At 42.7% G+C, this 72089-nt stretch overlaps 2 long non-coding RNA genes across 3 annotated transcripts; both read right to left on the minus strand.

Moving 5' to 3' along the window:
- Positions 1-18970: 18970 nt before the first annotated feature.
- On the minus strand, positions 18971-30954 carry LOC134473965 (uncharacterized). Its single transcript, XR_010044479.1, has 3 exons — positions 30495-30954; positions 22835-23003; positions 18971-21191 (listed from the first exon to the last, which is right to left on the minus strand). It is a non-coding gene; the product is annotated as an uncharacterized LOC134473965 (long non-coding RNA).
- Positions 30955-51603: 20649 nt separating this feature from the next.
- Positions 51604-61370, minus strand: LOC134470456 (uncharacterized). Of its 2 annotated transcripts, XR_010039342.1 has the most exons (5): positions 61181-61370; positions 60815-61017; positions 59001-59044; positions 56465-56539; positions 51604-54302 (listed from the first exon to the last, which is right to left on the minus strand). It is a non-coding gene; the product is annotated as an uncharacterized LOC134470456 (long non-coding RNA). The 2 variants fall into 2 exon arrangements; XR_010039341.1 differs by having other exon boundaries at positions 60815-61370.
- Positions 61371-72089: the final 10719 nt, after the last annotated feature.

Genomic DNA, 72089 nt, shown 5'->3' on the forward strand with positions numbered 1-72089 from the left:
AGTGTGGGTTCTTTCAGGTGATCATGCCAGTGCTGCTAGTGTGTCAGGTTTGCTTCTTCTGCCCAGAGAGCTGTCATGGTATAGAGGAGCCACCAGAGAGTTTTGATTTTGTGTAGTTATGCCCCCACACTGACCTACGTGAGTTTAATTCCTGGGTCATCACCCAGCTCTGGTAAAATCTTGTATAAGCTTCAGCTTCCTTCTCATGCTATAAAGAGTTCTCAGCCACTAAAGAAAACAGTCCATGCCAGGAGTAACGGGCCCGCTATCTCATCCACGTCCTGTTTACACTATTCAACCTCCACCTTTCTTTGCTTTTCAAATGTACATGATCTTTTGGGTGTGTAGACCTTTAGTGAGATTCCTAATTCCCTCCTTTCTTAGGACCACTGAGCTCACTGCCCTCTACTTTCCTAGTACATCAAGGTGGCATTTATTTAGGTTGGGAGACTTGAATCCACTCCCATCTCCCCTTTCATCCCGGCTTCGAGGCCTTCTTAATTACAGTTGTCCAAGACTTTCAATTATATCCTTCTTCTGGTAGGGAGACTGGGCACACCATGGAAAAGAGTGGTTTTGTTATCTCTGGTTTGCTTATTGTTGTGGACTGTCCACCCCCACTCTAACCCCAGCAACTATGTGGGCTTGAGGGATAGGATTTCTCATGTCACCTGCTAATCTCTTTCCCCAAGAGAGGTGGGGCCTGTCCTGTTGATTCTGGGCTGGGCTGTTAGGCCACTGGGTTCCCAGGAATGCAGGCCTCTGGGGGAATAGATGTACTCTGATGCTCTGTCCTTTCCAGCCCTCTCCCTGCTTTGCTCCAAGAGAAATGAATTCTATGCCTTGGGCTCAGATTCCAGGGCCCTGTCTGGGACATGCTAACTGTAGAAAGGGCCCCTGGTGTTTCAGATGAGGTCAGGTACGTTCAGTGTGGTACAGCTGTAGACTCCTGAGCGTTTCAACCTACTGGAGTGTGACACCCATGCTGTTCATTCTCTTTCAATGTATCTCAGTCTTTTTGAATCTCAGTCTCTCTCTCTTCTCTCTCTTTCTGTCTCTCTCTCTCTCTTTCTCCCTCTCTCTCTCTCTCTCTCTCTCTCTCTCTCTCTCTCTCTCTCTCTCTCTCTCTCTTTTTCCTCCTTCCCTAGGTCTTGTGTTCTTTGGCTCTTTCTATGGTCTAAATATTTGTGTTCCCCCAAAGTTCATACCCTAACGCTAAAGTGACGGTGTTAGAGGATATAGCTTTTGTGAGATCATAGAGGCAGCTCTCTCGTGAATGGAATCAGTACCTTTATAAAAGTAGTCCTGGGGCTGGGAATTTAGCTCACTGGCCTAAGTACTTGTCTGGCAAGCGCTAGGTCATAAGTTCGATGCCCAGTACCAAAAATCAAAACAAACAAACGACAGCAAAAAAGTAGTCCTAGGAAGACCCTCACCCTTTCTGCCATCTATGATTTCAAACCAGGCCCTCGGCAGGCTCTGAATCTGCTGGTGCCTTGGTCTCGGATGCTCACCTTCCAGAGCTCTGAGAAGTAAGCATTTGTTGTTTGGAAGTCACCCCACTTATGGCATATTGTTACAGCACCCCAAATGGACTGAGATAGTCTCTGACTCATAAAGCTGCCCTGTGGGAGCTTAGCTGGGTTTAGGTCTAACTGTTTGGAAAGGCTTTTTCAGTCTCAATCGGGTTTACAGCTCTGTGCTTTACACTCGGGCACACGCTCGGCAAGACTGAGCTGCTCTCCTTGCGGGGGTGACTGAGGTATGTCTCTTTTGGTGACCTCTTAAAATGACTGGGAAACAGTCTGCAGGCACGTCTGGGTGTTCTAGACATGAGACCTCCTCCTAGCACCCCTTCTGGAACTTAGCACAGCTAAAAAGAGCGCTTGTATGTATTCCCCTTCAGTTTTGCAAAACAGACTAAATAGGGTTTGACTTCCATGATCTGACCTTCCAAGTCTCTGCAACCCTTTATTTCAGCTTTCAGAGTGTCTGCTTCCATCTGCGCTACAAGGCTTTTACAACGTGTGTTCATCGGGGCAGCTACATGGGGTGCTGCAGAAAGAGTCCAGGCAGGAAGGGTCTCATGCACATCACCCTGAACCTTCTGGCTTTCTCCTCGGGCCACCTTCACTGCGTCACTACTGGTTGCCCCAGCTTTTCCAGTTAAAGGGCAAAGCCTTTTCTCTTTCCTTAATTCAAATGAGACCCTAACTTTCTGTAAGCTCCTCTAACTCAGCAGCTCGTTCCTGCCTCAGCGGCCTTGCACACAGTGTTCCGCCATCTAGAAGATTCTCCGAGTTCCTTCTCCTTCCACACTGCGGTTTCCTCAGAGTGGCCTGACTTTTCACCTGACCGCTCTCTCCGGTCCTCCTGAGGGTCTCAGCTTCCTGTAACTCTTCTGACTGGCTCCATCCTTGGTCCCGCTTCCCTCTCTGTGTCACCCTCAGTCAGGTCACACTGTTCTGCCAGCTATTTTTAAATATTTTGTTTACATATAGCCTTCAAGAAATTTTGGCTACTAATTATCCTGGAGCACATTTAATTGAGTTTCTCTTTACAGAAGTTACGAGCCATTTCTATGATAGTTCTTTGAAAACTTCATTTCTGTAGGGGCTTTTTTTTTCTTCCTTCCAATATTATTCTTCATTTCTTTCAGATTTACCAATAGTTCAGAGACAATTCTTTCTCTGCCTGTACTCACTGGTCGGTCTCTCTTTGTTTTAAGGACCAATCTGCAGATTCTAGGTTTTGCCTGCCCTTTCCCTCCCATCGGCAAGACTATTTTCTCTTTCTCCCCCTAGCCTGGCAGTGATTTTCAGTTTGCCAGCTGTTTCTTTTATAATTCCTTGATGTTTCTGATATGTTTAAAAATGGGTTGAATCAAAAATCTATTTCTGAAGCTCTAAGATATGCTTGGTGAATAATTTCTTTATCCTTCTGGTCCGCTTCTATTTTACCCCATCCTATAATAGTAACTACTAATAATGACACATCAGATGCCTTTTTTCACGCATCACCTTTTCCCCTTTCCTGAATTATTGTATGGACTAAACTACCATTTTGTTTTCTTCTTTCCTTTAGGGATTTGCCTGCCTTGTAACTTAGCACCCCTCACAACTTCAGTGCTCTTTAAAGAGTTCTATTTTTATAGGGGAAAAATCCCCACAGTTGAGTGTAAAGGCATTATAATTGTAATTCATTCTAATCAGCTCTTTGCCACTTTTGCCACATAGAGCTGGGTACTGAGGCGAGGTCCATGATTCCTATCTCATGGGGCAGGTCTTCTTTGCATGTTAGACCGAAAGATGCAGGAGCATCCTCATCCTCTGAGTGCAGAGCAGTAAAGGGAGAGCTGCATTATAGCACCTGTCTAGGGCTGGGAGGAAAACAATGCTGTAAGTAGTCACCTGAAAGCCAGCCGTGTATGATAAGGTGCAAGAAAAAAAAAAAAAAAAAAAAAAAAAAAAAAAAAAAAAGACAGCACTTGGTTTCTAGCACATGAATAAGCAAATCAAAATGAGAGTCATAATTATCAAAATAACCTGCAGGCACAACAGACTCTAGTTTGGGGAAACCTCAGATTTCTCCTTGAAACATGCAGATACTACTTTCAAGAAACAAACACTGCCTAGGAAAACTTTAATGATGGAAACTTAGTGGGAGGGTGTATTAGCAGCTCTGATTCTCTCTCTCTCTCTCTCTCTCTCTCTCTCTCTCTCTCTCTCTCTCTCTTTCAGCCCTTTCCTTTTTCATCTCTCTCTTCCTCTCCCTCTCCTTTCACATTTCCCTAAGCACAGTCTTTTGTGACAATGGTTAACACTTGGTGGAAGTTTCTCTACCAGGAAACCTTTGCCTCTAGCTGATCAAATCAACACAGCAAATGTACCCTGCTCAAAGCATAAGGGTTTAGTTGCTATAAAGAATTATCAAAAGACTAGTTTTCTCAGAAAGGAACTACTAAGTGACATGCTGGAGGTTGTATAAGGAAAAAAGTGAGGATATGAATAATCACCCAAGCAAACTAACCAACTACTTTTAACTTAGGAAGGGGTTAAGAGACTTGGTACATTTTTACTGGTACTTCTTTTTTTTAATTTTATTTAAAGAAAGACTAAACAAAATAGAAAATAGGTAGAAATAATACATAGGTTCAGAGAAAAAAATAAACAGTAAGAAATCACTAGTTGATGATTACAGATTGTCTTCTTACAAATAGTTATTCAAGATACTAAAGTGGAGCTTGTAAAGTGGGAATTCAAACAGTGAGATTGCAACCAGTTCTGTTCAAGTATCCAACAAAAACTTAGAGATATGTTTATCAATCCTATACACTTAAACATACATGCAGTTATCCATATCTTCAATTATGTTGAGATTGAATAAACCCAAGTAGGCTAATATCACTCTGAACAAAGAATAATACTATTGCTGGGTTTCACATTATGACACTCCAGGATCAGCACTGGGTATTTTAGTGTCTCTTTTTCTTCAAAGTATCTGTTCATCATGTGTCATATGATCAGTTCTCATAAACTGTTTATAGATTCTACACATGCATGAGTCTTAACATGTATTTCTATCCTTTCTATATTAGAGGGAGAAACAAAGTAAAGCAAGTCAAAATAAAACATATCCCTATAAACACATGAAATGAAATAAACATATAAGACTGTTGTACAAATCGTTCTACCATAGTTCCTGTTTTGTCTCTTATTATCTCCAATAGAATTGGCTATATCATCAGACACAGCATAATTGAATATATCAGTCCATAACAGTATTAATAAAAACCCAACTTTGTATATAGTATAGACTTCAAAAACCAGCAGTTATCAAACCAGAAAGTGTATTGTTGAGTCTTGTCATCTTCAGTGTAGTTGCCTATACTCTCAGCCTTGATACTATCAATCATATCAGTTTTGAATAAACTCTTCTCTGCCTCATTTCTGTTATGCTTTTTTTTTTTTTTTTTTTTTTTTTTTTTGCCATCAGTTGTCTGCTTATCGTCTTTATTCTGTTTTCTGCTCCACTCATTGAGGCCTCTCTGCCACTGTTCCTGGAGTCCTAGTACTTTTCTCTCTCTCTAGAATGCTCTAGAGTATTCTCTGTAGATTTGGATTGATGGTTGCAAATTTTCCAAGTTCCTCTTTGTCTTGGAAGCATCTTGTTTCTCCATTAATTTCTAGAGACAGTTTAGCAGGGTATATCAATCTGGGAGGGAGGTTATTTTCTTTCAGGCCATGGAATATTTCACTCCAGGCTCTTCTTGACTTGATGGTTTGTGTCGTGAAGTCTGCCATTATTCTGATGGGCCTTCCTCTGCAGGTTACCTGTTTCTTGTCTCTAACAGCTTTTAATATTCTGTTCTTATATTGAATTTCTGGGATCTTGATTATTATATGCCTGGGTGTAGCTCTGTTTTGGTTGTAGGTGGCTGGAATTCTGTATGCCTCATGTATCAGAATATCATTTCCTTTTCCTATATTTGGGAAGTTTTCCTTTATTATTTCTGTGAATAACCTTTGTAGTTCCTTTGTTTGTACCCCAGCTTCTTCATTTACATTCTTTATCCTCAAGTTATAGATCCTTTTGTTGTCTTCTAGCCTTTGTGTTTTTACTGCTTGTTTCCTTGTTATTTTAAAAAAGTTTTCCCTTTCATACTCCCACATTGCAAAATTGTCCTCTGGTTTGAATAATCTATCCTTAGTTTCTTTCAAGCTGATTTGCCATCTTTCCATAGAGTTTTTAATTTCCTGGTGATCTCTTTGAATCTGTTTCATGTATTCTATATTTTTTTATATTCTTCATCAAATGGTTCTCTCCTGTGTTTGAGTTCCTCCCTTCTTCCATCTGTGTCTGCTTGAGGAGTGCTTAATATCTCTTTTATTAATTTTCTTATATCTTGCTTTATTTGGCTAAATATTTCACTTTTGAACTTGTCTATGAGGTCCCGAATATATCTCTTTATGTCCACTGGCGCTATGTCTGATATTGCATGTTTGCTGTTCTCATTCTCCTTGGTATTCTCCTGTCCTGGGTCAATGTTCTCAGGGCTGGGGCCTGGGGACTTTTTGTTGTTGCTTCCTCTTCCCATCTTTTTTGCTTCTTCCAGGAGTCCCCGGTTTCTTTCTTTATTTACAATTCTTCTGAAGTGTGCTGGCTAGATGACCCTTCACACTGCAGTGTGCTAGTGACTTGCAGACAGTGACAGCATATGCCAGCCCCTCCCCTCCAGATCAGTCAAGCTGCTGTGGCCTGCATTACTGTATTACTTTGCGCCACCTCCCCTCCAGACCAGCCAAACCTCTGAGGCCCCACTGGACCAGTGTGGTTAGTGTGAGCCACCACTGCAGGGACTTGACCTCAGATAACCTATTGGGTCTCAGCCAGGTCACATGACCCAGGCCTAGCTCACTCCACCAATCCCAAGCCAAATGAATATGTACTGAAACCTCCAATAACTAATATACCTCAAGTGACTATAGAGTCTACATAAGAGGGAAAATATACTCACTGAAAAATGACAGACACTTGATCAAAAAGAAAGTGGCATCAGACCGGAGAAGCAAAGATGGTGGATAGATAACAACTGGCTATAGAATCTCCCTGAGATAGTCAACTTAGAATTCAACATAATTGACTGGGAAGGGAAGAGAACAATTGACTGAAGTCACTGCTGCCCCTTGTACTTGCCAGTCCTGCCCGGTCCCAGAATGTCATCTGCCAGAGCCCCCCTATTTATGGAATGGCTCCACTCCCATCACTCACCACAGGTCAATGTAAGTTCTATGCCAACTCAGCTCTCCATTAGGCTTGCTGACCCTCAAACTCAGTGTAACTGCGCCTCCAGTGAGTCGAATCGGTGGGACCTCAGACAGCTTGGCAAGTTGTGGCAGGACCCCAGCCAGTTGCGGTGGGACCCCAAGCAGTTGCAGTGGGACCCTGGCCAGTCATGGCAGGACCTGGCCAGTTGTGGCAAGACCCCAGCAAGTCACAGTGGGACCTTGACAAGTCGCGGCAGGACCCTGGCAAGTCACAGCTTTGGCCAGTCACGGCAGGACCTCAGATGATCAGCAAGTCACCTTAATTTCTTCTTGGGATGAGAGAATTCATCTCCCTCTATTTGGGGCTCCCCACTCTGTATTATGTTGAATTCTAAGTTGACTGTCTCAGGGAGCTTCTGTAGCCAGTTGTTATCTATCCGCTATCTTTGCTCCTCCGGTCTGATGCCACTTTCTTTTTGATCAAGTGTCCGTCCTTATTTTTCAGTGAATATATTTTCCCTCTTATGTAGACTCTATAGTCATTTGAGGTATATTAGTTATTGGAGGTTTCAGTACATATTCAGTTCGCTTCAAAGCAGCATGGCATGGTGGGGCAGCCCTTCATGGTGGCTGCAAACAGCCAAGCAGGAAGTGGCCTTTACTGGTACTTCTGTCTTATAACTCCACACCTTTTGCTTTGATGTGTTTTGCTTTGAGTTTTGAAAGTTAATATTTGACCACCTTTTCTCATAAAATAGCTGTTTACCAGTTTGGATCTAATGCTCATTACTTGAAACATCATTAGCACCCTCTGCCATTTTCTTTGTATGCAAATCCTACTGTCTTTTTTTTTTTTTGAAATTATACAACAGAACAAGACAGAATAAAGCCAACTAAGATCGTACAGTGAAATTAGTACAGAACTTCACAGCAAGTTATCAGGATAACAGTAATAGGTATCACAGTATATTTTGTTATCTTTATAATAGTTGTTCTTTGCATCATGTATATCAAATTGAGATGAAATATAGAACACTATAGAACTTATCAAAACTGAATAGAGCAGTACCATTAATCAGAAAAGAGCAAAACAGTAATAAAAATATTCAAAGAGATGGTAGAAGGAAGTCCCCCATATTTGCTATGGTCAACCTCCCAGGAGACACTCAGATTTCTGGTTCCCATTTGCTAATGGGCGGAGGGGGGGGGGGTAGGGGAAGTGGGATATTTGACCCTAGGCCGTGCATCAGTAGGTTCTCTATCGCTTAGCAGGGAGGCAGGCTGGCTGTTTGGTTTCACAGCATCCTAAGTTCCAACATGGTGTGGATCTCAGGAGCTGCTGCTGGTTCTCCCCCTGGAGGGGCTGCAGTCTGCCAGACCACCACCACTTACCAGGGAGGGGAGGTGCTTGCTTGGCTTCCCAGGGTCCTAAGTTCCAACATGGCGTGGATCTCAGGAGCTGCTGCTGGTTCTCCCCCTGGAAGGGCTGCAGTCAAATTCTACTGAGTCTTAAAAGCAAGTGCAGTCCAAGTAAATGTTAACCTGCCTCAAAATCTTCCCTGCATCTCCCAGGTAAAAGGAACCAGGTTTTTGCTTCAGTCTTTGCATATCATTTGTTGATTTGTCGTGGCCCTAGTCACCACCCACATGGCACTACAGGATTCTCCTACAGCACTGATTTCAACTTTTAATCATGACATTTTCTAACCTATGCCACCCCCCCGCCGCCAGCCTCTCCTAGTCCAGTGATGCCAGTGGTGGCTTGCATGCCCCAGCAGACTGTTTGTTGTCATTGAAAAACTCTAAAAGTCTTGCAATCACAGTCAGTCTCACATCTAGCATAAGGGGCTATTAGCAAAATGATAAGTGGGGAAAGGAATACTGTTTTCTTTTGTGGCAAATGGTTTCCAATTCAGTTGAAGTTACCGGGTCTCCTTGGCAAAAGATTACTCTCATGAGCCCAAGCCAATCGTAGGAGTCCTTCAAGGACTTTTAAAGTGGAAGAAGAAGCCAAAGAGGGAACCGGTTGATGCAACATGAGACAGATTCAACCTGCTGGTGTTGACTTGGATGACAGAGGAAAGAGCATGAGCCAAGAAATCCAGACAGCCTTTACAAACTGGAAAAGGCAGAGGACAAGATCCTGTCCCAAGGATCCAGCAGGAACACAGCCTTGTTCACACTGGGACCTTAGTCCAGTGAGCCCCTGACTTCTGACCTGCAAAAGCAAATGGTAATAAGTACATATTGCCTTAGCCACTGGGTTTGTGGTCACTGTGGTAAACAGCTGGAAGAAACCAGAAGTTTACTAAATATCCATTTACTCAGTATAGTCATTTTAATCATTTTTATTTTAAAACAGTATTTACATCAACTCAACTTTCACAGGGCCTCACATTTAGAAGTATTTTGTTGATACCTGGAGACAAGTAGAGATATAAAACTTCCTTCTTATAAAATCATATATTGAAAACAATTTTTTAAATGTTCAAGGAAAGAAAAAAATGTTCAAGGAAAGAGAAAAGGTCACATGTAACTTCACTGAGATGCAACTCATTTTTCCTTCTTTTCCACTCTTGAGCATAAGTGAACGGGATTTTATTTTTAAAATCATAACAAAATATAACATTATACTCTCTCATATTTAACACTGTACAGTAATTACGTGCCATAGTTCTACGTGGCTCTCAAAATCATCACTACAATAAAAGTTTTATATTCCAACGGGGACAAAGTACCAGAATTTGCATCTATTCACACTCTGAGGATCCTATGAGTTTTACCAAGTCTTTTCTGTCTTTGCATTTAGAGAATACATTGCAATTAATTCTTGTCTTCATTTAGGCTTTTGTGTCTGCTGAATTATCTACCCCGCAGATTTCCATAACGGACGAAAGGGTCAGAGTGACATTTGGGGGCCTTGAAGGATGTCGCCAGAGGGGAGGCACTGGCTACTCTCGCAGCTATGCTTGTCAGCATTTGGGGTTCATCACAGCTGTCTGTGTCATCGTGTGGTTTAGGCTATGGCTGGTACTCAGGATTAACACTTAGTGACACCTCTCACTTCATTAGTGATCAAAATGCACTTATAGATTTTGTTCATTTACCTACTAGACACTTGTTTTCCTGTAAACACTTTTAAAACACTCTTTAGATTATGTAAATTTTAATTTTGTCAAATCTATGTAGTACCTATGTTCTAGGATCTAGTTTGCTTTTAAATTTTAGCTGTAGGTTGGTTTGTCTATTTGTGCAAAGTCCTTAATAAAACTAAACCAAACCAAAGCATCAACAAAATGAAACAACTCACATGATGCATAAACTCTATGAAGCAGCCTAGACAATTCAGAGTAAATTATGAAGTGTGGAGTTGAATGTTGTACGAATAATTTGCTGTGGCAGCTTTAAATTTCAGTCTGATGACATATTATATCATTTATAACATTAATAGCAATTTATTATTTGTGACAGAATCTCTGTAGCTCACTTAATTTTCCTTTATCTCCTGACAAAGCTATGATTTGAAAATGAGCGAAATCAACCTTAAAATTAAATCAATTCAAGGAAAACTAACCTCTATGTTTTTCTTAGCATTCTCCCTGATTACAAAATAGTGTACACTTATTTCACAAAAATTAGAAATGACAGATAATAATTTAAAAATAAATAAATTTCAACCCTGATCTCATCATCCAGAAATACCTCCTGTTCTGCTTATTTTTTCCAACTGTGCATGTGACTGTAAAACTAATTTAATCAGATTTTGATTATATTCTTTTGCATCATACTGTTATCTAATATTTTTAGAGAGCATTTCCATTGTATTAAATACTTTTGAAACAATTGTACAATTGAATAACATAGAATTATACGTATCAATGAGCTAACTAGCCCCTCAAAACCTTGAAGAGAGTTTTTCATTCCTTAATAAAAGAATAAGCTCAATTTTTCTGCCCTTGATCCTAGATCAAGTTCACAGAGCCTCCTGGGAGCAGTCAAAACAGGAAAAGGGGCCTTTTGTTAAGAACCAAAGCTCTCCCTGTACCACTCCGTGTGACACACCCTACCAGACCTGTCCACCTCCTGAAAGTCCACGCACATTGTGTTCCAAGGTACTGCTTATTTTTAGGTGATGTTTGCCGCCTATTTCTGCAGCTGTTTGTAATCACAAGCCTTGGGCACCACTTCCCGAAGAAATCCTGGCAGAGACACAGGTGCGAAGGAGGAGGAGAGAAGGCACATGTCAGAGCCATCCCCACATCGTATTAACAGAAGGGAACTTCTCCGCAGAGACTGTCACAGTCTCTGCACTGTGACAAAAGGGAAAGAGGACACAGGATGAGGTAAACCTTGGTTTGTGTCCCCATCCTGCCTTTTACTTGCCAACTGGGTGACTTTGAAGAAACCACCTCACTGAGTTTCAGTCATCTCTGTGTGACAGTTAAGTATATCACTAAGTTACCAGGGTGAACTGATTATGTACAACTGCTTTGGAAACTTTACTAACTAGTTTTGCACTTTGAATAATGGATAAAGGAAAACCTGGAGTGGCCTTCTTGTGTCTCTATGATTTACCAACTATAATTCCACAAGTATATCAATGACAAAATAGTAGTGATCTGTGCAATGCTATGAAAATCAGATAATTCAGAATGAACCAAAACGTTCTGAAAATTTAAGGTAGCTCTGACAGCAATAGCAAATTCCCAGACTTCCGTGGCTCAGCGCCATTGAAGTTTTGTAACACGTGTGAACAAGCCACGCAGGTGCGAACTGTTGAGGGGCAGCTTTCCAGCGATCAAGGCTCTGTCTGCATTACAGCTCCATCTTCAACTTCTAAGACTTCAGGAAGCTCTCCATCCATTCAGCAGATGAGGAAAACAGAAAGTAGGAGGCGGCATATGCTCGTTTCTAACCACCACAGCCAGAAAGTGACATACATCAGTTTCACTACCAATCCCCTGGCAAGAATCAGTTTCACAGCACACCTTACTTACAGAGAAGCTAAAAAAAAAACACAGACTAGGTTTGGTGAGCAACTACCCAACCATGTATATTAATATAATATAATAACAGGGAGAAAAAAGAAGCCAGTATAAATGCTAAGTTTGAGCAGTACCTCAAGCTCTGAGCTGAAAGTGAATCCAAGAGGTCTCTCTGTGATGTTTCCAGTATACATTTGGACTCCTGTTTACAGGTTTTGCAGAACAAGGCTACATTTGCTTATGTTTATTCACTAGTTCTTCACTCAGTCAAGAAATATTTGCCAATCATATGCACTGAGCAAGTAACCTATTTCTATCTAAAGGAACACTTGGAGGCCTGGGGCATCCTCGGCTCTGGTAAGGATGCCCATGCGTGCTTCCCTCTCAGGCATGCCGCAAGCTGTCAGAGGAGACCTGCTAGACCCAAATTCTTTTGCTTCCTTCTAACATGCAACACAGATTCTGAAGTTGCGGATTAGCAGGGTGGCCTTGGACAAGTGACTCAGCCTCCCTGGGCCTGGACTGTCTCATTTGTGAGTGGAAGCAGAATCAGAAGAGACTGCACCAGTCCTGGCACAGGGACTGGCATCCACATCACCTCTGCAACACTCACCCCACGCCCCTCCGCAGTCCACCCACACCAATACAGATCTGTAACAGCTGGAATGCACAGGACCGAAAGTTGGGCAAAGAATTTGCTATTCAAATAAATAACTTTCCCTCAGTTCACTGGCTGTGAAATCTGCCAGGGAGATGTGCGAAGTGTGATTATTTTGATGATGGAAAATTGGAAAGAGAATGTTCTAAATCATGGCTTGCCAATCCTTTTTGTAGACAAATATAATATTAATAGATATTTATTACATGATAATTAAACCCCTTTTCATGAAAAAATGTTCAACTGGGATTTTTTTATATGCCCCCTGTCATTTAATTCCCACAGTAGCCCTGTGAAGTGGGTGTGATTATCCTCTATTTTACAGAGTAAACAGCAGTTACCAAGGATCAAAGGGACTGACAGTTTGCCCAGAGTTACACAGCTGATAAATAGCAGGTCAGGAAGTGAATCCAAGCCTGTCCAGCTGCAGGTCTTTGCTCTGCCCACTGGGCACATTGTCTTCCAGGCTTTCTTGGACATAACAGAAAAGACCAGTGGTATTAATTTATGCTTTATTACTTTCAAATGCTGTGCTCACATTTGATCACCCTGCAAAACAAGCAGAGTAGATTCTTCTCTGCGTTTGACCATCAGGAGAAACTGAGGCTCACAACATACTTCCTTCCACAGTTATTAGTACATAGTATGCATTTGTTATTTAGCGCTCCCTGAGACAGATGCCTTTATGATCCCAATTTTATATGTACAGACATTAGCTCTTAAATATCAGAATCCTATATCGACCAAACTAATATCCAACAAAGGAGACAAAATTGAAACTTTTTATTCAAATCTTAAGAAACCGAACAATTCTGTCTTTATGCACCTTGACTGGGGAAGAAAGCATTCATATACCAGAACCAGGTAGGATACATCCTAGGAATGAAGGAATGTTTCATCATATGTAAATTAATAAATACATTATACATGTATTAACAGCGCCAAGGACAAAATCATATGATCATCTCAACAGACCCAGAAAAAGCATTTGACACAGTCCAATACCCGCTTACATTAAAAACCCTAGAAAAAATTGAAATAGATGATCTTTATGTCAGTCTGATAAAAGCCATCTATGACAAACCAACAGCCAATATCATACTAAATGGATAAAAACAGAAAACTTTCACTCTAAAATCAGAAACAAAACAAGGATATTGCTATCACCACTCGACTCAGTATAATTCTGGAAACATTAGCTAGAGCAGTTAGACAAGAGAAAGAAATAAAAAGAATAAGGGTAAGGAAAGGAGGAGGTTAAATTAACGTTATCGGCAGATGATGTGAGACTCTACACAGAAGACACAAAAACTCCACCAAAACATTTAACATGAAAGTTGAGTGTCATAGCTGGGTACAAAGTCAACACTCAAAAACCAACGGCATTCCTGTACACAAATAAAAATCTCACTGAGAGAGAAGTTCAAGAAACAGCATCTTTCACAATAACATCCAAAAAAATGAAATATCTAAGAATTACCCTAACAAAGGAAATAAAAGACTTTTGCATTGAAAACTACAGTATTCTGGAAAAAAGAGATTGAAGAAGATATCAGAAAGTGAAGATATCCCTTGTTACTGGTTATGAAAAAACAATATGATGAAAATGCTATGTTTCCAAACTTTTCATACAGATTTCATGCAATCCCAATCAAAATTACAATAGCATATCTCACAGAATTAGAGAAAGCAATCCTAAAATTCACTGGAACCAGGGGCTGGGGATTTAGCTCAGCAGGCATAAGTGCCTGCCTGGCAAGTTCAAGGTCATGAGTTCAATCCCCAGCACCACCACCACCAGCACCACCCCACCAAAAAAAATCATTGGAACCAGAAGATACCTAGAGTAGCAAAAGCAATTCTGTATAACAAAGGCAAGGCATGGGACAGCACAATCCCTGACTTGAAATTGTACTACAAAGCTACTGTGTTAAAAACAAGATGGTACTGGCAAAAAAAAAAGAACAGACCTTAGGATCAATGGAACAAATTATAAGAAGCAAAAACAACTGCAGACACACTCAGCCACCTTATCTTTCACAAAGGAGCCAAACACCCTGAGAGAAAAATAGCCATTTTAATAAATGGTGCTGAAAAACTGGCTCTCCACATGCAGAAGATTAAAACTAGGCCTGTATCACTCACCATGCATTAAACTAAAATCAAAATGGATCAAAGATCTAAATATCAAAACAAAAACACTAAATCTGCTGGAAGATAGAATAGGTAGAACTCTTGAAGACATTAGGGTAGGCAAAGACATAATGAACAAAACCCTGTACATACAGAAGCTATCAAAAAGAATCAACAACAATTTAAAAGCTTTTGCACATCAGCTAGCAAACCCAGTCTGGAACCCAGTGCCTTGTGCAGAGCCCTGCCCGACTGGAACAGCCAGACCCCAACCCCCTTCCAGTGCACAGGCTGGCAAAGAAGAAGTACCATCCCCTGCTTCCTCACCCCCACCATAAGTGATTGGCTGATCTGGAGAAGCAGAGGCTGTGATGATAGCTATGGAGGTGAAATGCAATTGGATGCCGGTGGAGCATTGGTGTTTCACTAACACTGCAGGTCTAGGGCCAGGGGTCTGATCATAGGTTCAGAGGACAGCGGTACGCAGTGTGGCATCTGGGGAGTCTTCTTCTGAGGATTGTAGCCATTGCTGATTCCCTATGGTCTTGTTTCAAAAGTCCCACATTGTTTCCATTGTTTTGTTGGGTTGGGTTTTATTCTCTTTTATTTTGTTTGATTATGTCAAATCTGATAGCAGGAGCAGCTGTTGCAAGACAGCAAGACATATTATGGTAACAATTTTGAATTTGCTATTGGCTTGTTTCGAAGTCCTTTATCACATTCATTGTCTTGTTTTTATTGTTTCTACTCTACTCTGTTCTGTTTGATTTTTAATATGTCTGAAGTTATCTGCAGCTATTTTGAAGACATCAAAAGGCATTGTGGTAACTATTGTTTAATGTATAATGTTTTTGAGCCTATATCTCTTACACTGGTTTGTTTAGATTGGTTATATTGTTTTATCCTCTTTAAAATAAAAGCTTTTGCACAGCAAAAGAAATTACCAACAGAGCAAAGAGACAACCCACATAATGGGTAAAAATTTTCACCAACTGTTACTCAGATAAAGGACTAAAAGCTAGAATATATAAAAACTCAAAAATATCAAACCCCCGCTACCAACTTTAAAGACCCCATCCAAAAATGAGCATCTGAAATGAACAGACACTTCTCAGATGAAGAAGTAGAAATGGAAAATGAATATATGAAAAAAATGGTCAACATCACTGGTCATTCAAGAGATGCAAATTAAAACAATATTGAGATTCCATCTCACCCCAGCAAGAAGGCTATTATCAAGAAATCAATCAATAACAAATGCTAGCAGGGCTCCATTCTGCATTGTTGGTGGAGTGTACACTGGAGGTAACCACTGTGGAAATCAATGTATAGATTACTCAGGAAACTAAAACTAGATTCCATTTCACCCAGCTGAGCTATTCCTCTGCTGAGTATCTTCCCTAAAGAATTTTAAAAAGCATCATAACACAGTTATACATGTATACTCATGTTTACAGCAGCATAGTTTGCAACAGTTAAATCTATTTTAACCCAAATGCCCATCAACCAATGAATGGATAACAAAGATGTGTTTTTTATACAATGGAGTACTACTCTGTCATGAAGAAGGGTAACCTTGAGATATTTCTAGCTAGATAGATGCACCTTGCTTGAGACAATACTCTTAAGAAAAAAATAAATTGGACATGTGTTTAAATACCATGTTGTTTCTCTGGTGTTAGAAACTGAAAGTGTAACTAAGGACCTAGTTATATAATAGATATTGAGAAATGGGAAGAAAATGTTCAAACCAGAAGGGCAACAAGGGAGGAGGGAGGGGAAAGGAAGAAAGGGAGAAGAAAAAAATAGAAGGAAAAGTAGAAACAAAGTTGCTACAAATGAGGAGGGCAAGAGGGGTTGAAGGGAGGGAAGGAGAATGGGGAAAAAAGCAAGATATGTCATGTACAGGTACAAATTCCCTAAGAGAAATGTTATTATTGTGTATATCTAAAATGTACCAATAAAGTTTTAGGAAAAGAAAAACTAGGAGAAAAAGTATTTCTTAAGCATCTATTAGTGACATGCAGTCATGCCCAGAATTCAGTAGCCCTGCTCGTATGGGGTAACAGCTTACTAAGAAAAGACAGATAATGAATAGGAATAAACAAGGAAACAAGCTAGTGAGGGACACACACTTCTGACAGAAGTGGAACTGCAGAGGGCCTAGAGCCGGCTAAAGGAGCAGAAAGTGGCAGGAAAGGCTAGAGCAGACGAAGGGAGTGCCTGAGTGTCAGCAAGCACTCAGTCCTCTGACGCCTTGGGAGAGGTCTACAGTCAAGGGTGTGGGCCTCGTATTAGTTTTACAGAGTGGCAAAGCTTGGCATGTTTGAGAAGGAAGGTGAAAGTGTCCCCTGGTCGTAGCTAACAACAGAGATGAGAAGGATAAGAATCAATCAAACTCAAGAGCATATTAAAGGATACATATTGCCAAGGAGAGCTTTATCCTAGGGGCAAAACCTAACTCAATATTAGACAAATTAAATCTAATTCTCCATAAAATAATTAATCTAATAATTTATTATCAATTTGGTAATTAATAATCTATTATCGCAAATACAAAAAGCATTCAGTAAAGTTCAACATTCAGAATTATTTTTTTTAAATCTCAGTAAGTTAGGAGTAGCGGTTTCCCAAAATAAAATAGGGTATCTATCAGAAACACTGGTGAAATGTCAGAAGCATTTCCACAAAAGGAGTATGAGACAGAGTTAATTAACAGTAGTCATTATTGTCCTGGAGGCCAAAAGACAAAGTAAATTAGAGCTATAAAAACTGGAAAGGAAAAAGTAGTTCATTCTTTGTAGGCAGTCTGATTGCCTGCCTTAAAAATAAAGTCCAAGACAATGAACTGAAAACTATTAGAATAAAAAGTTCAAAACTATGGACAGACATATCACCAGTATGCCAGTACTGGTAGGCACGATACCTGTAGCTCTCCTGTGTATTGGTACTAATTAATTTAATAATAATTTTTTAAAGATTCAATTTTTAAAAGATTCAAAACTCCTAAAAAATATATTTACAAATATATTTACAAATAACTAAAGAACTTTACCGAATAACATAAACATGTACATAAATGAAATAATAAACCATATTCCTGGCTGAGAATTCAATACTGAAAATATTCTGAAGTTTCCCTACACTGATGCACCAAGGCAATTCTGATATAAATGTGACAGCATTTTTTATTCAGGTCTTTTCCTATCAGATATCTAAACACACTGTAAACTATAGTAATTAAAATAATCTAGCTCTGGTGCAGATATTGACAAACTGATCAGTGGAACAGAATAATAAACCTAGAAATAAACTCAAGTGTATATGAAAATTAAGTATATAATAGAGACAATAATTCAAATTAGTGAAGAAACCACAGACTAACTCACAAGAGGTAGTGGACAAAGTAGTTACTCATCTGGGCAAAGGGGAGTTACGAATGTAATAGATTCACACCACCCATCCACAGAAGATAAACTTTAGGTAAATTAAAAGGTAAAGATATAAACATAGTAGAAGAAATATAGGGGAAAGAAAAGGTGAACTTTTTCAATTCAAGGTCAGGAGGAGGCTTTCCTAAGTAAGAGAAAATCTAGAAACAAAACGTATCCCAGACTTAATCTCATAAAAATTGTAAAGCTTATGTAAGTCAAAATACTTCGTAAACCAGATTAAAAAGACCAGGAAACTTTATTTGCAACATACTTAAAAGGCACAGGATTAATATCCAGAGCACATAGTTTCTAACAAAAGAAAAAGACAACTAAAAAAAGTGTAGCAATTCACAGAAAATATAAACACAGCTAAGCACAAAGCTACATTTCTCATATCCATAGGGGAAAAGAGCATTGTTTGACGTGACATAAAAAGATTGGTGATAAATACAGGCACCCTCATACCCACTGTGGTATAAACTGGTAAAGTCAATCAACAAGGCCATTTGAAAACATCATCAAGATTTAAAATGTCGGAATCAATTAACTGAACTCCTTCACTGCTGGGGCTGTTTCCAAAGGAAATACTTGTTTGTGTCAACATCGTATATAGAATTAAAAGTGTAAACTCCATCCGATGTACTATCCATAAGGAGGGAAACAGTTACTACTTATATACAACCCATCTCAAACATTTCTGATCTGTCATTCTCATAAGAGACTTCCCCAAGCCCTCCAATCATTCGTGTCATTGGCTTGCATATTCCTTCTTTACAGATAAATCAACGGTTTAAAACAAAAGCTAAGGTCTGGCCAGGGGACAGATGTCCACACCTTAATGCTTGGCTTCTCACCCCCTATCTGCCTCCCTCCTGCAACCACCCTGAAGGGAAAAGAATTTAACTAATAATAACAGACTCAATCCATGGCAGCCTACAATTCATCCTTCAGAGAACCACAAGCCTGTAAAATCAAAACAAAGGACAAAATTCAAACTAACAATGTCATCTTTTATTTTTAGTTATTAAAATACTTAACAGGCTTAATATTTTTCAGTTACCAAGCGTAGTACTTCCCATCTGGCATTTAAGTGAGCTTTACAGTAAGCTTGTGAATTACACAAAACAGAAGTTATTTTCCCATTTCATAAGTAAGGAAATTGAGGTTCAAAAAGGAAATGCAGGGATCCTTAAATTCCAAGGCAAATAAGAAGCAGAACCAAAACTGAGCCTGGGCTTTGTGACTTGGAGCATTTTTCCTCACGAATCTAGCGTGTGCCTAAGGAATTACTCATGCACCATTTATCCAGAATTGAAGCTGGGAAATTCGAGGCTCAGGAACTCTGTCCCTCATCCAACAATGAGAAAACTTGATGTCCTCACACCGGCCTCTGACCACTCTTCCCGGAGCCTGTGAGCAGGAGGCCTTCCCGAGGACACTGTGCCTCTCCTGCAGAGACTGTTCCAGACCAGGCAGGATTGGTTCCCTGCCTTGGAGGAGCAGAGACAGAGCCTCTGAGTGGGAGGAAGGAACCTTTGGGAGTTAGCTGTGCTATTCTTACTGTTTTTACTCAAACATGAATCTTTGTTCTTTGATGCAAATTTTGAGAAATTGGTGCCAATCTGCTCTGAACAAAAGAATTTCGGTCTGAACAAACAAAATTCGAGATAAGTCTGGTTTGCCTCGATGTATTCTTGGGCATCTGCCTTCCCCACCCCCTCCCAACACCCCCCAGCTTGGATCCCTCCCAGAGGTAGACAAGAAGTTTGAGAAAAGCCTGCTGGGTTGTTTACCAGTTACAGAAGACTAGGAGAGCCCGGGGGTGCCTTATGTCGAGGTGCCTTGTGTCGAGGTTACTGAAATAAGTATCTTTAGTGTGTTTCAGAGATTGAGCCTGACCGTAAGGGTCCTTCCTCAGCACAGGAAGACCCTAGGATTCTGTGAATGGGGGAAGCCTTAAATAAATGGTCTCTACTTCTTCTGAATGAAATTTTCTATGGGCTTTATTGTCTACAACATCATATTAGAGACATTACTGTAAATATGTATTTATTAAGCAAATAACACTTTACAAAAGTATGCATTTCCATGTTCTCTCATATACCAAAAAAAATTATAAATGGATCAATTTTTTTCTGTCAGCCCACTTTGCATGTCACAAGTGTTTGTGTATATTGCTATATGGATTTTCTAATTATTTTAATATCTTCAAATTGCATTCTGTTGTTATGCCTCAGTTTATGTAATATTTTATGCTTGGATATTGAATTTTTCACAATTTTACTGGAATTATACATAATACTTCTATGAGGTTCCTTGTGAATAGGGCTTATTTATCTTCTATAGATTACTTGAACATTATAAGCGTATTGGATAGAAGGATTTGCATGTTTTGTAGAACTGACAAACATTTAAAATGAAAGTCCGTCTGCTTACCTCGGTACAATACACTGATCTCAACTTTGCTACTGTTATTCACAAAACTACATTTGTCTTTTTATACTTTAGTACATATGGTTATGTTTACATTGTATTTTTATGTTTTAATATTGTGTGTAAACAATCCCATGCTTTACTTTTAGCCCTTTTTATTATCACAAAGATTGGGCACTTTAAAACACATTTATGTTCCGGTGGAAAAAACATGACCTAGAAGTTCATAAAATAAATGTCCAATAAGTCACCCTACGCCTGCCACTTCCAGCAATAGATTTTGATCTTAAGTCTAGGGATTGAACCTCTGTGTCAGATCTCTCTTTCCTGGCTTCTGTATGCCTGAGGAGAGCAAGCATGGCAACTAATTTCTTTTTTAATTCCAAACCCCGCCTCAGCCTCACTGAGCTGGTCTCCAAGAGGGCCATGGGATTCTGCTCTGTGCAGATGCTCTGTGGTTGGATTTTTAAATACGCTTCCCAGGGAGGGAGTTTGTCACTGAGGAAGTTTGGATGCACCTGGGCCGCAGGGCATCATATTTCTACCTACCTGAGGAAAATCCCAGTCAGTCCTATCTAATGGTAAGCACTCCTGTCCGTGAAGTGTTTGTTTGGAGACCAGATAATTACAGCTGTTTCTCAGGAGACTCCAGAGCAGACTGGAAAAGCAAAAACTCCAGGCCCCTTTGATTTGGGGAGCTGCCTCTCCAAGGTGGCTTCAGGACTGTGCCGAGCAACGCTTAGAAGCAGAATTGAATCCTTCCTGTCTCCTGGGCCTGGCTCTGCAGGTTTGAATAATAAAGCACATAGAACACAAGCATAGCTGAACATTTTCCTGTTCGTCCCTCCAAGAAGATACGCAATAGACTTTGAATTTGTCGTAGAACTGGGAAGGGAAGCTAGCAGATGCTCACGACAGTCAGGAAGTTCTAGAACTTTTAGCCACTTCCAGCCTTCAGTCAATACTGGGTGATCCAAGCCCCTGACAACCCTTGAAAATCCTTCTTCACAATTTATACAAAACCCAGTCAATTACAATGGGGTAGGTGAGACTCCAGCAAAACTGGTCCTCCTATCGGTGAATTCAAAGTATCACATCCGTTTGGTGAGTAAAGGAATGCGAGTCTGCTACAGGCTTAAAAAGCCTTTTAAACACCACTTGACACTTCATTACCATATTTAAATATCCTCCCTTTCAGAAGTGTTAGATTATTTCTACTTTTTACTTTTATATGATGCTGCTGCAATAAATACATTTATCTACATAGCTTCATCCACATACCCTGTTACTTTCTTTTTTATTTAATGAAACTTTTTTTTGTCTTTTTCCTTTTTATCGGTACCGGGGATCAAACTCATGACTGCCTGCTTGCAAGGCAGGCGTTTATGCCACTGAGCTAAATCCCCAGCCCCGAAACTTTTTTTAAAAAATCAAAGTAAACTGTACATATAGTGCAAAAATCAAAAGTGCACAGTGTAATGACTTCACAGCATGAACACAGAAACACCACTCTGATCAAGTAAAGAATATACTATGTTAGTAACTACTAACTTCTCTGAATTCATTGAAAAGAAAGGTTTGTGCTAATATTTTTCGGACAATTAAATGCAGACATCTTGTACTCTGAGTAATTAATTTAGGGATATCAATAAGCAATGTAGTAACCCATTGTTACCGTGTTTTGAAATTTATTTTTTTCTCTTTAAAATTAAAAAAAAACTTTAAAGGTTAAAAAAAAAAAAAAAAACAGTAACAAGACCAGAGTCCCAACCCCCTCAGTGTCCCTATGGAATTACCACACCATAGCTGGGAATACTGTCCCTGGCAGTCAGCTTCCTAATACTGGAGATAACCAACATTTAAAAAGGAAGGTTTATTGGGTCTCACAGTTTCAAAGACTGCAGTCCATGGCCACTTGGCCCTGCTGCTTTTGACCTTTAGAGAGCAGAAAATCATGTCAGATCACGTGTGGGGGCACCTGCTCATCTCCTGAAGTCAACGAAGCAAAGACAGGAAGAGAGGGCCACAGCCCCAACAACCCAACTTCCTTTCACGAGGCCCCCGCTAAGGTTCCACCGCCTCCCAGCAACACTGCGGGAAGTGGGTAAAGCTTCTAGCACTGGGGCCTTCAGGCGACATTTTCGATCCAAACTATAGCATTATCTTAATAATGAACACCAACAGACAGAATTCTGTATGAATTCAAATACACATGCTATGTTTATACAGTTCCTTCTTTATATTATATAAATTATATATTCACCAGCATATTTTATACTTACATGAAGTCTTAGATATGCTTCTGTATATCTCATACGTACATCAACTGTAATTACATGCCTGTACTTTATTTCAATTTGATTATAAAGTCATATAGTTTTGCTCCTGTTTCCTTTTCTGTCAATATGCTTGTAAAATTCATACCTGCTTTGGTTTTGGTTGACTTTTTCCACCGAATGAATGGGCACAGTTTTTCATACTTGCTCCGCGTTTCTACCTCTTAGGGAAGGCTGCAGCCTCTCAGAAGCTGGTCACTCCCGGCCAGGAGCAGGAGGCCTCTTGGTCTGTTGCTGTCGGTGGGAAGTAGAATTCCCTGGGGAAAAGCAGCAAGTATTTTTTTTTAAGCCATTGTTTTCCACAAAAGCTGTGACAATTTATGCCAAAAAACATCAAGTATGTTTTAGGGAAGAGTGTCGGAAATATCCTCCTCATAACAAAAAATACCAGTGCTACTTACTAGTAGCATTTTGTAAGTGTAAATATTAAAATGCTGGTGTCACTTTTTACGAAGTCCCTTTTGCTAATGCATTACTTAGTTCTCCAAAACTCAGTTTCATTTAGTTACTTGCCATTTCTGGGCCTGTTACTGCTGCTGTTTGCTCAGTGCAGAGCCTCTTCTGATCTGTTCACCCGGACCCAGTGTGTAGAAGAGTCCCCGGTAGCAGTGAATCAATTAACAGTTGTTGAATAAATCAGTGAATCAAGATGCATTTTCCTGCTGAGTTCAGGCATAACGTTTCTGCCACAATGTCACAGTCATTTGCTACAAGGAACAGAACTGAAAGATGGCATAAAACCTTTTTCACCTAACTTCCTTGCCTAACTTTCCATTTTACAGGTGGCTAAACTGAGGTGCAGAACAAGCCACAGCCCTGTCTCAAAGCCACAGAATGACTGGGTTAGAACTGAGGCTGACACCTGATCCTGGTGCCCATCATTCTGCCTGCCCTCCCCACCACAGGGAAACGCTGTCCTAAACAATCAGCCTCTGAGCAGAGGGGCAGGGCCACTGTGCTCTGGGAACCTGCCTGTGAATTACACACCTAATTACCAGCTGCCATTTTTCCTCTCTCTGTGAGTAAAAGTCTGATCACACATAAGATTTTCCTTGTGTTTCCGTGGATACAAAGCGATCCTAATTTCAAACCCCCTTGCAAATAGCAAAGGAATGAACTTAATTTTAATTTTAAAAAAAGGAAAATCATATGTGCAAGCTTAATAAAATCTAATTTGGGCAATTTGAAGCTCATAAAATAAAGCCTTTATGTAAAAACGAGCAATTAGCTTTATGAGACAATACAGTGAACCCCTGGCACTGGAAGGGTTGGGAGCTGGAGGCTCCAAGGATAAACAGATCTGACAGGGATGTAGGAAAGCTAGAATTCGAGTCCCTAGGCCACCACTTCTGAGATCTACGACCTTGAGTCGGTTCCTTTCCCCATCCAGACCCCGGTCTCCTTGTTTGTATAAAGAGGGAATAAACCCTAATAGAACTACTGCAGAGATGAATAAGAAAACAAACCGGCGAGAGCTTTGCAAAGTGTCCAAAAACCACTATTTCACCATCTGACATCTAACCTTCACAGCAAAGAGAGGAGGAAGGAGGCTGTGGACAGTCTCATCCGGGGCCAGAGACACGGGGTACAGAGGAGGTGGGGGCAGGTGGGTGACCCTCCACATTCACCCGGCATTAAGACATGGGGAGCCCAGGACAGTGAACAACTACGAGAACCAGAAGCAAATCTCCAGGTCAGATTGAGTGTGGGGCAAGACCCGAGTCTTGCTCCGGACAAGCAGTCCCCTGGCCCTGAGCGTCTGCACCAGACAGATGCGTCTTACACAGAGGTCTTTGCAGGCGGCTGTCTCTCTGGCATTTAATGAGGGGGGAAATGAAGTACTGAGGTGGGACAGTGCCTGGTGCTACACCTGAACCACTCAGGTGACCCAAAAAAGGCTCCAGCCAGATTTCCTGATTCGACCCACCAGCCCCCTTCCCAGATATCTCATGGTCAGCAAAGCCGCTCTCTTAGAGCCTGAGAATGGCTATGTACCTTCTTCCCCAAGGGTCTTCACAGCTTCTGAAGGAGCTGCTGGGACCCACAAAGAGCTCGGTGTCCATCACAGAGGTGCCACCAAGCACTGGCTTTTCCCTGTCCTTCTGTGAAGCACCCAACCGCCACTCCAGGCAGAAAGCAATTTCTCCTAGTGCCTTCCCACAAGCAAAGTGGGTAATTAATTGCACTGAATAACACATTAAATGTACTAATAATTGGGTAGTCACAGCAAAATGATTACTTTGAAGAAATATTACTGATTCCCTGTTGTACTTAACATTTCCCCTTATTTATCATTACCATTTTAATCAATAATAGTCACAATACTAATAAATCCATCTTAATTTTAATTGTTTTCAATTGGATGTACCAGTACTTGAGTATTCCAAGCATACTTCATTATTTATATTAATTTAAGATCACTTAAAGGCAAATTGCATAGTTTGTACTTTCAAGCAGGCAGGTAATTATGACAAAGTTTCTCCAGACTCAGCATTTTCCAACGCTGAGTTGCACACAGTGTCAGGCATCTGCTCTTCTGTTAGGGGACACCATCAGGGGTGCAGGGGTAGAGGAGATGCAGGACCCACTGAATTAGCATATCCTGGCCTTTTAGAGAAAGCTTAGGTCTCTGAAATTTGATGAACAGCTCGGGGCTCTTACTTACACTGTCTGGATACTAACGCAGCATCCCTCCGTTCGTTCCCTAGGACAGAGGCCAGGCCTAATGCTAGGCCCCAGGAGACAGGGAAATGCAAAGGTAAGGAAGTTGTTCTGTGTCCAGAGTCCTGAAGAGAGGTTCTAAAGGATGGCAGCAATCGAGGAGCAGAAGAAGTAAGCAGCATACAGCCAAAGGAACGGAGCGGGGAGTTGCTGCTGGAGGTAGAGAAGGCTACTTTACCATTTCTCCTCAAGGGGTTGCAGGGTAGGAGGAAGGGTCTTGCTACATTCCTGGTGGAAATATAAACCGGTAAAACCACTATGGAAATCATTATGGAGATTCCTCAAAACATTAAAACTACAAGTTTCATCTGACCCAGGTTGTTTTCTCCTAGGTATCTTCCCAACAGAGCTAAGGACATCATACTACAGCAATAAACACATACCCATGTTTACAGCAGCACAATTCATAGGAATCAGTCCTTGGAAATAGCCCATAGGGCCATCAACAGATGGACACATAAAGAAAATGTGGTATTTACACATACTGTAGTACTACCCTGCCGTAAAGAAAGAGAAACTTCCATTTGTAGGACAATGGATACAACTTAAGACCATAATGTTAAGTGAAATAAATCAAGCGAGCAAGTTTAAATATAGCAGGGTTGCTTTTAGGTGAGAGACCCAAAATTCAATAGAGAACAAAATAAAAGATACCAGGAAGTAGGGAGATAGATCTGTTGCAAATGGGAAGAGGATCAAGAGATGGAGGAGAGAGAAGGGAGGGACAGGGAGTAAATTAGATGTGTTCTGTACGCGTACCAACTCCACACAAAGAATGTAAACATTACGCACCGCGAACATGTACTAATAATAAGAAAGGAGCTGGCAGGAAGTGGGGGAGTGGAGCCCAGCTTTGGGAGGGAGCCAGGGAGATGACTCAGCAGGTTGAGGGTTTCCAGCAGTAACAGCAGAGGTGGCAGGAGAGAAGGCCCACAAGACAGAACCTCAGTGAGGGCAGCACTGGCGTCAGTAGTGGCTTTGAGGGGACCCTCAGGGGTCAGCATGAAGAATGAAGAAAGAGGGGAAGTGGCGGCAGGGGGCCAGGTCTAGGAGGGAAGAAGTTGGATTTCTCAGGTGCTCACTCGGTGTGAGAGGCCGTGGGGCGGCCAGGTGCAAAACTATACAGGTAAAGTACAGAGGCTGGCTGGAGCCCAGGGGAGCGTGGGCACAGGGGAGGCCCGGGACTCCTCCAGAAGTGAGTTTCCTAGGAGGGGAGTGGTGGCCAGAACCTGAGGCTTGGTGAGCTTCTGCTCACAGGTATGCACCCGTGTGTCCGTATCCCCACCACTGTCTGCTGGCCCCCTTGGAGGGCCCAGCCTGGAAAGTGAAGCATCTCTGCCCCTTCCCTACCCAGGCCTGGCACACAGGGCAAATCTTCTGAATCAAACTGTATCAAATCGCACTGTAAGACAACAGCGTTTCTATGGCTCCAGGTTGTGGTTTCATCCTGCCACTGTCCAGGCCAAGGTCAAGGACTGCAGGCCCCAGCACAGGGGTGCTGGGAAAGATGGCTGTCAACAAGGATGGTGGATCTCTGCCTCCGTGGCCGCCCTGGAGTTGGAGTACCAAGATCCAGGCACCAGCAATAATTTGCTAGCGTGGTTGCAACTGGTGCTTATGATTTCAAGAAACCTACAAGCTATGAGAGAGAAATTTAATGGGAAAGAGGCTCCACCTCCTGGTAATAGTCAAAATCAACATTTCTTCAGCACTTCCCACTTTGTAAGCTAAGGTCAGATTTTCAAATCTCCTTTTAGCTCTGTATTTTGATCTGGGTGGTGGTTACCAGGTGTCAACATATATTAAAAAACCACAGAGATAACAGCTAAGATTCATGTACTTCAGCCTGTGTTATTAATGCCGCAATAAAAAAGTATAAATAATACTTCAAATAAGTAAATATTTATTTAAGAGAGTGGATAAGTAGTATCTCATTTAACCTAATTGGTCCATAAAGTTAGCAACTTTATCATCTGCAAGTGAAGGTCCCTGAGGCTGAGCAGTTTGCTGCAGATTCATGGCTGATGAGAGGAAAGACTGAAAAGCCTGAATGGCCTGATGTGAATTGCTCTGGTCCTACCTGGACACCAGGGACTACAGCAGCGGGAACTGAGCTCAGAAGAACCTGTCCTGTACCGAGGCACCTTAGAGTCTTTGGGGATGGAGCAGCTGTCCCTACTTGCTCTCTCATTCCTGGAACCCAGGTTTGGCCTGAGCAGACATTTTTCTAGAAACACATTTGTGTTCAGACCACAACTCAACAGGGGCAAAGTCACAGTCTCTGCATCTCTGCAGGCTTCCCAGTTGTTCCCCACTGCTCCCCAAAGTTCCCCTGCAGGTTGTACAAAATAAGTTGTACCAGCAGCCATGGCTTGGGCAAGCTGCAGCCGCCCCAGAAACAGAACCACCCAGCGTCTCCCAAGACCTGAGCCATGCTGGAACTTAGGGTGCTGGGAAACCAAGCAACCCACTCGTCTCCCTGGTAAGCAGCCTTGAGTTTACTGGCGAATGGGCTGAGAATAAAACTTCCCTTCCCACCCCCTCCTGTTAGCCAGTGGGAGCCAGAGGTCAGAGCATCTCTTGGAAGGATGACCTTATGCAATTCAGCAAGTATGGGGGATTTCCTTCTACCATCTCTTTGAAGGCAAATATTATCACTATTTTGTTTTGTTCTGACTAATTGTATTGCTCTATTCAATATTGTTTTGATAGGTTCTCAATGTTCTGTGTTTGGTTTGATTTTGCTGTCCCTGATTGAAAGAACAACTATTGTGAAGATAACAAGATATACTATGGTACTGTTATCCCGGTAACCTGCTGTGAAGTTCCGTACCAGCTTCACTGCACTGTCTCGATTGGCTTCTGTCTTGTTCTGTTGTATTTTACTACCTTCAAAATATTAAAAAAAAATAAGTCATACAAGATAAAGCCAGCCTGAGCTTGGTGACAGGTTAGACACTGTGCTTTACTGCATGTTAAAGAGGAGAAGCTACCAAGCATCAGAAGCTACCCAGGCCTGGGGCTTTTGGAAGGGTCAAAGAAGCTAGTCTTCCCCTCTATCGAGTGTGGGAACAAACTCTTTAAAAAAGAAAATAGAATGTGATGATAGAAGAATGTGAATGTGGGAATCCTGAGCAAAAAGTAACTGACTATGCAGCGGAACCAAGAAAGCCATCGTATAAGGAGTCTTGAGCTGGGCTTCAAGGGCTTAAATAAAAGTTAGGTGGGATGTGTGTTCCAGGCAGAGGGAACAGCATAAATTAATATCCAGGGCCCAAAGAGTATGAGATGAGGGCAGACCAGAAAGGCAGGGAAATGTTAAATCAAGAAGGGACTGGAAATCTGATATCTCCTTCTACTTGCAAGAACTCTTTCCGGGGTACCTCTGTGCCTCACAATTTAGACAGACTGGAGAAAAAGCATCTCTGGTCTCAGTGGACCATTACGTGTTTGCAATCCAGATGTGACAGGCTTCTGTTCTTGTCCTTCAGGGTGCATGGCCCCTAGACCTCCCACCCTGGACACCATAGGAGTCCTGAAAGCATTAGTAATTTAGCATTGTCTTCGCTACTCTGGTTTGCATCCTCCTCCTCCTAGTCTGGTCAGCAGTGCCCACTGTAGAACTTGTCCTCCTCTAGGCTCTCAGCTCATCCTTAACTGAGAAGGAGGTTGAGCTTGTGTATTTATTTATTTATTTAGTCCCAACCAGCATCCTAAATCCATGTTTGCAATAGTCCTGGGCAACATGCGTTTGAGAAATTATCTAGTATCATGCTCTGGAAGCAAGGCGGAAGGGCCGAATGTGCCACCTCTAGAGTGGAGCTATCCAGCAGTGCTGGTCACTTGGTTTATGGCAGTCTTTGATACTTGGAAACCTTTTCCCCTTGGTGCCTGAGAACATGAGTCCACTCCATTTCTCTCCAACTTTCCGGCATCCAGATAGGATTGAATCTCTGTGAGCTATTAGTTTTCTACATGATACACAGGCTCTGGATTTCTGTCTTCATGTCTGCAAGGTCCAGATTCCCAACTTGGGTGATGGACCCACCTGGGGACATGGCATTTGACAGAGGGAAAGGGACTGACTCATGCTTCCTGGGGCTCCTGGGTTCAGGTTACAGACAAGTCAGATGGGGTAGGGAGACACACCTTTCTGCCTAGTCTACACATTTTTGAAGCAAACACATTTTTGAAAAAACCCACGTTCTCTGGCCCAGGGTTTTATTAGGATTCCAGAAACTGCTTCTCAAATAACTCATATCTGTGACTTTATGTTCTTTCCCTTCCACCCAGCCACCTCCAACTCAAACAACTTCTCCCCACCGAACCTGATTCCACCACTGGTCAGACCGAGACAGGACAGGACCTGGGGTCTGAATCAGAGTCCAAGTTCATGATGAAGTCTTAAGCAAAATCCTCCAGAGAGACTTCTATTCACCTGCCAATGGACTCAAGTGTAACTCCCTCGGGGTTGATCAGTTGTTTATGCATTACCCACGACCCTCATCATGTATGTCACACCCCACTCCGGAGTGTATGAGGGTGTCTGTAACCCACCCCTCTTCTCTGGAGGTTATGCAAGAGAACAAACGTCCTGCCGCTTTGTAAATGACACCACCTGTCTCTCCATCATCACGCTAATATGCCAGTCTAACATTCAAAATGCCTGCAACCAGAAACCACAAGATAATTTAGACTGAAGGCTTTGGAGTTTGCCCTGGACCACTTGCCAGTTTCGTGAAATCCTTTAGCTCTCTTGAGCTTCCTCTTTTCATCTACAAAATGGGGACAAGAACAATTTTTCCTCTGAGAGGTGTCTGAAGGAATACAGTAGGTGAAAGAAAGCATCTCAAGGAGCTTCCTGAGCCGGCTGGCACATAGTAAGTGCTCAACAAATGTCAATTATTCTCAGGAGGAGGAGGAGGAAGAAGAGGAGAGGAGGAGGAGGAGGAGGAGGGCCACAACGACATGGCCCATGCCCCATCAGAGAAGCCCTACCAGAGCAGGGACAAACCCACTTTCCTCACCTGCAGGAGGGGAGCTGGCCCTGCTGGAGCGCCTCCTGTTTATCCCTCGAGGCTTCCTCTGGGCTCTTCTCCCCAGCAGCTGCTCTGTCAGCAGGCCATATGCTGCCTGGGCTACGAAGCAGCTTTCGAGCCGGGGCTGCCAATGGCGCAGGAGAACTTTGACGCTCAGTTCAGGGGCACGCGTGCACTGTCGTCAATCACGCCGCCCCTGCCAGTCTCTGGCTTGGTCCCCGATCCAGCCTCGCCCGCGCCCTCTGTGCGCTCGCTCGTGGGCGAGGAGCAGCGAGCAGAGGGGCTGGGTTCCGGGGAGAGGGTGCGCGTGGCAAGGAGGCCAGCTGGAGGAACAGGAGGGGACAGATGCCATGGGGGCCCGGATTTGTTCCTGCAGGAAGAATGCAAGGAGCTAATTGTCTCATTACCCAGGCGCAGCTTCTCCGTGGCCCTGCCCCGCCGTGCGGAAAGCTCTTCCCAGGCTGGGCGTGTGGGGCGTGCATGGGCTGCTCTGGGGAGAAAGGGGGGCCGGTGAGCTAGATTCCCGGCAGCCTGTGCTGCAGAGTGAGTTCTAGCTCCGGGTCCCCAGCCGTGGAAATGGTGCTTCACACAAACTCAGTCTTAGGCTTCACATCACTCAGCTTAGTTCCCTGCTGGAGGAAAGTCAACCAAATGTATCCCTGGCCCTGGCACCACCCTCAACGTGAACACCCGCACACCCACTCACACCCTCACACCCTCACACCCCTGCCTTTTATCCCGTTTACCCTGAGCCCCGATCAAGCTTCAGTCCATTCTTTAGAAACTAAAAGTCCTTGGGCTCCAGCTTGTTCTTGTCTGGGCTGGGTGCCAGCCCCTCGGGACTCCCTGGCCTTTGCAGTGCTGGGCCCTCCCCCAGAGGCCCTTGGTACTCACGTATCTGTCCACTGCCTTCTGTGCTGCTTTCAGGGATGCGTTCAAAATCCACCTTTCTCTTGAGCTTTTGTCAAATGTCTTTCCCGCCTTTCTGCCTCTAATTCAACACTTTGTAAGACGAAAAGAAAGGCAAATGGCCTGTGTCCCTTACGGTGAGACTCCACCCACACTCTGCCGTCTCCATCTCCAAGTGACACCAGGTGAAGTAAGTGGGCAGGATGGCTGGTGGGCTTCATCTCACGTTGCCCTCAGACGGTAGATGGGAAGAGTGTTTACAGTCCACTCGCACATGCTGGTTACACCCAGGAGCTCTTGAAACGTAGGTGACCAGACCACACTTAGCTGGCCAGCCCTTGTAGACGTGATTCTGAAGCCCTGCCAGTGGACACTTCCGGCTCACCTTTGCCAGCTCCTATTACCCTTGCAGGGAACTCTGACCTGGTCTGAAGGGTACATGGTCGCATGTAAGAGACACAGTTATTGTGTGATTAACCAGATCGTAGGGGCCTGCTTTTTTGTGTGTAAGTTTTGCATGGCTACCTCCTAGTTGCCAGATGGCTGCTCACTTCTAATCTCATATTTGTATTCCAGGGGAAAGAAAAAGAAAGAAAAGAAACAAGATGGAAGGGGTAGTACATTTTAGTTCATAAGTTATTACACTAGAAAGTAAAATCTTTACCAAAATATCCAGCAGGTGTCTACTTCGACTTGACCAGAACAGGTCACATGACTACCCTCGGCCCGGAGGGAGACTAGAAAATGTGGTTGTTTTGTTGGGTTTATTGCTGCTCCAAACAATATCAGGATTCCATTAATAGAACAAACTGGGGAATGATACAAACGTGATTATTCCTTCAGGTGGGCCTCGCTCACTAAAAGACTGGGCTCCAGGAAGTCAAGGGGTGTGACTAGGCCCACAGCTGTGTCTCCAGAGTAAAGCCCAGTGCAGACTCACGGTGAGTACTCCATACAGATATGATATATGGAAGGACGAATGAATGGATGCTAAAGTCATCACTATTAAAACATTTCAAGCACTTGATGGGCTCAAGGGGCGGGTCCTCGGCTTTTCCACACATCCAGTATTGACCAGAGTCTAAAGGCCTCTGCCCCTCTTTCTCTCACAATGGCCCCCCGGGCTCAGTACATTACTTGGTACATTGCTGTACCTTACTTGGGTAACCTCAGTAGTCACTGTGTGATTGCCATAAGTCAAATCTGCAGCGTTTCATTCTGGATTAGCTGGAACATAGCCTACAAACTTTAGTTCACAAATTAATAGCTGATTTTGAACCATGAGGTTAAAAAAGAATACCCAATGTTGAAATATATCACCTATGATTATTCAGGATCAGATGTGTCCATGTGTAACATCTGACTGAAATCCAAATTATGATGTAAGTGTTCATTGTTAGATACATTGCACTTTGAGGAAATGGTAATTTTATACCTCCTAATAGAAAAGACATTTACATAGATAAGAAATTCTTCTTCATAAAATACTATAAGCTCCACAAATGAATAGGAGCATAAAATTTAGCCACAAGTACTCGCTTGAGTAAGTTTTAAAATAAAGTGGTTTTTATAATAACAAAGTAGGACAGATCCAGAAACTCTTTAAAAAGGAATTACATTTTAAATGCCATTTTGAGGGTGGGAAACTGGCTTTTCCTTAAGCCGAAACTCTAGGAACGTGTTCTGTGGACTGAAGGAGACAGCATGGGCCATTCTAGAAAAGGTCTTGACACCCCCTTTCACTAGTATCTCAGAGTGCAGAGTCAGACTAAAGAGTTCTCACAGCAGCACCCAGCAACAGGGTTAACTACCCCATTAACTTAACCCAATAGTCACACTGCCTTACGGTACACGTGAGATTACATTGAAAGGTACATGGATTCTTGAGAAGATTCTTGTTTTGTGAACCTCAGTTTCTTCCAGACAGTACGAATGAAAATGACCATTCTGTGTACCTTTTCAGCATGATTGTGAGAATTACAGGAGAAGAATGTGAAGCAAATTAACATGTTCATCATCTCATCATTATCCGTTTTGTTCATTCGTTTGATTTTGTGACAAGAGCAGCTGAAACCTACTCACTTAACATGAGTCCCATATTTGAAAATGTTTTGTCAATGCTAATACTATATCAGCAAGGATTTTTAGGGTTAATAATGCTTTTTTATAGGCGCACCCTGATAGGAATATCTGGGTGGAATCATGCATTCCCATCACCCCATGGGAAACGCGTATTTGATTGCAGTGATCTAGACTTAGGATCATTTAGTCCCTAGTAAGGATCAGTTGCCATCAAAACAGTACCAGGGAGCTGAGCTCTCATTCCACACCTACTACCATCCCACCCAGTAACAATGAAACAGTTATTTTCAAGCTATGAACCTCAGTCTTCTCGTCTGAAAGGTGGGGTCTCCTACTAACTATTCTCTGAGTGCACTTCAAACACCACCCTAGTAATTCTGGCTCTGCAGCACCATGCTGCCTCTGTCCTGCCCTGCCTTGCCAAAGTCTCTGACCTCTCAGGGGCTTTATTGTCAACTCAGAACCTTCTTTTAAAAACCCTGAGAGCAGCCTAATGAAGAGTCTCATAACAAGGCTGCAACGGCTCCAGTGTCTCAGTCTGGGAGAAGATTGCTGCCCACCCAGAGCCTGACGGTGGGATATCAGGGTGACCTCTGCAACTTTATCGAATTATGCCAAAAGCCCGTAAACAGGTGCTGATTTGTTAAAAAAAATAATAATTTCTGTGGCCTCCTACTCCATCCACATTAGCCATTCAAGTGTTGAGGAACAATATAAATTCATGTCATCATAGTTTATGTGACCACTAAGATTTATTCCAAGTGACAGGTCATTAAGGTTTTTTCTCTTTTATTTTTTCCCAGATTCACTGAGAACTCATATTTCTGCTCCATGTTATAGACTGCTAACAGTTACGTTTTAGACAGGGAGTCAGCAATAAATCTGAATTTAATAAACTGACAAAAGATCACTACCTCATAGATAGCCCAAGCCCCATTATGCTTCTCCTTTTTCATAAACGATTCTGTACTGAGGCATCTTCCACATAAAAGCCACGTTTGCCATCCCCCCATACAGGTTTTGCTGTTGTCAGTCAGTTTTTCACTGCTATGACCAAATATCTGAGCACAACAATTTAGAGGAGGGAAGGTTTATTTTGGCTCCTGGGTTTCAATAGTTGCAGTTCATGGTCATTGTTTTAGGTCTTTGGTGAGGCAAAAACAGAAGGTAGAAGGGCTTGGCAGTGGAAGGTCACTGGCCTCACGGTAGCAAGAAGGCAGAGATTAGAGATCCCCAGAGGATAGAGCTGAGGACAAAAAACACCCTTCAAATCCCTGCCCCCAGTGATCTGTTTCCTGCAGTTAGGGTCTACTTCCTAATAAGCCCATTCAGCTAAGGAACTTACCAATTGACTGATTCACATGATAAAGTTAGAGTCCACTGATCCAATCACCCTCTGAAATGTAGCACTTTGTGTTCAAAATGTTTCAGAACTCAAATGTGTCAGTAGTCTGTTTCACTTCTGTAAACAGGCTTGCTAGTCACAACATACACCAGAGATACAAGCTATACTCAGCCTGTTTCTGTTTCCATTTTGTTCCTTTATTTCTAAAATTCCATTCATTCACAAAAGACCCTTGCCCTCCCTCATAAATTGTATAAAAGTAAGTTGCTATACTAGCTCGGGGCTCAGACTTTGGAGTACACAATTCCTCTGACCAGGCAGGCATAATAAAGCTTGGTTCCTCCACTTTTCTGAGTGCTGTTTGGTTTCTTCACTTTTGGTAAACCTAAAATTGCACAAGACAAACACAAGACTTTCAGAGGCATTTTAGATCTAAACCCTAACAGCAGTTTCAAGACTATGTAATTATGGCTTTTCAGAACCTGAAGACCACAGAATAGTTGTGGTGGGTGGGAAGAACCAAAGTCCAGGCCTGGCCATTTCACTACTTCCCCAAATCTTATCTGCTTGCTCTTGGAGGAAGGATTAAAAAGGGTTTCTCTGAAGTTTCCTGGGAAACAGGAGTTCTCACATGATGGCTTGCCTGGGGAGGATCCAGGAACTTCTTGGCTCGGACAAGAGTTGTAATCAATGTCCTTACACCTCCTTCTAGCCATGAGAGCCTTGTGCATCTTTTTGTGGAGTGGACATTAGGGAATAAGTATTTGAGTGAACCCCACATTCAGCTCTAACTGAACTCCAGACAGGATTCTCAGTGTTTGGGCTGCAATCGTCCTCACATCTTGACATCTCTTGCAGAAGACTATCTTTAAAGATAAAGTCCAACCTTTTCCTTCATGAGGCTTTCCAAGGCACCCCGAGAACTTCAACAACTCCAATTCTCAAAGTTGTTGAGCAGAATGAGAACCTTAAAAGTTAACATGCAGACAAATACATGAAGCCTCTCCTAAATTTCTGTATTCAAATATTTTATAAACTCTTAGCAGTCTTTATGAATAACAGCTACACAAGTATTTTCCCAGTAAGCACCAGAAGTAGAAATATATAGATGTTTCTGAGAGATTCTGTCTGAGTAATGGAGAAAAGTTTATAAAAGTTAGACTGTGTGTCCTGTCTCTCTTTTTTATTGTCCCATAATCTTTTCCGTAAAACCAGAGCATTTATCAGCTTTCTACCTGTGTATTTTGTGGTCCCCAACCAAAACTAGATGAAAAAAATCAATGGAGACTCAGCCTTGACTCCTGCCTCCTTCTGAATCTCCTCTTTCCCCTTTCCTGGCCCAAGGACCAGCTAAGCATTCTGTTCCACTATGAAAGACATCACTGAAGCTGGAACTCAAATGAAGTAAGAGATCAGTGTGAATTCCAGCCTATTCCCTGGTTCCAGCCAATCCTCACAGACTCCAGCTGTCCCGGATTCCTTCTTCCTGTGCATCACTCCTGTATGCCCTGCTGACTTCAGACCCCAGGACCTGGTGTAGAAGAACAATACAGATAGACTAACTAGATACATTTACAACCCTTAACAAATCTTGATGTATGTATATCCCTGCAATGACTGGGAGAGGACAGGCTTAATGCAGGAGCACAGCAGAAGTCAGGCTAAGCAACGCAGGACTAGATGAAGTTTCAAGCTTCTGGATGTGGGCGACCTGACTGCTTCAGAAAAACTACAACTTTGAGAATCTGATAGAGAATAAGCCAGTGAGGAGAAATGGCTCCTGCTTTTAGAAGGCCGGTACACACTGAGGTCACATCAGACTCTGTATGATGGAGAAAAAGCACTACACACACACACACACACACACACACATACACACACACCATGTGAACACAGAGCACACTTGATCTTTAACCAAGCAGCACTTTCCATGAGTTACTTCCATGTTTTTTTCTCTCCTTCCCTTTTCCTTTGAGATGCTGGAAATTTCAAGGACTTTTCTAAATCTTAAAATAATACACGCACAGACAGAGATTCTGAGGAAGTAGCCCCTTGAAGGCTCTTTCTCACAGTTCCCTCTTTGGAGAAAGACAAGAGTCAGAGCAGTGAAATTGGTAGGCATGGGTGGTATTTTTGAGAGCTGGAACTCACAGGGCTGGACAGCTTCTACTCCTTCTACACTTGCATGTGGTCCTGGGAGGGCCAGCCAAACCCTCCTGGTCTCAGAGGACCTGCAAAAGATGACTAACCATTAGTTCCTGGAGGGAAGAGAGGCTGACCTTAGACCCATGCGCAAGTTCACTCCCTGCTCAGGAGAATAACAGCAATTGCCGCTTGTTGTACTCAGGGCTTACAAGGAACAGATTTAATACAGGACACATAATTTATAGGATGACTTTATAATATTCAACCAAAAAGTCAAATGTAGAAGAGTGCAAGACATCTGTTCAAGCACTAGAGGTCCAAAAAATCCAGCTGAAGGCCTGAATCCCATGGCAATTTCATGCACAAGTTCAGCTGAATACCTAGAGCCCATGGCAATGTCCTTCATGAGTCCAACCGTAAGTCTACAGCCCTTGACAATGTCTCCTGCAAGTCTGTATCAAGAATCTGCATAAGGAAGGCCCAAAGGCCAGTGGTGGAAGTTAATCTGCACCAGCAGTGTGAAAGATCTGTGCCAGCAGGCTGAGAGATCTGCACTGGAGCCAGGAAGTGATGCCCAAGATAAGCTCCCCGCAAAAGAACCACAGCCATCCTCCGCAACAGCAAAAATCCAAGCTCTTCCAACTGTGAGAACAGCTGAGTTCATATCAGGAAAACCGGCATGACAAGCATCTCCAGGGGAATCAACAGCACGTCATCTTCCCCTCCAGTTCTCCTTCTATGCTCTTAGCAACAATCCCCAGGTGGGCTTCCATGCCCAGAACCACAAGGATTCAGTTCAACTGGGTGTTAAAAATCAAACACTAGTTAATCCATTACACCTCTTTAGATTGGGATAGTCAAGACTTCACCAGCATTGGAGAGATTCCAGAAGATTTCACCCAACAATTAACTGACAAATCATGAAGAGGGTAAGAATATCTCTTTCACCTAGTGCTCAGTAAGCAGAACAAAGAAGACAGAGCGAGACAAGTAGGGGCACCCTGGAAGGAGACATTGGAAGACTCAGGAAAAATCTTGCAGTAGCAGTAAGGAAGCTTTCAAGGATAAAATTAGGTAGTTTTTTAAACTCCACTGTCTAGGTTTAAGCAGCATAGCATTCTCCTGACATCTTTAATACGTAAGCTGAAAGAAAAGACAGACATTCTAGAAATAGACTTAGTAGCTTGTGTGAGAAATATCTCAACAGAGTCATAATGCAGAATAGTGAAAATCATAAAGGGAAAAGACAGAAGGCACTTGGAGGACAGACCCGGGCCACCTAAGTTACCAGTAATAGGTGCTCCAGAAAAACAGGAAGAAAGAGATGAAATCATAAAACTAATCAAATAATCTAGTGGGAGTTTTTCCTAAAGAAAGGTAAGTTTCAACATTAAGGCAGACAGAACAGATTAAAGAAAAAACTGGAGCCCTAGACAGATCCTGATCTTTTAAGAAGTCTCAAATTCTAATCTGTCCACTTGTAATCATTGCTTTTTTCCTTGCAACTGTCAGGAAAGAAGCAATTACTTAGAAAGGAAATAGAACCAGAACCAAACTAACACTCGGTTTTTACAGCAAGCTAGAGTAACACCTCTAAGGAAAACTAATACGAATATTTTTGCAGATATACAAGGAACCTGAGTGTCTATGTCACCTATACTGAGAAGCATACTTGAGAAAATACACTAAGCAAATAACTGTTCAAACAGGAAGGTTAAGAAGAATGAAATATCAGGAGTCAGCACTGGTAAGCAGGCATGGTCACAGAGGCATCCACTCTAAGAGGTTGGTTTTATTCCATATTAATCATTAAATGGTTTTAATATCGCCTAAATACATGTCTGAACGTACATGTGCAGGCATGTATGGATATAGGAGTAATATGAGTGGCAGTTTATTTACAAGTTTTAAATAAGAAATTCTAGGGGGCTGGGGATTTAGCTCAGCGGCATAAGTGCCTGCCTTGAAAGCAGGTAGTCGTGAGTTTGATCCCTGGTACCGATGAAAACGAAAAAGCCAAAAAAAGAAATTCTAGAACAGAGGAAAGCTAAACCCAGTAGTAGCCTAAACTGAATGTCTTGAACTAAATGTTTAAAAGTATTTGAGCAAGATTTGGAAATGAAAAATAAGAGAAAGGTTGACAATAAAGGAATAAAACATTTCTAACTATTCTTTTTCATTTCATTGCTAGTAAAAAGGGATGGATGAAAAACACAAGTTGGTGGAAGCAAGTTAATAACTGTTGTCATAATCAGACATAAGATGTAATACATGTCTTGGTACTAAAGAAACCACTTAAGGAATTGAAAAGCAGAAAAATACTTTGAGGTTATCAAGAGGAAAATAACTTATTAGTTACTAATAACTATTATAGTAATAACTGTCACAAGTGAGTAATAACTAATTAAAGCTAGAAAATACTGTTTGATTAAAGGTAAAAGAAAAACAATGCAAAGTAAAACACACAGAAAACAAAATTATACAGAAAAGTATCCATTGTGCTAAACGCAGATAGACTAAATTCCTTTATTGGAACAGCCTTTTATATTAAAGAAAAAGGAATACACGTAAAGACTTAGAGAAAGAGTTAAAATAAAAGAACACTACACAAATTCAAAAAAACCAAAGCAAAGTTATTGTATATAAAATTCAGTTAAAATCAAAACATTCAACAGGATAAAGATATGAAAAGTAGTGAAATTTTCTTTCCTCCCCAAATGCTAAATATAAGCCAAAAATTCATTGAAATAAAAGATTTTGATTTAAGAAATGAATATACATTGGGGGCTGGGGATTTAGCTCAGTGGCATAAGCACCTGCCTTGCAAGCAGGCAGTCATGAGTTCGATCCCTGGTACTGATATAAAAAAAAAAATGAATATACTCGGGATGTTTTGATGTGCCATTTTCAGAAGTTGATGGCTATAGAAGTAAACAAAATAAGCATAACAAAAAAGGAAGAACCTAGAAGATACAACCACAATAATATGCATCGATTCAAATATTTGAAATAAATACATAGAAAAATTACCCTCTTGCAAAATAAACAACACATTCGCTTCATAAATACTGAAGCAGTTATAAAAACTAACCAGGAAGTTGACAAAAAAAACAATTTAAATTTTTTTTAAAATAACAGTGTAATAATATAAACATAATGGAAATAATTCTGTGAAAACTATAAAATATCCTCCTAAGAAAGTGTACATCACCTGAAATGTAATAAAAATATACCTAAAATGTATGAAATGCTACTAAAGATATGGTAAAATTGCTTTAAGTAATTTTACGGTTCTATACTAGTGTAAGAAGTTATAGCATTTTTCTGTCTGAAACTATTTTTATGTCAATTACTTAGCATTGTAAGTTTTTGTTTTAAATGTAAAGATCAGTGAAAGAAATATAATTGAGAAATTATTTCAAAAGAAGTATTTGTATGATTGTCTTAGTCCACATGGGCTAATGTAACAAAATACACTGGTTAATTTTTAAATGACAGAAGTTGATTTCTCAGTTCTGAAGCCAGAAGTCCAAGATCAAGTCACCAGCACGTTTGGTGTCTGGACAGGGCCTGTTTATCACCACATGCTGACATGGCAGAAGGCACAGGCCAGGTGCTTCACGAGGGTAGAGCCCTTATAATTTAATCCCCTCCCCAAATCTCCATCTCCCAATATTATGATCCAGGTTTCAACATATGAATTTTGGCGGGACATATACATTCAGACCACAGTAATGGTATACAGAATGTTCTCAAATGCTTCATTCTTGGGCATCTTGACTGACTGTCACTCTTAGATCACAATATTCTTTTCTTCCAACCTCTGTAAGTATCAGTTTGTTGTCATCCAGAAAAACATTTCCCAAGTATTTCTGATGAAACTTCACTTTACGTAATATTTCTGAGAAACAGCTCGATGTCCAAAAATGTTTGAGAAGTGCTTTATGTATTATACCAAAAATTCTAATATAAACACAAGAAGTCTGAGAGAACACTGACCTAGGACATTATATGTGGAAATTCTCACCTTTTTGGTTACGTCTCCATACTACTCTCTTTCCACCTCTAACTGTATCATCCTCAGAATGTAATTAATTAAAAGAAAAGAAATTCTAAACAATTTCTAGTCTATGATGCATACCTTGTTTAGGAAGTTTTATTTCTCCAACTGGAGAGATCCCATCCTGGAGAGTACTACATACATGTCAGAAACCACTCCAGGATCTTTGAAAGAAGTCACACTATAAATGCCTGTAGTGCGATACAGCAAAAATAAGTCGGTTTATGCATCTCAAATTCAAGTTTCAATATCTTGGATAGTTCAAATGTATCTCATAATAACTATGACAAACTACTTGTAATCTGATCACTTTTTAAAAGGACACAGATGGTCTTTTCTCTGGGATTTCAAAAATAGGGTATCAGGACACTGCAAGAAAATTTCCCTTTGACAATAAACTTCACATATAAAAAAAGAACTTTGCTGCCTGTATTTAATTTTTCATAAAGCAAAGCAAATCACCAATGCTTTTACTTGGTTTGTTTTTAATAAGAATTATTATTGGATAACAAGGTGGAAATACTCTCATGAATTGCCTGTCAGTAAGATCATAATATAGCCTAAAAACAGACGAAGGTTTAAAACTGTTTCCATTAAAAAGCACTTATTTCAGACCTAGCATTTGGGATCACTATCAGGACATAGTATTGATAATTATTTTTCCAATTCTTCTCATTGATTTCAAATAACTTTGGTATCGCTTCAAAGACATCATCTATTTCAATAATGGCCTCCAAGACTTTGAAAAGCAGCAATTCTACTCCAATGTATCTCTAACCATGAATCATACATAAATAAATAACTATATTCCATCCTTGTCCGCTCTGGATTTGTCGCAGCTAAAAGCAAAATGAGCGATGAGTGGCTCTTCTGCAAAACTTGAAACTTGATAGCTTTAACACATCAATTTGACACAACTATAGAGCTAAACAGGAAAAAAACGTTTCCCTGGTATTTTAGCTCAATTTTAGCTCCAAGTAAATTTTGGCAGTATTGCAAATGCCATACTTGAGGATAGTGTCTCCATTTCTGCAACATTTTTTAAAAAGTCTTTGTGCTGAAAAGGGCTATTTCAAATAACATTTTTATTTCTGTCTATTCCTGTCCAATGTTAAGTGTTGCAGGAACACAAATTTGCATGAAATCTACTGTCTTTTTAGTAATGTTTGTACGACCTCACTTTACATTATTCATTCTGAGAAGCTCTCTATGCATAGTTGCTCTTATTTCTAAGTAACTGAACCTAAGGAAGTTGTATTTCTTTCTTCACAATACACATTACCCACATGTACTAGTTATCTATTGCTGCTTAATAAAAACGGTTATAATTATCTCATCCTTGTTGATCATTTTATCCTTTCTTTGGGGGCCTGAAGGGCTTTTATTTATTTTCAAAGTCTAACAGTGAATAATGGTACATTATGGACTTGACATTTTAAGAAAGCTTTCTTGAATTATAATTTTAAATATTCATTTTGTCCCATTGTTTGGTTAGCTGGAAGGCTCCAGTTGTACGTGTGTTGGTGCTCTTCTGGTTTTGTTTGTTGATCTTTTCTTGCCTGCTTTATTTTATTCTCATTCTCCTGTTGTGTTTCTGCCTTTGTTTAGCCCCCACTCAGCCTCCCACCATCATTTGTTTTGTTTTGTTTTGTTTTTTGTTTTTACATTATTCTTCCTTGGGCATCTTGTAACTTAGACCTCATTTCTGATAGGTCTGCTCTTTTACTTACATTTCTTTTCTGAATTCAATTCTCATTCAGAGGTACTCTTTTATGGCCATATATCAATGTGGAGTTTCTGTAAAGGACAAATTTTTTGTTTGCTTGTTTTTAGGTTGAGGGAGAAATTGTCTGTCTGCTAATTTTGTGGTTGTCTCTTACCTTACAAGCTCTGAAGTTTCCCCTTTTGCAAATTTTCCCATTCACAATTAAGTCTCCAAAAAGCACCTCTTCCTATATTTCCACATGCTCTTCTCTTAGAAGCAATGCCCTTTGTCACCTTAAATAGCATGAGTGTTTAAGTTCTTCCTTATGGCAGTGCTCTGATCTACCAGGACATTTCCTGGTAGACCTCAGTAGTTTCCAACTCAGGTGACAATGCTCTTTCAGTACTGACTGCATACCCATCTCAAGCCTTTCTGCCTCATGTTCCTCTCCCAAATGGCATTTCCCCTGCTGCTCTAGTTCATCATGAGATAGTAGATAAAGCATAAATGACAAGTTGCTGGAATTTAGTGTCTATTCTAAATCTACTATTGCTAAATTTGAAATTTGGGCATTCTTTTTCTTCTGGTTATTCTAAAGTTCCGGATCGTGTGACGTTTTACTTTTTTCTTCTTGCTGCTCTACACTGTTTTAAGAGATCCAGATTTTTGTAAGCCATCATCTCAGCTATCCCCAGGACTAATTTGGATGCTTTCTGATGGACACAGGCTGATCAATGGCTACTCAGTCTATTTAACTGAAGACTTTTTGTGTGGGGGGAGGGTACTGGGTGTTGAACTCAGGACCTCCCACTTGCCAAGTAGGCACTGTACCACTGAGCTGTTTCTCCTACCTGTCTTATTTAATAGGCAAAGTAAGTGCACAGTTGAGCGACTATCAATGATAATAATGTACTACATATTTCAAAAAAGCTAGAGGAAAGGATTCTGAATGTCTCTAACAAATGAAATGATAAATGTTTGAGAAGATAGATATGCTTACCAAGACTTTAACATAATATAACATACACATGTATCAAAACACCACATGGTGCTCCATAAAGAGGTACAATTGTGATGTGTCAATTAAAAATAAATGAATGAAAATAAAATGCTCTCATTTTCCATAGAAAATTGGTTTATACTATCACACATAATAAAATCCAATAAGATACAATATGATAGAACCAATGGAAACAGAAGAACAAAAGCATGGTAGGACTTCAGAGTAGTGAAATACTGTGTTGCTTACATTGTTCTGTTCTGATCTGCTTCGGTGTGTCCTCTTTTGTCTTAATCTCTTTAAAATAAAAAAGAAAAGAAAATGCTCTCTTACCATAACTTTAATATGATTTCCATCAACCACAAAGATTTTACTGTTTTAATTCTTGTAGTTTTTACTATGAAAATGTTAGCTATTTTGTGCTCTCCAGATATAACATTATGTTGAATCACTGAATATGCTTTTCAAACTATACATGCCCCAGCATGTAGGCGGTAATACTGCCCTCTCCACCTCCCCAAGATAAAACCTCCAGTTTCTCCACTCCATGTTTGCTGAGAATAATTATTTTAGCTGTGGTACAAATGCGTGCAACATACATCATGAAGAATCTGTAAGTGTAAGATCCAGAAATTCAGAGAGGATCCTGAAGGAAATTCCTCAAAAAGATAGTTCCTAGGGCCAAAAGATTTATAAACCTCCATGAGTTTAGGCAGAAAAAATATGGAACTCTATAGATTTGGGGGGGAAATATGTGTCAAATCAATTTAAGATATACTCTGCTATCAACTAGGGTATTAGCATCAGAAAATAACTATTTGTCTAGTGTTATAAAGGCAATAAAAGCAGGGATAATTTTTAAAAATTGTAAGTAGTAAGAAAACGAAGCTATACGGATGGGGTAAACCAGGATGAATACCACATACATCTTTACTCCTCATATACTATAATTTTGCAGCATAGTATACACATTTGTAACAGATGAAGGGTCATAGCAGGCCTAGCAGCAAACAATTTCATAAATAGTTTTTCAAACCTCAAGTCTCTTGGTTGATAGAAGAGCCTCAAAATCCAGAGAAGCCTGGATGAACTCTCCCCATTTCCAAACTACCTTGCTTTCTATCTTTACATCTTTTCTTACAACCTTTCATTAAGAAAGAGTTTAATAAATACTGCAGAGAAAAATCGCAGGATTAGGGGACCCGGGGACCACAAAGCCACAGATTAGACCTCCAAGTTGTTAAGCAGAGTCCCATCCGGTAACTATTCATACCTACATCCTCTCACTTATACTAGTTTTATCTAAATGAGACTAAATACTGGGACTCGGACCTTTGATTCTTTTCAACCAGTTCTCTAGCCATTAACTCTCAACTTGACAGTTATGCAACCCAAGATCCTCACTGGTAAACACTGAAGCTCTTACTATTGTCTTGGTTTTGTTGAGGTTTGGTTTTGCCTCTGAAATAGATCCAAAGCATAGTGGGCTTGGACTTTTAATCCTCCTTGATGTGTAGAGGAAAAAAGCACCTCCCAGGACTCTGCCCCAGATTATTTTCTATCTATTTCCTTGTCTGCATCTTTGTCATCCACCTGCAGCCAGAGTAGCATTAAACTGTCCTCCCTACCTGAGGGGGAAAATCACCATTGGGCATGGCTGGGAAAGGTGTTATTCAGGAGCCTAAATGAGCTAGGGCAGAACAAAAAGACACAGCAGGGAAAAAAGACAGCAGAACCCGGCAGTCAGGATCCTAGTGTCACAGCTCATCCTTTACCCCCGCCATTCCTGCCCTCTCACTCAGCTTTTCCATCTGCCCTAGATACTCTCTGGGGATTCTAGCAGAGAAGAGTTTCATTAGACTTCAGGAGAGCCCACAAGGCCTTTGTGGCTCTGAAGCAAAGTGTCTACCCAGGCAGCAAATGAGAGGCCTAAGAGCATGGCGGGCCAAGCTTTCCCAGCAGCTTCCCAGATGACAGAAGCTCAGTGAACACTGGCAGTCATGTTAGTGTGCCTGCTTTGCACCTTCGACAAGCGGTCCACCAGTCTCTTCTTGGATACCTGCCTCTTCAAAGAAGTCCCTTTCATTTTGCTTTTGTGGATGTATTAGAGAGGAAAAGAAGTAGGAACTTCAAGAGATATTCACAAAATAAAGTGACCAAAGGGAGGTATCAAAGATGAAGCTTTAGTTCCCCGCGATGTCACAGTATACATACCAGAAGAAGACCACACCAGGAAACAAGCCAGGGGAACCAGCGCCATATGCAGGCCACCACCAGACTGGAACAGCCAGACCCCAGAGCCTTCCAGCATGTGGACTAGCAAACAAGAAGTACCAGTTCTCTTCCCCTGCTGCCTTAAGCAGCCAACTTACCCAGAGAAACACAGGCTGTGATGATAGCTACCGAGGAGAAATACAATTGGATGCCTGTGGTCCTCTGGTGTTTCACTAACACTGCAGGACTAGGACCAGGGGTCTGATTGTGGGTTCAGAGGATAGTGGTACATGGTGTGGCATCTGGAAGGAATCTCCTTCTGAGGGTTGCAGCTACTGTTGACCCCCTATGGTCTTCTTTTGGAAGTCTTATATCATTTCTATTGTTTTGTTGAGTTGGGTTTTATTCTATTTTGTTCTGTTTGATTGTGTCAAATCCAATGGCAGGAGCAACTATTTAAAAAATAGCAACATTATTATGGTAGCAATTTGGAATTTACTATTGGCTTATTTTGAAGTCCATTATTGTATCCATTGTCTTGTTTTTATTGTTTCTATTCTATTTTGTTCTGTTTGATTTTTACTATGTCTGAAATTAACTGCAGCTATTTTGAAGACATCAAAAGATATCACGGTAACTATTTTTGATTTTGTAATGTTTTGAAGTCCTGTATCTCTTACATTGGTTTGTTTAGATCGGTTTTTATTCTGTTTTATCCTCTTTAAAATAAAATAAAATAAAATAAATATACATACCAACTAATCACAATGAATATAATCATCATAAGTCACAAATGTGAATTTAAAATACCCGACAATAATGATGATGGGAAAATAAGACCTAGAGACAGAGGAGGTGAGGTTGGCGTGAAGCGGTAGAGAGATAAAAAAGAATCTAGATATGTTAAGTACATGTATCTACTGCCTACGGCAAATGCAAACATCATGTACTCACACTAATAAAATTGTAAAAGTTCGTGGATGGTAGTGCACTCACTGTCTAGGTAGGCAAGTAGGCATAAAGGACTGGAGGTCATGAGCTCAGCACTGAACAAATAAATGACTTCAAGGAGCTATCAAGGCATCCAAGTGAAAGCAAATGTTAGTTTGATGCTCAGATTCATAGTTCAGAGGAGAGCTATTCAGGATGGAGCACAAAATGCAAATCACTTTCCTGAAAATCAACAGATATAATCATTAAATACATGAAATAAAAAGAAGAAAAAGACCTAGAGGAATAACAGCATTGGAAGGATAGGGAGACGAGAAATTGGTCGTTGGCTCGAGGGCTGGGGAAGGACCAAGAGTGGTCACATGAGAACCAGCCAGCCAAGGAGGAGCTCGGCGAAGACCAAGTGGCCGATAGCGCTGGGTACTACTGAGGAGTGAGGGACAGTGTCCATGGGATGCAGTAAGGTGGGGACCGCGTGTTAAAGGTGGATTTTGGTGAAAGGATGGCCCGAAGTTAAAGGGATTGAGGACCACGTGGGAGATGTAGCAAGTGTAGACAGCTCTGTGAGGGTACTTAGTCCTGAAAAGAGAAACAGGCAGTACTGGTGTGAGATGTGGGGACTGCAGAGGTTTTCTAAACTGGGAAAGAATGTAGCGTTAGCCTGTGTCTGTGGGAGAGTCAGATGAGCCAGGCTGATTGCATACACCAGAGACAAAAGGACACTGGGTTTTCTCTATAAGACAGAGAGAAGGGGATCCAGGACAGAGGAAGGGACTTCATCATCAGCCTCGCAGAATTCTCATGGATGAGTTCATCTACTTGGACAAGTAAATAGCTGGAGTTTTGTCTTGTTGGTTTTTTAGCACCAAGTCAATTTTAGTATTTCCTTACCATATTATTGTCCTTTTTTAAAACTATCTTTACATCTCACAATTATTTTATTCTTATGAAGCTTGTTTAAAAATACAACTAATGTCTACCAAAGCCATGATTTTTCAAGAACTACTCAAAGAAATGAAATTCAGATATTTTAGAGAAAGAAAAATCTAGAAAACTGTGTTTTGGTATACTTTTCCAGAACATTCTCCAACATCATTTTCACAGTGACTGAAGGAAATTCAAGTGGAAAATTAGATATCAATGACTTATGTTGATCATCACTTTTCTTTTGGACCAGTATTGATCCAGGAAGTGGCTGTCCTGGTCCTCAGCCACTACCCATCCACCTTAGCCACCTGACTCCTTAGAGAGTCCCTGAGTGTCAGTCTTGAATTGCCTAGTGTTGTGTGAATTTTCCAGAGAGACATGAAAAAAATGTCTGCCTCTGAATTGAGAAGGAGCTGACAGTCCAAAGAACAACTTGAGCAGGTCCACTAGGTGAGTCTGCAAGTTTATTAGGGGTGACTGACAGAGCAAGGGACAACTTGTAGGCTGCAGCATCTCCAGAGTCACTAACCCATCCTGGGCTAGGACTCTAATTTTTTAGGGCACCAACTAACTAAAAAAGGATCAAAAGCAAGAAGGGCCCTTGGGGACAGCTGTGTTACTCTGCTTCTATCCCATCCTTATCAGGAAACTGCCGGTTTCGGTAAACACTGTCCTGCCCCAGTGGTGGGTGACCTTGTTGTACAGCAATCTGACACACAGCTGGGGCTAAGCAGTGCAAGATGGAGCTACTCTGGAGAGGGTTCCAAGAACTGGTCTCACCACACCTTGATCACTGACAGTTTGTAGACTGTCTTAGTTACTTTTCTCGCTCATTGTTGAGACAGAATACCTGACACCTAACGTTATTTCTTACAGATTGGAGGTTTCAGTCTATACTCTAAGGCAAAATGACATAGCTGAGGTGCAGCATTTCATGAAGGCTGCAGATGGCAAGCAGGAACAGCAAAAAAGATGCCGGACATGCCTTGTTCCCACCCTTACACTTGTATGCCAGCTCCATCCCCGGGTGGGTGCAACACTCACATAGCCAATCCCAGCTCTAGACAACAAATCAATCACAAATACTCGGTTCAGCCACATCCATCATTGTATGAGGCTTGGGGGGGGGCATCCAAATACAAACCATAACATAGACCCTCACAGATTCAGATTCATTCACATCACAACTCAAAAGACAAAAAGTCTTCCCACAAGAATCTTCACTCAGAAGAATCACCTCTTCTCCCTTCTAAAGTTAAGCATCTGGAAATGATTGAGAATCTCTTTCTTTCCAACTCTGGGAGTATGAATCATTTTTCTACCATCTATTCATCTAGAAAAACCCTCTTTATCACACGTGCTAGTGCTCTCTATGCAGAGATGAAGACCACAGATATGAGTAGATAATGAAAAGAAACATAGCCTTTCACCACTAAGCCATAGATTCATAAAATCTGAAGGGATTTTGAGGCACCATGAGTTAGTAGATTCATCCAATTCGGTCTCTCATTCATGGGATCCCTCATCAATTTCCCTAATAATAGCACTATAACCTCTGTTAGAATCTTGCAGGTAATAGGGAAACTCTACTTATGAAACTAACACTAGGGAGAACGGGACAGTGCCTTAGGATTTCTAAAGGGTGCTCTTTAGGAAAATAGGCTTGATCCCAAGGGCAGAAATGAAACAAAAGGTAAAGCCTCCAAGAAGCAAATTTTATCTTCACATGAGAAAGAAGACCCTGAGAGACAGAGCCAGCCAGAAAGACTTCATAGTCTCATCCTCCGCCCATCTTTCCCCTTCCTTCTGAGATGGAGCGTCCTCCTGCCCAGCCTGCCTATGGTTCACTGTAAATGCAGGAAGAATTCCTGGTTCCCAGCCAAAACAAGTCTGGGAGCTGCTTCTAGTGTGTCCTTCATTATACTGATGGGAAAATAGTGAGCATCCCATTCTTTTCCTAAGAAGCCTGGAGAATCCAATAATGGAGTCATGTCCTACACGGGTCCACACAGCAGACTGTAGAGAGAAAGAATGCTTAGAAAGAGGGGGTCTGGAGGTTTAGCTCAGCGGCATAAGCACCCGTCTTGCTAGTCAGCAGTCGTGAGTTCGATCCCCAGTACCGATAAAAAAGGAAAAAGACCAAAAAAAAAAAAAAAAAAAAGAGCCTTGCTGAACTGCAATTTGCTCAAAGTAGGGAGTACTGGGAACAGAGAGCAGGGGATAGGGATCAGCAAGGTCGTACACATACACACTGTAGAAGGGTCACTGCTCTCACCCACAAAGGACACAACTCTTTTGCTAGTTATATTTTTGCTTACACAAATAGTATCAGACTTTCCTAAATCCCTGAAAGCTGGTGTTTAAAGCAGTAGTTTTGGACATCATTAGTTTTTTATTATTATGAACATCTCTCTCTGCGTACATATAAATCTACCTCATTCATTTTACAAGTTAAATAGTATTCCATTAAGAGGATACACATAATTTGTCTCTTATTGGACATCTGAGACACTCGCAAGTCTTTCTAAAACCTTTGTGAAAATCCTTATGCACACACTGGTGTGCTGCACTTCTGTTAAAGCTCCAAGTTTTTCACCTAATAAGCAGTTGGCACCTTTGTGCCTACATCCCTGTGCATATATCTGAGTACTTCTGAGTGTAAATTCCTTAAAGAAGAATTGATAGGCCAAAGACAATGAATATTTTTTAAAGGTACTACCAGATTCCCCTCCAAAAGACTCACCAATTTACATGTGGGAGTTTAAGGGAACTCTTACTTCCCCCATATTGATTACCACTTTTAATGTTTGCTAATCTGTTGGGTGGAAAGGAGGCTTTAAAAGTTGCATTTCCCTGTCATTGATGAGTTTGAACATCTTTTCATATCTTTGTTGATATTTTTATTTCTTATCCAGGGACTTGTGCATATGCATCCTCTGCTAGTTTCTGTAATTATGTTGAGATGTCTTTTTTCATATTGATTCAGAGGGGTTCTTTATATGATTAACACTTGATAAATGCTTTATCTGTTTTACATGCTGCAAAAATTGTCGCCTGGCCTGTCATTCATCTTCTAACTTTGCTTATCTGTTCATTTTTCTAAAAATTATTCAAATTTTCTCATTAATTTTTAAAGACATTTTCTAGCTTCAGGACATTGATCCTGGTCATTAACCTTAAAAAATATTTCTGTTTCCTTTTTTGCTCTGGACTTGGTCGATTTAGAAGATATTTTAAGTTTATTTAGACACATAAACTTTTGCATACCATAGGTGTTTGGGATGGTATTCCTCATTTGGAGATGAAATCCTGATCAATATCTTCTTCAGGTTCTCTTAGCTATTTTTTTAATGCATCTGGAATTTATTTTGTTGTGTGGTATGCCATAGGAATCTTGCTTCTTTTTTTCCAAAATAATTGGTCAAATTTCCCAATATCTTTCATCAAATTAGTCATTCTTTCCCTCAGATTTAGAATCCCAACTGACTCATACGCTTAATTTTTATTTGGACTTAAAAGACAGAAATGATTGTAATCAACAATCTTAACTTCACTTGCAGGGGTGAGATGAAGTTTTATTTATTTTGGACAGGAAAGGGGTGTGTGGTGTGGGATAAAATCAGGGGGAGGCGGTTAAGATAGTCATGGAATTTATTGTGAAAAAGGAAAGTCTGCGAAAGAAATGACAACAGAAAAACTACTGAGTCATAGAAAGGACATGTTATTTTTTTTAATGACTTCAAAAAGGCCCCAAGCAAGGATTATTTAGGAGGACCTTAAAATAGAAGATGATGCGAACAGAATTGGACTCGCAACACAAAAAAAAAAAGTTCCCAAGCAGTCCACCCTGCCGTCTAACCTAGTGGCTGCCATAAAATACATGTCAAGGTTCACTAATTAATTAACAAAGGCAAAAGGAATACAGAAAACTGGACAACACCGAATACCTTTTATTGAGTACCTACTATGGTCCAATCTGTACAGTCCCTTCCCACACATTTTACTTTATAAAATATATGAAATGAAATTCCCACAGTCTTCCAGACGTGCTGGCACATACCTGTGATTCTAGCACCCTGGAAAACTGAGGCAGCGTCACAAGTTTGAGCCCAGCTGGGCATTGTTAAACACCCTGATCAATTTCCTTCCAGTCCTGTTCTGTTACATATGTTTCATGGCAGGAGCTATCATTTATTAAAGCTTTATTCCAATGCCCAGAGCTGATAAGTATTAACACAATACAAGTTTAAGCTTTTGAAAATACTTTTGTAACAATCTTGTGACACAGCTACTATTATTACCATAATTGTACAGATAAAAGAAATTGGGACTCTAGAAGGTAAGCAATGTGTCCATTCTTTTTTAAATTTTTATTTATTAGTGGTACGTTTGTAAAATATAATGTTTATATTCTTGTGTGGAGCTGGTACATATACATAAACATCTTAATTCCTTTTCTTGCCCATTTATTTCCTTCCTTTCCCTGCCTCCTTCCTCCATCTCTTAATCCCTTCCCCTCTCAGAAAAATCTTTCCGCTTCCTATCATCTTTTATTTCACTGCCTATTTATACTTTGCATTTACTGTAAGAGAAGCCATTCAATATTTAAGCTTGTGTATCTGATTTATTTCATCTAACAATATCGTTTTGAGCTGCATTCATTTTCCTACAAATATGACTTAAATTTATCTTTCCTTATAGCACAATAGCTCTGCATTTTGTGTAAACCACGTTTTCCTTATCCATTCAACACTTAAACTTGTATCAGGCAAGTTTCCCACATCATTAACTATTCCACGGAAAGGTTCGCTTAATGACTGTGTAATATTCCATCAAGTGGGCAGGTCGTCATTTATTTAACCACTTAAGTACTTATGTTCAGTTGTCAGTGATTTTTAATAAAATAGTAAGTGTGCTTAGGAATATCTTTGTATTTAAAACTTAGGAATGCCTGAGCGCTCATCTAAAAAGAAATTAACAGTACTCTTATTGGTTGATTTTTTTTCAGGCTCTTCCCACATACTGTCAAATTGTCTTCCAAAAAGTTTCTACCATTTTACATTCTGTGCACCATAAAACAAAGCGCTCATCTTATATTCTAGCCAATATTTTACATGCTGATTTTATTGGCGTTAGTGGAGATTGACATTAGGGCCTTGGCACTGAATTTCCATCCTCATCCCATTCTGATTTGTTGTTTTGAGACAAGATCTCACACGTTTCCCAGGCTGGACTCAAACTTGCTTCAGCCTCCCAGGAAGCTGGGATTACAGGCATGAGCCATCACACCCCACTAAATCCTAATTTTAATGGATAAGCAATTATACATCATGATTATAGTTCATTTTTATCATACAGGACAAACAAAACGGACTTTAGGCCTTCTAAAAATTTTAATGAAGATATGACAGTAAACAAGACAGACATCCCCACCCCATCCCCACACCCTCTGCCTTCCTGGAGCTCACAAACCAAAATAGGGGTGCATTAAACATGCAACCCTGAGCTCCAACTGTAAGTTCTATCATAGCCATTTTGCGGTGCTTGGTGTTTAATGGTCTTTTTTAAAGTACATTAACAGCAACAACTCATTTGACACAACAGCCTTTGAGATAGGTATTGTTATCATTATTATTTCCATTTTACAGATGAAGAAACTGAATCTCCACGAGGTTCACACAACACCTACCCAAGGTCATACAAGCAGAAAGGCACAAAAACAAGGTTCCAACACCAGCTTTCCAAAGAGCACCCTTCACCGCTGCACCTCACCGCCTGCCTCCCGCAAAAGGGCAGAAATACAGGGCGCTGCGGCTCCCGGAGAGAATACAAACACGCAGAAAGATGAAAACAAAGCAAACGAGAACAGACAGAAAAAGAAAAAGAATCAGAATGGCAGGAGCCTTTTTGAGTCTCAGAAATACTGGCATGCGGCCCTGCGCTGCGCCTTTCTTGCCTCCAACGCCGGAGAGGGGGACACGTGGTCAGCGGTCACACACTGGTCAGCAACTGCCCCACTCCAAAGGCCCAGGAAAGGGAGAGAGTGGAGGAAGGAAAGGGGCAGGGTTCTACCTTCCTAGACCTCAGACAGGTGGAAAAGAAAAGGCTCAACCCCAGCAGCACTCCGAGCTGGTGAGAGGAGGAGAAAATGGAAACACCTACTATTCCTGCCCGCTGGCCCCGGTAGCTTAAAAGGGGCCTGGAACTGGGCGCCCCCGCTGGCGGAACCCGCGGCTCTGCAGCGCTCCCGCGGCTGCAGTCCTGTGGGCTGCAGCGCCATCTAGCAGAGGTGGAGTGCAATGGCATCATGGCCACAGGGCAGTCCTTGGAGTCCAAAGGCTGAGGGCATACGAAGTGTGCATCATGCTAGATGTCGAGGTCCCTGTGCTGGAGGAACAAAGGTCTGCCTCGGAGAAATTCACGGTCCAGCGTGGAGGGCCATCACAGAAGCCACGATCCTATTTTCAAAACAAGAGATGTGTCAGAATGGTGAATAGTGGTCAACGCCCCAGGAAACCGAGCTGGGCACCAGCGGGATGGTGGCTTTCAACTCCATGTAGGGAAGAACCTTCCTACCCAGACGGTGCCCTGGGAGGAAAGCATTTCTTGTGATTCCAAGTACGCAATCTAAGACCAGATGACTAATGTCAAGGCTGCTTCTTGCCTTGTGTAGGGCAGGAAGTCATCTAGTCCAATGCACTATCTGTTGCTTTTAAACATCTAATTGAGCTCTGCTTTCTAGGGGAATATGATTTGGCAGGTCATCTGGGAAGACAGCTGTCTATGTTTATAAATTTCAAAGTCATGAGCAATGCTCAAAATCAGAATCCAAAATACATTACCTTGTTTTCCAGAGTAAGTCATTAGATTTCAGCTGGAAATGTGAGGAAGAGGCTGAGGTGCCTTTGTCAAAGCGGAAATGGGAGGAATGGGCCGGAGAAACAGAAGGCACTTCAGCCTCAGCCCCGAGAGTGTGTTTTCATTCTGAGAAGCTGCCAAAGGCTGTCACATTTTGATAGTCATAGAGGGTCTAGAGGTAGTTCTAGGTACTGTCTTAGAATAATTAAACAAAAGAGCACATCAAGAGATTGCTATTAAAACACTGCAGAGACTACATACAAGCACATGGAATATAAAAGGAAACCCCAAACGCAGTCCACAGTTAGGAGGGGAGCACAGTTAGGAGGAGGCACAATACGACCTGGCCACAAAGCACTGAGCCTCAGAGCAGAAAGGGCCTCGCGCCTAACACAGGTGAGCAGCACTGACTTGCAGTGGAGAACAAGGTGACATTCCAACTGGGTCACTGGCAACACAATATTTGAACCCAAAATGAAGCAGGGGAAGAGTTTCTCAGAGGAAACAGCAGGGTGGGCAAAAGCATGGAATCTGAAAGCCTGGACTAGAGGTGGGGTGGGTGCCCCCTGCTGCCACCAGAGCACAGGGAGTGCAAGGGGTGAGGGACAAGAGCAGAGGTGTCATGAGCCATTCCACGCCTAGGACTGTCCCCAAGGAATTTAAAACATGCTCCATGTATTGCACACCAATAGAGGCAGAGGCCTTGCTCTTAACAACAAAAAGTAACAACAACCCAACTGTCCATTAACTGGTGGATGCATAAATAAAACGTGGTGGGTCATTAGCCACCAGCAATTAGAGAATGGAGTACTAATACATGCTATAGCATGAATGAACCTTAGAAAGATTCTAAATAAAAGAAACCAGGTACACAAAAAAACCACTATATGTGGTTTTATTCCATTTATATGAAAAGTCTGGAACAGGCAAATCTAAGAGGCAGGACGTAGCCTAGGGCTGGGAGTGTGGCAGGGGGTGTTAGGATCAGGAGTGATGGCTGGAGGGTCTAGTGTTTCCTTGGGGAATAATGAAAATTGGTGATGAGAAGAGTGACACAACTCCATGAATGAAAACCACTGACCTACACGTTTCAAATGAGTAGATTGTGTGGTATATGAATTATTGCAACAAAGCTATAACCAAAAAAGCGGTCCTTTCCTGGAGTCAGTGTGAGAAGTACTAAAATAGTCCACAGAGAACACTTAGTCTGACTGTCCCCCAAGACACTGAAGAAAACATGAAGGGTCAGAAGAGGGAAGCTGTGTCCAGGACCCTGCAATGGCCAATGACACTGCTGTGAACAGAATACAGGACCCTGCCTCCCTCCCCCTGTGTGTGCCATGTTCCTCCTGACTTTCTACTCCTAAACCTCAGCCCCCAAGCAAAATTCCTGGTCACAGCTGCCTGAGTCTCCTCACCCATACAAAGAGAAATGGAGCTGGAATATTACTGTCCTGATTGCAGACTTGGAAGAACAGCTGTCAAAAACAGTCCTACTAGATGGTCATCCAGCAGCCCTTAAATGTTCTTAATAACATGGACCTCCCAATATCTCTACTCCAATATCTGAGCAGCTTGGTGAAGCACAGAATTCTGTCTCTCTGTGGCTGTCTGTGAAGGGAGCTCCCAGGAGCACACCTTGGCCGGAGCTCATTGGAGGGCTTAGAACAAATACCAGTGGGGTTCTCTTAGTTACTTTTTACTCGTTGCTGAGACAAAATACTTGATACGCAAAGTGGGAAAAAAAAGATTGATTTCTTACAGTTTTTGGAGGTTTCAGTCCATACTCAGTTGGCTCCAAGGCAAGGTGGCATGGCTGGGCCACAGTTCATGGCGGCTGCAAACAGCAAGGCAGAAACCGGCACAAGAGGGTGAGACACACCTTCTTCCTGCCATTACATCACATCCTGGCTCCACCCCTGGGCCAGTGTAGTACTCACACCCCCAATCCAAACCCTAAACAATGAACCAATCACAAATGCACAATGCAATTGCATGAGGCAACATAAACCATGACAGGTTCCAATCCCTTCCCACCGGAGGTTAAGTTTTTGAAGGACAAGGTTGTGTTTGACTGTGTAACCCTGTCTGCTGCAATAAGCCAGGCAGGCAGCTGTGACTGGTGAAGGAAGGAGAGTGAGCCAAAGGACCGGTACTGCTAACCACGCCCTTCCCCACCGTAGTTCGACCCTTGATTCCCAGTGAAGTTACTCGTTACTCGATCTGAGAGCTCTGGCTACTACCAGGGCTCCTCCAGCGCTTTGACCTGTCTTCTTCCTAACCCGCATTGCCATCTTGTGAAGACCAAACTTCAACTTTTCAGGTGCTTGCTGTGCTTAGAAATCCCTCCACTTTCCCAGCTCATCCCTGAGACTCTCCAGCAAGACTCACCACCCTGGCAAACTTGAGTGCCAGTTCTAGGAGCCACTGGATGCCCAGGTCAGCATCTCTTACCTTTGTAGATAATACACCATGCCTTCACCAACGTGAATGCCCTTCCCTGGCTTCCCTGCCTCTGACTATACCAAAGATGAGAGAAAAAATATCTTAGTGAGTTAAGAAGTACATTTTCATTCCCTTTTTTAAAACCCCCAGATCTTCTCCCATTAAAACAAAACTAGAACGCTAAGACACCCAGCACAGCAGCCTCTGTGAACAGAGGTGGTATCACCAGAAAGCACAAGGGAAGCAAAAGACTGAGCTCTGGGCTATTGAAATGGACTTTTGAAATTTCTGGCAAGCACAGTCTTGGAAGCCAGAATTCTGGTTTGGGAGAGCTGGTCACTATAAAATAGACAGCCTCTGAGTTCCGGGAGCACGGTTTGGGACACAGAAGAGGAAGTGGGACTTCACCCAGACATCTGCAGCTTTTCCTTCTCCCGTCCTCTGTCCCCCCATCTTGGTGGCTCGGCACATCGCACCTCCTTCTCACCCGTACTGCTCCAGGGCGCGCCTTCACTCCTGGCCCTGGGCTGCTGTCACAGCTCTGCACCCAGCACTGTGTCCTGGGTTTGTTTCTCTTGACCAAATCAGGCCCACTGCCCGTTTTGAGTGTTTTTCTTTGGTTGGTTGGTTTGGTGTTTGTTTGTTTGTTTCTTTCTTTCTTTCTTTCTTTCTTTCTTTCTTTGTTCATTTTGGTGCTAGGAATCCAACTCATGCCCTCAAGCTTGCCAAGCAGGTGCTGTGCCACTGAGCTGTATCCCTGGTTTCGATAAATAAGGTTTTATTGAAACACAGTCACATTCACTTGCAGGTTCCCTGTTTCGGCTTTCTTCCTGGGAAGGGAGCCCCACGGAGTGACCAAGGCAGGCTGGCCCAACAGCTCGATATCACCTTCTGGGCACTTTACAGAAGTTTCCACTGGCCCGTGTGCTAGATGCTAGAGGCATCAGGTGAGCAGGAGAGGTAGGGTCTCCTGCTGCTCCGAGCACTGTAAGCAAAGCCACCCACGGAGCAGCCTGGCCCTTCCGCCCTTTGTGCCGTACCCTCCCTCCACCCCCGAGTCCTCTGAAGGCCTAGTGACCCCTAAACATTTCAGAATTCTTAGATCAGTAAAAATAATTTTTAACGACAAAAGAGGCTCACAACACTGTCTGGTAGATATATTTTAAAAACCAACCTACTGGCTAACATCACCCCCATTTATAAGGGGAAACGTGGTAATATTACAGAAATACCAAGGTTCTCATCTCAAAGCCAAACAACGCTTCCTCCAGTAGCATTAGCTTTAAGAAAGTCATCATCCTGGCTTTATTTTTCTCCTTTTGTTATAGAAAGGTGACTCTTTTGTTATAGAAAGGTGACTGTCGCAGGTCTGTGATGGACATGTAGGAATGTGAACCTGGTCTAGGCACCCCGGTTTACTTGGCTACCCAGTCTTTGAGACCCTCCCCAGGTGGGGGCCTCTGGAGAGTTCCTGCCCCTCTCCTCATCGCTGTGTGTGGCTCGGGCTCACAGGAGCATCTAGCCTGTCAGCAGCACAGATGAGAGACGCAGCTGCGGGTGTCCCTGTGGGCAGCGGAGCAAGGTGGCAGGGACCCAGGAGGGCTCCCGGCATGTGATCTTTCCGCTGACACACACAGGAGAGCCCAGTGACAGTCGTGCCCACAGCCCCATGGCAGGGGCTCTCCCCCACATACCGCACCCAGTGAGCATCCGCTCCCTGCCAGGTCTCACATGACCAGGATGCCATGAGGGCTCCGGGTGGCCACGGCCAGCTCCCGGTCAGCAGGTGGTGGCAGCAGGCACTGAGAGAAGCCGCCGTCCTGGCAGGCAGCCCCAGGATAATGGGTACTCACCGCTCACATGAAGCTTCTGGAAACCTCTCAGGCAATCCCGAGGTCTGTGGGAAATAAATCATGGCGCTACCATGAAGGGAATCTCAGCAGGGCCTGGTGCCAAGGACACTCTTCTGCCTGACTCTCTCTCGAGACAAGCATTGTCCAAAAGCTCCCACCTTCTCCTGTACCCCCCAATGTGGGCAAGAGATGAACATTAAGGACCCTATTTTTATTTTTTCACAAATGGGATGGGTCTGTCTGTTTGTAGCAGTCTTCATTTTACAGATTAAAGGTTTCCTTGTGCTCCCGAGCTGATCTACAGTTACTGCGTTTCTCAGTAGTTATTTAATCCTGTGTCCCCCTTGTGACACGCAGCAGTAGAAAGTAAAGCTAAATTTCCATGGGTAATTAGTCAAAACTGAAGGTTTTATAATCCCCTTACTGAAACGCCTCACAGTTCCGAAGGAAACAAGCCTGGAGGTGAAAGAGAATTGTTCAAAGCCTCAGCACTAAAACAGAAACTAGACAGAAGATTTTCTGGTCAGTTAAGACCTTCCTCCACTACACCCTGAGTCCTGCTGGCCATTTGCTAACACCCAGAATAAAAGTGATTTTTCTCCTAGGAATGGGAACTTTGGGGCCAACCCTGGCTCATGGTGCAGAAGGGGTTTCAGGGAAAAGGAAAAGTTACAGGACAGGCCCTGTACGGATCCCTCAGAGCCACACTTCCACTAAGGGCTGACAGGACAGGCCAAGCTCTTAAATAATGACACCACAAAGTTTGAGTTTGATTTTGATCACTTAAATACTAACACCCCCGACATTGAGCCCAATGCTGGAGGAGAGGAGAAGAGCCTGGTGAAGGTCACACAGTTGGGCGGAAGAGGGTATTAGGGGCTCGGTCTCGAGGGTCAGAGTCCTCCAGTCAGCAGTCCTGTGCCGAGGCTGATGGCCAGCCTGAGCCTTGGAGCTTCGTCTCAGCTTTCCCCACAGACGGTCAGCTGCTCTTCCAGACCACTTGGTGCCAGGCTGATACTGCATTCCTCTCCTTGGCCCCAGTGCCAGGGACACAGTCACTGCCTGGACTCGTAACGGGACCCTTCCCGTCGCCTGATGCTGCCCCCCGCATCGTGATTCCTTGTGTTGTAGCCCAGGGAACAGCTGGCCAGGACTGGCAGGCAAAGCTCTGAGTCAGGCCTGGCTGGCCCGTGGGGGTCACCTGCCCTCCAGGAGGCTTGGGTTTACTGCCCTCTTGCCATGTGTCACAGGAGGACACATTGAACTGTCCCTGTGACATGAGGGCGTGGAGCCAGCTGCTGAGGACAGGCAGGGAGAAAACCCAACAGACGTCCAGGTGGCCTCCCTTGCCTGAGGGTGTCCTGGGGACACAGAGGAGGAGACAGTGGTATCAGCTCCCTGCCACACGTTGGGATGGAGAGGATGATGAGACCTAATCTTGACCACAGAACGCCCAGTTCCCAGCATGCCTCCTGCACAGCCTAGCTCATGCGCCTGTCTAAGAATGCAGCGGGCCAAACCAACACATGGCAGACTGGGAGGACACCTTTCTCGGCAGGAGGAGCCAAAGGCATCAGCCGATGTCCCCCAGATGCTGAAGCCAAGGACCTCCAAGTTCTGTTAGAACGTTAAACCACTGTAAAGTCAGCACAATCATCGTCATCACGGTACGTGAAGATAGACCTGAGGACCTCCGTGGACCCCCACGTGATCTTATTGCTGTTTTCGCCTCACCCTATGAAGAGCAATTTATAGGCAGGCAAAACCAGCCATCTATAGAACAGATAGTACAGGAGCCCAAAGAGAATTCCTACCTGCGCCAGGCTGAGTGGGTGCCCTGTGGTCTTCATCACAAACATGGGTAGAGGGATCTTGGAGATTCACCGTGGCCCCTCCAAGCACATCCAAATGTAAATGTGATTCTTCAGCACAAGCAGCTTGGTCCCCACTATGTCCAGTAAGCCTCACACACAGGCAGAAGTTGCAACTCCTGCCGGTCCAGCCACAGACAACAGAGCTTACAAAGACAGTGGGTGCAGAAAGAAACCCTGGTCAGGACCCGCACCAGCCTTGGGGAAAGTCCAGCTCTGCTTCTAATGATCTTGGCCTTTGTCATAACGCTCGGTTTCACTGGGCCTCAGTTTCCTGACCTGTAAAATGGCCATGTGAGTCTCTCTTACCTCTTCCCTGGAGTGTGGCAGGTATCAAATGAGGGAGAAGAATCTTGGAAGCCATAAGATAGTTTTACAAAAGGCTGCAGCAGAAGGATCACCAAAAGTTTGAGGCCAGCCTGGGTTACAGAGTGAACTGAAAGCAGGGCTGATCCACATAGTGAGACCCTGTCTCAGAAAAACAAGATGAAACCAAAAAAAAAAAAAAAAAAAAGAGCTAAGTTTCATGTTATGTATATTTCACCACAATTCTTAAAATGAATCATTGTTTTTAAAAATCAGCATGAGGAGGGAGCGTTTCAAGAACAGGAAGAAGCCAACAGAAGCAGAGCTTATGCAAAGGCTCAGAAGTGCAAGAGCAGCATGTGTGTTAAAGGGTGGCACGTGGGCTGGTGGGCGCCCCTGCAGGCCCTGTCACCTCAGAGGCTTACAACAATCAAACTGAGCCCAGGATAGGAGGTGGAAGGTCCAGGGGACAGGGAAGGAACAATACCACTGGCACCGAGGCGCAGAGAGGGGAGCTGCCCTGCTCCCAGCCTGCAGTCACCCTTGGTGGTCTCTGTCTCAAGCCCCGCAGGGAGAGTGGCTCACGCCACCTGACATCTGAAGGCGAGAAACTTTGCTGCAGAGAGAAAAGTAGGGGCCAGAGAGAGGAAAAGCAGGAGCAGAAGTGGTCGTAGGGCCTGAGCTGTGTCCTCCCACACCACAGCATGCAAGCTTCTGGGTCAGCCGAGTCCCTGGACCACTTCCCTGCAAGTCCAGATGGGGACATCTGCTTGCCCCAGATGGGTTTTAACACACTGCACACCAGCTGAGATGCCTCGGTGAGGGGCAGAGGTGGATTTACTGAGCAGTTAAAAAGAAATCGGGGCAGGACTCCAGCTTCAGGGGCTTCGGGGCCGTGATTCTGACAGAGGATCAGACCGACCTGTCAACCAAGGAGCAAGACCAGCTTCGAAGATTTGCTAGGGTGGTTGGTCACTATCTCAGCGCTGATGCTGTAAGGTGGCAGGGCGTAAAGAAGTCCTTGTTTTGTTTGATTTTATTGTCTGTGATGGTATGAACAGCTATTTTAAAGAAAATAAGACACCATAATAGCTAGTGCTGATTTAATACCATCTTGTTTTGAAGTCCCATCAAGCTTTTGTTCTTCTATCTCCATCGGTCTTAACATGTTGTATCTTATTGGATTGTAAGTGATAGTACAAACAAAAACTTCTATAGACAAGGAGATACTATGGAAACCATTGTTCGTTTTCTGTTAGTTGGTTCTAAGTACCCTGTAATACTGTCATTCCCTTGAATAGTTTTACATTGTCTTGATATGTTTGATGCTACAGTATACGAAGTATACTCAAAGATTTCAAGGAAAGAGACACTATGGTAACTACTGTTATGTCGGACTATCTTGTGGTGAAACACTATGTTGCTTAAATTGTTCTACTCTGACCTGTGCTGTTATGTTGTTATGTCTTCTTTTATCTCAATCTCTTTTTGTTACTTTTTTTATTTTTTAATTAAGGGAAAAATAAATTTTAAAAATAGCAGGATATATTATAGTAACAATTTTGATTTCTTATTAACTTGATTTGAAACCCTATATTGCTCTCACCATCTTGTTTTGACTGATTTTACTCTATTCTGTTTTGCTTGATAGTATCAAGTTTGAGGGTATAGGCAACTATTTTGAAGACAATATGATTCACTATGATGCCCATTCTGGTTTGACTATTATCTTCTTTTGAAGTCCTATAATGTCTCCAATGTTTCAGTTTTATTGGTTTTGTTTAATTTTTTTTATAACTGATGACTTAGGCAATTCTTTTTAAGGTAGCAAGAGGCATTATGGTAACCATTGTTGATCACCTTGTATTCTGTTTTTACATCATGTACTATGTCCATCCTTTTGAATTGACTGACTCTGTTTTGTTATGTCATATTTGGTTTTATTCTCTTCAGAAAAAACTAATAAGAACTGCAGGAGTAATAAAACCCAAAATGTGTAATTGTTATTGTAAAAAAGAGAGGAAAAAGTGCTCTAAAGGATATAACTGCATGTATATTTAGGTGTATAAGACAGATAACCATATTACTGAGTTTTTGTTGGATCATTGAACAGAACTGTTTGCAGTCTCACTGAATGTCCACTTTGTATGCTTTAATTTTGTAACTTGAACAACTATTTCTAAGATGACAATATGTAATCTATTAAATAGTGATTTCTTACTGTTTATTTTTTTGAAATTCTGTATTATTTGTACCCTTTTTCTGTTTTTTTTTTTTTTCTTTTTCTCTTTAAATAAAATTGTTGCTGCGGGGGCACCTCAGTCCCCAGGAGGTGGCTGTTTCTGCGCAGAGAAGCCTCAGCGTTGAGAAAGCTCCTGGAGGTGACCCCAAGGCAACCCCAGGTCTAGGGCAATGACCGGAGACTCCTGGGTGCCCTTAGTGGATAAAACCCTTATCCCAAGATAAATCTCTTGTCTTGCTGTCCTCAGTCTTGAGACAGGTTACGTATGTTTAGGACCAGTCAGCCTTGTATTGCCAGCTTCCAGCCAACTGACAGCCATGCAGAGGGAGGGTCTGACCCCAAGGTTTAAGGTTCTAGCCTCTTGCAAGGTACAGAGGCAAACTCAAAGTCAAGCTCTGTTATGCTTTCAGTTACCTATTAGGCATCTGCAGGCCCAAGTGAAGAGTCATTGATTTTTTGGAGTTTTTTGTTCTTGTCTTTTTAATGAAAAACAGCTTTTAAGTCCCTGATCACCTCTGACGCAAACACACATCACGCCTTTAACAAAAGACAGGTCAAGAGCCCAGGTGTTCGTCCCCTGCCTCTCCTGGGCCAGAAGCTGACTCCTCTTCCAGTTCTGCCTCTCCTCCCACCTCCTGGCCAGTCTCTCTGACCACTCTGGGCTCCTGGTGGGGTCTTCACTTGGCCCTAGTTACCCAACGGCTAATACACATGCACCCCAACTTACACAGAAACCAGTGGCCAGGCTCCCCTCTGGAAGACTGCTGGGTGGCACTGAAGGGCTCACACTCACCATGGCTCAGACATGGAAGCCTGTGGCCCGTGGCTTTTGTGTCATGTGGCCTTGAAATCCCCACCTTCTGTGTGCTGTGGTGCTGTCACCAGTACAACAGGGAGCAAAACCAGTTCTCCCCTCCTCTGGGTGGTGGTCAGGACCCAGTCATTCACCACGTGAGAAAGTGAGGGGGAACTGAAGTCAGGAGGTTGGCGGGAAAGGACCCGGCGGGTGGCGTGATCCACCCGCCCCATACGCCAAGGTCAAAACTATTTTTAAAACTTGAATATTGCACTGCACTTTTTAAAAAAAAGGCTCAGTCTGCAAGCATTGACATAAATTGCTCTGATTATGTTTCTTATGTGTGGAGATACGTGAAGCTAGCTTTTGATTTCTTAGGCTGTGAGAGCATCTTTCAAAGAGGAATGAAATTGTGAATGGTGTACCAAGGGACTTCCAGATCTAAGGCTGAGAGAAAGTGGCAGCACAGGGCCAGCTTTGCAGGGACCCCAGCCTCCCCTCCCTCCGCCCCCTCCCCGTTCTTTCCCCACGGAGAACACCGGGACTCGGTTCACCCGTTCCCTCTCCTCTTCCTCTCCTCTCACCTTCTTGCTTTCCCTGTTCCTGGACCCCTCTCTCCTTCTACAGCAGCAGGGGTATCTCTCCCCTCCTCTCTCCTCTCTTTCTTCTAGTCTCTTCTCTTCCCCTCTCCTCTCTCTCTCTCTCTCTCTCTCTCTCTCTCTCCCCACACACACACACTTCCCTCTCCTCTCTCCTCCTCCCTCTCCTTCTCTGTTTCTCTAGTCTCAATGAAAACGCTGTTCTTCCACTGAGCGCCTGCCCTAGGAGCCGTGGCACAGCTCCTAATACGACTAAGCATCGTCCCTGTCACTGAGTAATATTTTACAGTTTATCACAGGCTTTGCCACACCCATCCTTTTTGTTTTTTCTTTTTTTCTTTTATCGGTAACTCATGACTGCCTGCTTGTGAGGCAGGTGCTTATGCCGCTGAGCTAAATCCCCAGCCCCCGCCATACCCATTCTTTGATTCGCACCACAGTCCTTGGGGGTGGTGGTAAGTTTCCCACTGGTGGGAGGAAGGTAAACCTCTGGGCTCCCCTCCTTTCACTTTCTGAGGCTCACAGCCACAGACAAAGATGTAGGGATTTCTTCTACTCCAGCTCCCTCTTGTCAGCAAAGTGATGTTTCTTAGTTTTAGTAGAAAAACAAGTCCTGGGTTACGCAAAGGTAAGTCCAGAGCTGCGCTGGGGTTGTAGCTGACACCGCTGGTTGTCATCCCCTGTCAAACAGAGCCCTGGTTTCGATGGGGCTGGAAATGAATCCAGCTGAGGAATTAGATTTCTTAGCCACTCCTTCAGGTAAGAGTGGCCATGGGACCAATTTAGAGCCAATGAGATGAAAAAGAAAGAATGGGACTTTTGGGGAACACTCTTTAACATGGGGACTGACTCATTCGGCAGGCCTCTTTGTTGGCCTTTCTTCTTTTTCTGTCTAAAATACAAATGCAATGACTGCTGCTATGGCAGCCATTTTGTAATCACGAGGGAACCTTGATCTGGGGCAGAAGGCTCCTGACAAATATAGCAGAAATAGCAGGCACGGTGTCTGTCCTAGGCCTGTTATCTCAGAACTCAGAAGGCTGAGGCAGGCCCACCTAGGTCATACAGCAGGTCACTGTCAGCCTGAACTACAAAGCGATACCTCCTCTCGGAATAAAACACAAAATACAGTGTAGCAAAAACAGAAAGACAGAAGACATTGGTACAGTTACAGCATTTCCACACGCACTCTAGAATGCTGCTACGGTTTGAATGTGTCTCCTCCAATTTTCAGGTGTTGCCAGTATGATAGCATAGTGACCTCAAGTTGCTTGGATCATGGAGGTGTCTCTCTCATTAATGGAAGTAAGGCATCTAAAAGAGGCTTCCGGCCGTGTTTATCCAACTTGCTCTTCAGCTCTTCTGCCCTTCCAGGGCATTGAGCCTCACCAGGCAACTAAACCTGCTGGGGCTGCCCAGCCTCCAGGGCCTGAGAGATGTTTTTGTTCTTTATAAACTTACCAGTGTGGGGTGTTCTGTTCAAGCAACGGAAAACAGACTGAGACAAAGCCCTTCCATAGACTTCTTCATAGGGAAGAAAAAAAACTTACACCTTGGTAAGCCATTGTTTCCCAGGTCTCTTGCACCAAAACAGTCTGGAAATGAAAGACAGTGGTGAGTTAAGTTATCGTGTGTTTTGGAGTAAAAGATGGGATTTCTGGGATGAAACCATCAGAAAGTGCTCTTGTAAAAAAGCAGAAAACAACACTGTGACCCAAACCTCTCCGTCTCAAGTCTTCATAAAGCCAGCTCTGAGTACCTGGAGATTTCTGTGTGCTCTAGGGGAAACTGAGGAAAGAAGACCACAATTTCTCATCACGTGGTGTGAGTCAGCAAGTCGATCCATTTGCCAAGTGAATTCAGAAGAGATCTCAGAGCAGAGAGGAGGAAAGACACTAACAGCTATTCCCTCCCCTTCACCCTGGCGAGACTGCTAGGGAGCTGTCCCGCCGTGCTGGGTTGTCTCTGAACCAAGCCCTGAAGGACTTAAAATGCATGCTGGCGCTGCCCAGAGCACAGAGAATGTGACATAAGCTAGTCACATCAGCACAGTGCTAGGGCAGGACTTTATCAGACAAATCCAAGCCTCACCATAAAGGCAGCCCAGGAGTTCTTAAGTATCCCATCAAGTAGTCATGCAGTTATCAACAGGACGACAGAGCAAGGAGCCTCTCCTACAGAGGAGAACACAGCCAGCCAGCCAGGACAAGTGGCGGACAGCTCGAAAGTGAACTGTCCTTAGGTCAGAATGTGTTTACTACACCACAGCCACAGCTGGGCTGCAGGGGACAGAGAACGGTGAACAAAGCAACCCAATAAGCCAGGGGAGTCCTAGGGCCAGGGATGACAAATGTCACAGCTGCTTCCCTCATCATAAGCATGTTCGTGTGCACCCACTGCCGCCCTTCATGTAGGCTGTACACGTGAGCGCCAAGTACACATAGGCACACAGGCCTTCTTACCAGAGAAGGAGGAGCCCACACTGGAAGTTTAAAGATCTGTGCTTGAAAAAAAAAAAAAAAAAAAAGATCTGCGCTTGAAACTCAATCTGTATTGAGTACCTGTGTGATCCTGGGCAAATCCTTTAACCCCTCCGACCCTCTGTTCTGTCTTCAGTATAAGGAAAGAATTGGAGAAGGTAAATTTTAAGGTCCAATTGGGTTGTACCATCCTTGACACTTACAGAAATTGCATCACTAAAGTAAGATAAAAAACTGAGGTACCTAGGTATGTTTATGTTTGAAAACCTGCTTTCAACCTTGAAAATCATTTCCTCTAAATACAAGTTAAATAGACACAATGGGAATTTAAAATCCTTTCTGGAACTTCCCAATCAATAGCTTAAGAGCACGTGACTTGGAGCTTGTCACAAGGGCCACAGGAGGGTTTTATTAGACAAATCAGAAAGTTTATTAAACCCCCCAGGGCCTTCTCATCACGGGCCTGGAGCTGCCCTAATCTTTTTATTCCAGCGTTTTCAGCGTTTAACAAGCATGAATAACCAGGGATGGAAAATATCATTTATGGGCCTTTCGAACCTAGGAAAAGGGTGATTTCAAAGGTTCCTGAGGTATCTGTGAGGCCATGTCTTTAAACCGTGCCTGGGTTAGCTATTTCCTCTTCATCCCAGGATATGCCATTTGGCTATGCTAGGTTCCCATGACCGAAAGTCAAAACCCTAACCTGTGAATACATCATTGACTTGTTTGCCAAAATATCTCCAAGTGACTATTCGACCTATTCATTTCCCAGCAGCTGCCCTTCCTTAGCCGCAGAGTCAGAAGCTTCCCATTTCCTGTGACTGAAAAGCAGCTTAAATACATCACACCTGTAGACTGAGCTCCCACTCAATGCCCATAGAGTGGTCCAAAGACGGGGATTCTCCACGAGCAGTGAGCTCCCCATCAAGCAGGGTCAAAGTTGAATGGAGATTTCATAATCGGGAAGGAAGAGTAGCTAAGGACTTCAATTTTCTTTTCAATCTTAAAAGCTGATAGTCTATGACTTATATTAGGCCAAATAGTACCTGGGCCTCATGATATGTATTAAGGCTTATGTTGTATCAGTAACTGTACTAAATACTCTGCTTCAAGTCTTCCATTTCATCTCCACATAAGATGAAATTCAGCTCCTATTCCTTTTGTTTGGAATTATATTTGATTATCCACAAACAGGGAACTGAGACTTGGGGCAGCAAAGTCATAAGATCCCAGCTCATTCCGCATCGGGTTCTCTGAGACCCTAGTCGAAGCCCCTGAGCTCGCACTCTCTGCCTTCCCAGGGTGCTTTACCTACACAGAGGCTGAGCAAAACAGCAGGACCCTTAAGGCAGGGTGTGCCCAGGTCCCCGTTTCACCAAGGTCTGCATGAATTCAGACACTATCCTCAGGGACAGAGATGGAGAAAAGAGGGTCTGATGCTGGGTGTGTTGTGGACCTCAAAGACCAGGAGAAGGATACTCTGAGACAAGAAACCAGCTCCTAAGAAGGATGCTCTAAGGAGGGGAACTTCTCACTCAGAGTGTGCCTGCTCCTTTGGGCCGCAGCTTTGGCTCCTCCAGGGACCTTGGCTGGGCAGGATGCTCGAGACCAGAGCCAGCCCTGTCCCCTCCTCACCCCCTGGCACAGAGTTATCACTTCTCAAACCCGGGCTATCCAGAGAGCCTGTCACGGCCTGGGCCCACCTGAGGAGCCTGGGGTTCTCTGATTACTCTCAGTTGCAAAGATTAGAGTCAGGAAAAAAAAATGTAAGAAGCCCAGCTTTTTCTCTCTCCCAAAAGACAGCCCCAAGCAGTGTTTATTCTCAGAGAGGCCCTGGAAAGAAAGATGGTCACTTTCCTTCCTCACAAAGATAATCGAGAAGTAAGAAAGTACTAGTGTTTGAAGGCAAAATGACGCCAATTAATCTCTAAGTACAGGGCCTCGCCATTAAATTCTTTGGGGGAAACAACTTTAGGAGTTTAACGACAATCAAGAGAATAAAATTGAATTAAGAGAAAATAGTAATTAAATCAGGAAAGAAGATTTTGCAAAGGGGCTGGTAAAGGAAATTAAAACCAGTAATGTTGAAAAATGTGATAGGCAGAGCCAGAGTGGAAGGGAGGGCCTGGTGCAGGAGAGGAAAAGGCAGAGCTCCAAGCAAAGCAAACTGGCCAGCGATGCGGAGCGTTTGATACTAAGGGAAGGATTTGGAGATGGTGCCCGCGGAGAGACCAGGTGTCTGGCACTTCCGGTGTGGGTCCAAATATGTCCATAAAATAACAGGGACAAGCTCTCTGTTAGGAAAATAGAAATATCCAGTCAGATAAAGTTCTTTAAAAAGCTACAAACTTGAAGTAGGTTGGCCAACTGTCCTGATTTGCCCAGCACTCCCCAGATTTGATCTTAGCATCCTGGAAAATCCATTAGTTCAGTTCAAACTAGGGGTTTTGTTCATCTGGAACAAAAATCCTAGTTTGAACTGAACTAATGGCAGGCAGCTGGGACTCCCAGGTCTGCTCTGATTACTCTCAGTTGCAAAGATTAGAGTCAGGAAAAAGAAAATGGAGTTTTTGGAGATCCGAAGGATCCAGCTGAAGTCCTGGATCTCCATAAAACTCCATAAACTCCATAAAACTCCCAGGAGTTTTATGACCTTGAGTTACTCGCCCTCTGGGGGAGTACTCCCTGTAAAATGAAGTTTTCAGGAGGACCCCAAACAGATTTATAGAGATTGCTAAATGTCAGCATGCCTACAACAGTCCATGTGGAATAAAACCTTAAGAAATGGGAGATAAATTTAAGAATACTGATGTGATAGTTAACTGTCAACCTGAGTAAGAAATACCCAATTGAATTGCTTCGGCCTTGTCCTGGGTGTGGAAGATTCCCCTTAGGGAGCAGCGTTGCCAGAGGGGTGTATACAAAGGGAAGGCCGAAGGCAGGTTCCGTGTTTCTTTGGAGGAGCTCCAGGGTGTCACCTTGGGTGTCATCTCCTGGCTTCCAGCACATTCTCCTGCCTTCACCACAGACTCTTCAACTTCCCGTGGCAGATCTTTCGAGCTCCTGATACACGGACTCACAAGGAACACTAAAGTAGGATCCAGGACTTCAGCTAGATCCTTCGGATCCCCAAAGCCCAGAGAGACCTCTCACACTCCTACGTCTGACTCTGGGTACCCATTCTAAGCCAATCCAGTAAATTCACATCTATTTGTTTATCTTGCATTGAATCTGTTTCTATAATAAGCACTGACTGACAGCACTGATAAGATATGTACTATACTGGCAAACATGATCTAAAGGTACATTAAAAAATCAGATGCCATGACTCTCCAGGACTCCTCAAGACCTGTCACATCTCAATGACTTTCTTGAATTAATTGTGGGACAGTTGTACTTACGGTAAGGCTTGTTACAATGAAAAACTATACAAGAGAGTTACCAGAGGAAAAAGAGAGAGATGGAGTAGAGAAATCCACCCGCTGGCTTCTTATACACTATCCCTCCAGAGAGAGACACAGGCAAAGGTCTCTCTCCAGCAGTTAAAAATGTGTGATGTTTTGCACAGGAAGCTCATCAGATATTCAGTACACAGGGTCCTACTGGTGGCTGATCAGAAACCCCTTCTGCCTGGCAGCTACCAAAATTCCAAACTCCAGAGAGCTGGAGTAAAGACTGAATCTCAATGTTAATCAGCCTCATCAAGCAAATGGCTCAAATGCCACATTTCCAGACACCAGCCAAGGGTAAACCTTGCAAACAGGCCTTTCTAAAAATAGCAGTGTTGGCCTGGTTGTGGTATTTCTTTTCAGCACAATGGCCACACATCCACTTTTCTAGAAACAGAGAGTGATCTACGTGAGTGATAATTTGAACCTGGCTCCCCAAGCTGCTCTGTATTCCATCAAACCCCAGCTGGCTGTGGCAAACCCTCACGCCTGAACTCTATCGGTGGTGGTACGAAGGTTGTCTGTTCTGTGAAGCAAACTAGTCACAGCCAAACTCCCTTCCAGGAAGTTACTACTCACCAAAGTCGTCTTCTTGGTCTTAGCTGAGGAACTGAGTTTTTCTGCATTACCCCTGGAATTGTACGTGTCTCCGGCTAAATAATCTAATAGAAATAATGCCCACCTCAAGCTTAAACAGAGGCCAGATTGCTATTTGTAGAGGAGCAAACACACTTCTACCCTCTTTACCCAAAAATAAGGCCCAGCTGGAAACAGCAGGAGAATCATGATGGCAAGTAAGCCAAGAACAGGCCAATCGGGCTGGCATTTTTGGTCTCTAGTTTTCAAAGGTATTTTCCAGTTATTTCCAGGGAAACACAGTAGTGACCCAAGATGCTTGTTTTCAGATTTTACATACCTATCCTTTCAAGAGTGGGATATACAGAACACAAAACCAGCCATCAGAAAGTTGCTTAGGGAACTCTGGGTCCAAATGCAGTGGATTTCTTGATTCTCAATGAGGGGAGGCATTAGGAAAAGAAAAATCACCCAGAAAAGAGGGAGAAAAGAAATTTTAGAGTGCAGAGATCAAGAATGTGTGTAGCAGCTGTGAATGTAAAAGAACCAAGAGAACAGGAAGAGCCCTTTGCAGAAACATTGCTGGGAGTCACTGATTTCCCCTTCAGAGTATCTGCGTATTAGTTTGCTAGAGCTGCTGTAACAAAGAAATGTATGGTCTCAGTTCTGGAGGTTAGAAGTCCAAAGTCAAGCTGCTGGTAGTTCGGTTCCTCTGAGAGTGGTGAGGGAAAGTGCTGCTTCTCGATTTATAGAGCAGACAGTTGTTCTCA

The sequence above is a fragment of the Cavia porcellus genome, unplaced genomic scaffold (assembly GCF_034190915.1).
Source record: "Cavia porcellus strain 051 isolate PalLab524CR breed Dunkin Hartley unplaced genomic scaffold, mCavPor4.1 scaffold_1, whole genome shotgun sequence".
Taxonomy (NCBI): Eukaryota; Metazoa; Chordata; class Mammalia; order Rodentia; family Caviidae; genus Cavia; species Cavia porcellus.